Consider the following 72,089-nt stretch of genomic DNA (forward strand, 5'->3'; position numbering starts at 1 on the left):
TTTTTCTATAAAACGGCCTTTTCAAAATCATTTTGTATATTTTCGATAGCCAGATCAGCATAGAAATCATAAAATATCTAATCTAAACAATCTAAAGAATTTTTTAGTGGATCTAAAGAATTTTTTGGTGGATATGCTGTTAAAAATACATTATGACTTCGACAACAATTCCTGAATGTTGCACCATCCTATCGTTAAAGCATACTGAAAGCTGGAAATCTTGGAAAATTCAATGTCATGTCACCAGAGTCACATGTTACTCGATGGGGAATCCATGCCGTTTTTTAAGAAACCAAGTTTTTAGCTCTTATAATATGAGAATATTTCATTTTAATTATTTATTTTTTTATTTATTTATTTATTTATTTATTTATTCATTATTATATACTCAAAATTTTTCGGTTTCCCGGTTAAGACATTGAAAATGAAATTCATGAAGTAGATAGTAGTGCTCCGTATAATTAGGGTGAAAATAAAAAATAACGATTCTGTACTTATATATAGAAACCTACATGGATTTCTGCATATACATCAGAGTCGTTAAATCTATTCAGGGACATTCTTTCTATAGTTTTTATTTCCTCAGGAAAAACGTGTATACCATCTACAACGTGAATGTAAATGATGAAAAAGAATTCTCAAGAAATTATTGATTTTGAAATATTGTTTGGAGCAGCGAGATTTGAAACAAACTTAAGAATTGAAATACTAATGCGCTTCAATACTTACTTATCCAGATAGTTATTATCTGTATCGATAACTTATACTTTTCAATTGTTGTGTAATGAAGTCTAGTTTTCTGAAGAAAATTGGAGTTCATTTTAGTGCATTTCCTTCGTTTTAAATTTCCGTCTTTGAAAATATTTTAATTCTCGAATATTCCGTACGTTCATTTCGACAGGCAGAGTAAATGTAAAAAACCGCTTATCTGTATTTCACGTTGTTTTTCTTACATGCCGCTGAAGATTTCGACGTTTTTCATCTGTTGATGTGCGATAGACCGGAGCTGACGACGTTTTTCATTCTTGTCGCATTCTGGAGTTTTCAGATTTTTGCCGTGAGAGGGGATATGCCTGTGAAAGCAAGTTTTCCCCCCCGCGACGGTCACTTTTCGACTGTTACTTCAGTTCTTCGGCTGACTTTTCGACTTTTGATTTTTACTTCAGTGCTTTCACTTCGCTTCAGTATTTTCGATTTTTCGCTTTCTAACATGGTGACTTCTGTTATAGATTCAGTTAACTTTCTGTATTTCTTTCGCCGTTGAAGAATAATCATTTTGTGTTTGCATCAGTGCTTAGAGTTAATTTTTTAGTTTTTCTTTTAAATCCTTTGAGTTTCGAGTGCTTGAAACAAAGGAGGTAGGTCCCCGTGTCTGTACCGTTCAGTTTCTTTGTTAGACCTACGCCGTTACTTCCTTAACTTTGACACTGCTGTACTGTATGGTTTTCTGTTGTATTTTATCGTTCTTTACCCAGTTGCGTTAAAAATAGACATTTTCTTCGCTGTCAGTCATGGCGTGTTATAACCCTTGGGGCAGCGAATAAAAGTCTCGAACAGATCCGCCCTAGCCCTTGGGGTACTGAAGGGAAAGTTCCGTCAACCTCCCTATCCGCGTTCCGCGTCATAAGTGTTAAATCCGAAATCTCTTCTTTTCTGTCAGTCATGGCGTGCTATAACCCTTGGGGCAGAGAATAAGAGATACCGCACGTAGTCAGTGAAATCCCGTAGTTGCGTTAAAAATAGACATTTTCTTCGCTGTCAGTCATGGCGTGTTATAACCCTTGGGGCAGCGAATAAAAGTCTCGAACAGATCCGCCCTTATTGTGTTTCATTTCCGGAGAAATGCAACTACATACCGATACCGTATAGCAAGTCCTAAGCATTCGTTCCGTCAGTTCTGGTTGGCGCATTTTTATTGAACCGTTAATTTTTCACTACACCCGGTATAAATTTCATAAGTGCTCGTGACCGGATAGGATTTCCCGAATGTATGTTCGCTTATAGAATCACTCATAGTTCGTACCTACACATATCTCACTTGTACATCTAATTAGTTTCCGAAAGTGTGAATAAACTTTTACATAATTCGATTTTGACTTCTTCGTTGTCGCTACCACCCTAGACAACATCGAGCTCTGTCTCCGGCTAGCAGCTACTCTGGTAGGTTTGCTATTCTTCCTATTGAAAAGAATGGCTGGCGCTCGAGATTAGGTTTCTCCGAGTTAACCACGTTACAGTTGATATTTTATCATTTCATAATATCAGAAACGTTTGAAAAAATAAACAGTAATATAGTATATTCTTTCTGTAAGAAAAATACTCTGGACAATTATCATTTGAATTCGCATATGTTTCATAAACTCATAATTATATAAAACACTTTATAATTTTAGGTATCACAAAATAACAAAATATTTTATATGTTCTTTTTAGGTATCATAAATAATGGATTGAACACAATAAGTAAAATGTCGCAGGAATTTGGACAGGTTGAAAAACAATCTCTTATGAATTCGCCAACGTTTCGGAACGATTTTGTTCCTTTCTCAAGGCTCATCATACAACTAATAAAAGTAACACTTTAAAATTGGTCATAGGAAGTTAAGGATAAATCAACAAACAGTCCGACGTGTGACAGTTAAATCGAACAAATGTAATACGTTGATTCCATAGAAATTTTAAGTCACAGCAATCTAATATCGAATCAGACGACGGAACGGGCAATTGGGTGGTGGGGTGCTAAGGAGGGATGGTAGAGGGGCTATATAACAGCGTAGTAGATGTACAAAGTATTCAGTTGTGAATGTGCTTCGTGCTGCAAATATTGTGTTGTGGTTTACATTTTTTAACTTTGATACTATCGAATATTATCGTTTCATACTTAAATATTTTTTTCATTGTGGAAGACGAGATGGACAGAAAGAAGATCTTGAGAATGGGATTGGAAAAATTGAAGTCTAAAAAAATTGACTTTAGGAGAACAGTTCAAATCAGGAATTTTCTGAAGTCACATGTAGGAGAACGAAAAAGAGGAAAAGTTCCGCAGAAAAAATCCGACACTCGCGCTGCAAGAAGAGAAGGTAATCAAGATGAACATAGCCAAAAAGTCGTGAAGAAAATAAATTCCGATGTTGGAGAAAAAAAGCAGTATGTGTCGAACGGAAATCTGAGAAAACGCTTGACGAGGTCTTTCATTCTGAAGGAGATTCTGAATATGACATCTATTAGAAGAAAAGAAGATCCTAATATCAAAGTTTTCAATGTGAATGACTATATTGAGATTTTTAGGAAGAAGGAGAAACATATAAAATGAAAACTTTTGTAGGATTTGTAACTCCAGCCCGCGCTCTATATTCAAAATGAAATATTAACTTCGAAAAAAATTGAAAATTGTTAGATGTAGAGAAAAGACAACAGTACTGTTTTAAATACTATGCGTACAAAACTGAACGCTTCTTGACCTGCGATCAAGAAATAGAAAATTCATAATATTGGAGTGCAAGTCTGATAATGATTCATTTTGAATGTACAGCATATTCTAAATGAAACATTAATTTTGAAAACCAATAAAAATTGATAGGGGATCATAAAAGTTAACAGTTAGTACTGTTTCAAGTACTATGCAAAAAAAAATCCACTGAACGCTTCTTGACCTGCAATCAAGCAATAGGTTATGTATGAATTCAGAGTGCAAGTCTGATATAATGAATCATTTATGATATAGAGTGTATTCTAAATGAAACATTAGGTTTGAAAAAAAATTAAAAATTGTTAGGTGTACTCAAAAGACAACGTTAGGTCCCGTTCCAAGTACGGTATAAAAAATAATTAAAACTTCAAAATATGACCAGATATACTAATTATCAGTAAAAATTAAGTAGGAGGATATCAAATAAGTGAGCCTTCGAATGAGGGCGATAAATAAACGAAATCAACTCAGATATATGAAAACCAACAACTGTTGATTTGTTTGTCCACTTTTATATCAATGTGTATTATGTTCCTGAATTAATTTCGTTTGTTTTGAGTTATTTCATCCTCTCATTTATTGATACATTGGTTCACTATAACCAGGATAATTTCCAATCCTGCTTTTTTTGTCATTCAAGAACATTGTTTCAGGGATTCATCTACTATTTATATCCTACAAATAATTGGAAAAATTTGCTCTTTTCAGTTTCACTAGTTATAATGGCGTCATAGATCTAACGCTACGCTACGCACCGTAATTTTTTATATTGTTTTCTCATTATTCCATATGCCAGATTCAGTACTCTCGCGAATATTATTATTCCAGTTTCAACCTCAAGAAAAAGGCTACTGCAACCAAAATTTTTCGTTATTTTCTCTAATAAATTTCAGCAATCCATTTTAAGAAATTCATGACGGAAGAAAGTAAGTTTTTTATTCGGTTTTTCGAAGTTTTCCATGATCTATATGGATGTGTAGAGAATGTTTTATTAAAATGAATTAATTTCAAAAGAAATTACCTGAGCCTGAAACAAAGAACAGTTTACATTGACGAATATAATAGACAGATAGAATAGAAGTCAACGTTCATACTTAATTATCGAAATCTCATTTCTCTTGACAAATACAAAGGGGATTTATCTGTAAAAAAAACCAGAACAATATCATGGAAACCAAAAAAGTGCCATAACTGATCTACGGGACTACTATTTCTTGATAAGCAAAAAAAACCCTATTCAAAACCATTGACGTATTGAAGTATACAGTAAAATATTTGTTACTTTGACTAGGTGACAGGTACAGAATAACACAGGTACAGTATAACCAATACAATAAACCATCCCTCAACGTTTCCGCCCGCAACGGACCGATTTGGTCATAATTACTACCTGCGAAAACAAGGAATTGTATAGCATGAACTTTGAAGTATTTTGAAATAAGATATTTGATTTTTGATGCATTTTTCGGAAATATTGCAATTAATTATCGATTTATGTTCCAACCCCAGCATCTCAAAATAAAACTTTTTTCTATAAAACGGCCTTTTCAAAATCATTTTGAATATTTTCGATAGCCGGATCAGCATAGAAATCATAAAATATCTAATCTGAACAGCAAATGAAGTTGGACGGCAAAAACTTGCATAAGTTTGACTATGTCTAATTTCGACATTATTTTGGCGATATTTTATTTTCACTTTACTGAATGTCACTTGCATTGGTTATTTTTTTTTAATATCTTCTTTTCGTACTGGGCGTGAATATAATTTCCGATTTTCGTCTTAAATTTTGGAGATAGTGAGGCCTTACAAATGTTTTAGTGTGACTTTCGGACTAATATCAAGTTATTTCCGTATAATTCCCCATTTTGAAAAACGATAGCAGAATATTCCGTATCCAGGAATACCTTGTCAATTTTGGGCATAGTAAGGATAGGATGGATCATAATTCGACTAAAACAGAGGTTTTCATTTAAACAAATTTTTTTCGATATAAGTACGAAACGAAAGAATTTTTTGGTGGATATGCTGTTAAAAATACATCATGACTTCGACAACAATTCCGGAAAGTTGCACCATTCTATCGTTAAAGCATACTGAAAGCTGGAAATCTTGGAAAATTCAATGTCATGTCACCAGAGTCACATGTTACTCGATGGAGAATCCATGCCGTGGTTAGTTAATACAACTTTATGTATCTCTGAGGCGAAACAAAGTTCGCCGGGCCAGATAGTCTTAATATATATAATTCTTCTGTTCGTGGCTTTGTCACACAACTCCTCCTAAACGGCTGGGCCGATTTTGATGAAATTTTTTGTGTATATTCCAGTGAACTCAAGGATGGTTTAGGATCACAATTTAGTCCACTGGAAAATATTTTTCTTGGGAATTTTATACTTTAAAGGGGAAAATTTTATATTTTTGTTAGTTAATTCAAAAACTACTGGACCGATTTCAGAAATTTTTTCACTCTCAGAATGCTTCATCATTCCCGAATAGCATATGCTATATTTTTCACTGAAAAAAATTCAGACATCTACAAAAATTCCAAAAATGTACGAAAATTTGCAATTTTCAAGCTATTGTTGCGTACGCTGCGGAAACCTGATGACTTACATTGATACAATGTATGACAAAAATGTGGCTCTTCAACAGTTCTACAAAAAAGTCTGCGAGAGCATATGTCTGTCTCTCAAGGTTAACTGAAAAAAACCCTTTAAATGTAATAAAATTTTTACCAAAATATTGCCTTATTTCAGAGGATGTTTTCATGAATACGGTATCGATCCTGATTCAAATAAATAAGCTATTTATCACAATTATTTAATAAAGAACAAAATTGCCTCTTACATAATTTGATTTAGATGAATACTTCAGAAGATATCGTAGGTTGAAGATAAAGCCGTATCCCGCATCAAATAATGATGCTGCCGTAGTAGACGTCAGTGAGAAACCGGCTACAGACTAGGGCTCAGAATTTTCGGGATGAGTCAATTCGAATATTCGTTTCATGCTTTTTTCGAATATTGGAATTTATTCGAATTTTCGAATTATTCAAATCTTCTTAATCTTCTTAATCTTATCTTATCTTAATATATATAATTCTTCTGTTCGTGGCTTTGTCACACAACTCCTCCTAAACGGCTGGACCGATTTTGATGAAATTTTTTGTGTATATTCCAGTGAACTCGAGGATGATTTAGAATCACAATTTAGTCCACTGGAAAATATTTTTCTTGGAAATTTTATACTTTAAAGGGGAAAAATTAATTTTTTGTTAGTTAATTCAAAAACTGCTGGACCGATTTAAGAAATTTTTTCACTCTCAGAATGCTTTATCATTCTCGGGTGGCATATGCTATATTTTTCACTGAAAAAAATTCAGACATCTACAAAAATTCCAAAAATGTAAGAAAATTTGCAATTTTCAAGCTTTTGTTGCGAACGCTGCGAAAACCATATGACTTACATTGATACAACTTATGACAAAAATGTGGCTCTTCAACAGTTCTACAAAAAAGTCCGCGAGAGCATATATCTATCTCTCAAGGTTAACTGAAAAAAACCCTCTGAATGTAATAAAAATTTTACCAAAATATTGCCTTATTTCAGAGGAGGTTTTTATGAATACGGTATCGATCCTGATTCAAATAAATAAGCTATTCATCACAATTATTCAATAAAGACGTCAGTGAGAAACCGGCTACAGACTAGGGCTCGGAATTTTCGGGATGAGTCAATTCGAATATTCGTTTCATGCTTTTTTCGAATATTCGAATTTATTCGAATTTTCGAATTATTGAAATTATTCTAATATTTTTCGAATTAAGTAGAGCCCTCTACACAAATACCCGCTTCCCGTACGGAAAGATATCAGTTTTTTTTTTTGTCTAATATCGGATCGCATTGATTTCCTATTTTATTGGAAAAAAGTGGAGAGATAGAGGACCTAATTTAATATTTGGGGTGTTTTATCCTTTTTTCATGAAACTGTTTAGCTGTGAGGTGTACGTGATAATAGTTCTCTTTAGGGCAGTCCAACGATCTGTCACGGTTAGCTGATTGCCTGCTGAGCCTTGTGGACCGACGTAAACGATTGGCCTCTGGACGGAAACTACCTGAATACGCCAGGCCTTACTGCGCGACTTTGTTGTGATGTCTCTTATATTTGAACAGTGTTTTGATAGTAGGCCGTGTGAGAGGGTGAGCTGCGAACGGATTCAGAAAAATTTAGTGTTATCATTGTGTTTGGATAAGTGACATTCTAATTGTGAAAGTGTTAAAGTTTTTGAAGTATACGTAAAAAACTATACGTTTTGCAAACTAAGTGTGATATCACAGTGAGTATTTTACATGATTTTTTATCAATTTTACTCGCAAGATAATCAATAAATATTCGAACATACTAATTTATTCATTCAATGATTTCATAATACTTATTTTCAATCGTTTGTATTTCAAATATTGACTATTCGAAAATAATAGGGAGTGATGATCAAAAATTAAATTATGCATTATTCATAAAATGTGGTACAGAAAAACTTTTCAGACCTGTTACTAAATTCAAATTTCATCTCAATCCAGTTTCTCAATTCAGTTGTATACCTTTTTTACATAAGTTATGTACTTTCTTGCAGTACCTACGTTTTCATCTCAATTCAGTTTTATACCTTTTTTACATAAGTTATGTCTTTTCTTACAGTACCTACGAAAAATGCCACGTCTTCGTGGAAGATCCAGAAATATTGGTAGACGTAGTCAACGATCGCAATATGTCCATAATCGTCGATTGAATAGAACAATAATTGAGGAACACTCAACGGATAACGTAAATTTAGGAGATCAAGTTACAAATACACGTACAGATGAGAATTTAGAACAACCCCATCAACGTCTTCGTACTAATACATTGAGACAAAGAGAGGAGCGTCTACGAGAGACCGACGCACAGAGAGAACGAGATCGACAGCGAATGCAACGTCAACAAGCATTGACACGAGCATCATTCAATCGTCTTAGGTTCGGATATGACCATAATATTGACTATTCGTCGCACTCACTAATTACGATCGGTAATATGGACAAGGAGTGTCAACATTGTCATGCTTTCACGTACAGAGCTGAATCGGCTGGTCTATGTTGCGCATCTGGAAAAGTTTCACTTCCACCATTAAATCCACCTCTTGAACCATTGAGAACACTACTAGCTGGAGCTACATCGCAATCAAAACTGTTTTTGCGTAAAATTCGTAAATTCAATTCTTGCTTCCAAATGACATCATTTAAAGCTACTAAAATTATTCACAATAATGATGGTCGCAATTTTGAATCAACTTTTAAGATTCAAGGTCAAGTGTATCATCAAATTGGTTCATTGCTTCCAATGCCTGAAGCTGATCCCAAATTTCTACAAATCTACTTTATGGGAGATGAGGAACAACGAACTCATACACGCTGCGCATACAAACATATAGACCAGATGCAGGAGCGAGAAATTGTAGAAATTTTGGAAACACTTTTGCTGAATAATAATCACTTGCTACGGTTGTTCAAGACTTTCTCCAACAGACTGCAAAACGACAACTACGCCATTGTCATTAAAGCAGATAAAGTACCGCATGGAGAGCACGCAGGCACATATAATGTTCCAACTATTAATGAAGTTGCAGTTGTTATGGCTGGTGACCCATCGGAACGTCGAGATATACGCATACAACGCAGGGATAACACGGTGCAAATAATTCAAGACAATCATCGTTCTTATGATGCATTGCAGTATCCGTTGATATTTTGGGAAGGAGAGGATGGTTATCATTTCGACATTAAACAAAGGAATCCAACGACAGGTAGGTACAACTCATAGATTATTTTATATTTTTTGTCGCACTAACAACTTTGGTGTATCTCATGTAGGTCTATTTTCTTTTTTCCAGGTGTGGAACTAACCAAAAAAGTTAGCGCGATGAACTTCTACGCATACCGGTTAATGATTCGTGCTAATGAATATAATAACATTCTTCGATGCCGGCAGCTATTTCATCAGTACATTGTTGATATATATGTGAAAATCGAAAGTGAGAGATTACGATATTTAAAGTTTAATCAAGCACAACTTCGTTCTGAGGAGTACATTCATTTACGTGACGCCATAATAGGTAACGTAGATGCAACAAATGACATCAACAACATCGGTACCGCATATATTCTTCCATCATCATATACTGACAGCCCACGACATATGCAAGAATATATTCAAGACGCCATGACTTATGTACGTGCATACGGCCGGCCTGATCTATTCATCACTTTTACGTGTAATCCCAACTGGAATGAAATTAAAAATTTGCTGTTGTCAGGTCAATCCTCAATGCATCGCCATGACATCACCGCGCGTGTGTTCACTGAAATCTTTGATAAATTTGATCACACATCACTCGGTATTTGGCAAAACACGTTGCTGGCTTTACTCTGTGGAATGGCAGAAACGAGGTTTGCCACATGCGCATATTTTGATTTGGTTGGTAGATAGAGTACGCCCAGAAGAAATTGACCAAATTATTTCTGCGGAAATTCCGGATAAGAATATCGATCAAGAATTGTTTGACATTGTTACCACTAACATGATCCACGGTCCATGTGGTACTTTAAACATGACGTCACCATGTTTGGACAATGGAAAATGTACGAAACGTTTCCCAAAACCATGTCTACCTGATACAATCACCAATATCGATGGCTATCCATCTTACCGTCGTAGAGACATAGACAATGGTGGCCAATCATATGAATTACGACTATCAAACGGTTCAAGAGTAGACATTGATAATCGCTGGGTGGTTCCATATTCACCGTTGCTGTGCAAAACCTTCAAAGCACATATAAACGTCGAGTTATGCAGTTCTGTGAAGTCCATCAAGTACATTTGTAATTACGTTCATAAGGGCAGCGATAAATCTATATTTGGTGTTCAAAATGTAAACGACAATGACGAAATAACACGTTATCAAATGGGCCGATACATAAGTAGTAACGAAGCTATTTGGCGTATTTTCAATTTCCCAATACATGAAAGGGATCCTGCTGTTATACATTTGGCTGTGCATCTTGAAAATGGACAGCGTGTTTATTTCACGGAACAGACTGCTCTGCAACAAGCTTTAACAGCTCCAAAAACAACTCTGACGGAGTTTTTCAAACTTTGTAATCGACAAGATTTTGTCGGTCATTTCGCGAAGACCTTGATGTATACTGATGTTCCTAAATATTTGACGTGGAACAAACAATCAAAAAATTGGGAACGACAGAAACGAGGTGTTTCAGTACCAGAATTCCCCAATATGTTTATGGCAAATACTTTAGGCCGATTATATACTGTTCATCCTAAACAACGTGAATGTTTTTTTCTGCGTTTGTTGTTGGTTAACATTCCCGGGCCGACGTCCTTCCAATATTTGCGAAAAGTCAATGGTATCTTATACGACACTTTCTTCGATGCTTGTCGTGAATTACATTTATTGGAAGATGATAACCACTGGGATCTCACACTAGCAGATGCTGAACTTTGTTCGAATCCACAGCAAATTCGTCAATTATATTCCATAATATTAACAATGTGTTTCCCGTCCGAAGCATCTACTCTGTGGAATAAATATAAAGACTCAATGAGTGAAGATATTTTGCATCGGATTAGAATTACTAATCAAAATCCCAATATCCAATTTTACTAATAAATTCTTCCATCAGTGTGTATGGTATTTAAAGGATGGGTGGAAAAACACACTATATGATTTATACACCCCTTAGGGGTGTAAGGGGAAAGGATGCGTTTTATAGCCTCTCCTCTCAAATGCCAACCTCACCTACTCGCGGTGCACCCTGTTCTTACGAACGAGGCTCTGGCGACCGAACATGAGCGGTATAACTCTGTTTCCCACAATTACGTAGCCTAAACATTGGCTTGAGCAGGAAATGGCTCTCTGCGTTGCTCAAGTTACGTCTCAGACCTTGTCGTCTCAGGATACCTGTGCCACAAGATAATCTAGTCGTAGCCGCAACCAAAGTTGCACTGACAGCGTTACCAGTGCAGCTTTTGAACACCTTCTAACGCAGCTCCTACAAAAAGATGGATCAATCGAACAGGACAAAATTCGTATCCGGAGGTAAAATACCCTCCCATTCGGATCTCCGGGGGAGGGTGCCTGAGCGAGTGAATCATCGAACAAACACCAATGAAAAGCACATAGCTTTTGCAGCATGGAACGTCAGAACCTTGCTAGACAACCCCAAGGCCGACCGACCAGAGAGGCGTACTGCCCTAATCGATAAGGAACTGCAACGAACATCCATTGCAATAGTTGCTTTAAGTGAAACACGCTTTTCGGACGAAGGTAGCTTGGTAGAACAAGCGTATACATTTTTCTGGAAAGGCTTGCCGGAAGGCGAAATCAGACAACATGGCGTAGGCTTTGCCATTAGAAACGACCTGGCCGCCAAACTTACCGAAAATCCAGTTGGTATCTCAGAACGTTTAATGACCCTACGTTTTCCTGCAGCGAATAACACGTTTGTGAACATCATTGCAGTATACGCACCCACTTTGAACTCCTCTGACAACTTAAAGGAAACTTTTTACGAAACACTCGTTGCTACATTAAGTAAAATCCCAAAACGGGAACGAATTATTCTCCTTGGAGACTTCAACGCTAGAGTGGGCAGAGGTCAAGACTCAAAACTATGGCCGGGAATAATAGGGAAACACGGCACAGACAGCATCAATTCGAATGGAGAACGTCTGCTGGCTCTTTGTGCAGAACACAATCTGTGTATAACGAACACCTATTTTATTACGAGACCCAATTCAAGGGGGACCTGGCGCCACCCGCGCTCAGGGCATTGGCATACCCTCGACTATGTGATCGTGAGAAGGAAAGATCTGAAAGAGGTGTTGGTCACTAAACCCAGAGCAGATCTGGAGTGCTGGACTGATCATAGGCTGGTAATCTCGAGAATGAAAATCTCAATGCGCCCAAAATACCAACGCAAGCCGAAGTATCTAAGAGAGCGCCTTCAAATATCCAAACTACAAAACCCTTCTACAAAGGACAGATTCACAGCTGCCGTCAAAGATAGCCTAACACCATCGGATTATAACGACGACATTGAGACTCATTGGCTCCGTTTCAAGTCATCCCTTACAAATACAGCGAAAGAAATACTGGGCACAGAACGCTCCCGAAAATCCCCAGACTGGTTTGCCGACAGCGAAACTCATATCGCACCCCTTTTGGACGCAAAACACAAAGCGATGAAAACCGCAATTAACAAGCCTGGCGATGTTGCAGCCCAAATAGGTTTCATAAACATAAAACGCGAGGTCCGTCAAGAAATAAGAAAAATCAAGGACAGCTGGTGGAAAGAAAAAGCTAGGAAAATACAAGCTTACGCCGATAACCATGACTACAGGCGTTTTTTCGAAGCTATTAAAACTGTTTACGGTCCAAGCAGAAAAGCTAGCTTTCCTATAAGAGATGCTTCTAACTGATGATAGAAAAATTCTCGAAAGATGGAAGGAACATTACTCACAGGTCTTGAATCAAAATAACGACTCGGATTTATCCATTTTAGACCTGCTTCCCGCGTATAGTCCGATGACATCGCTTGATGACGAAATTTCAATGTCGGAAATCATAAGCGCGATTAAAAATATGAAAAATGATAAGTCAACTGGTCTAGACGGCATTCCGGCGGAGATATTCAAAGCCTTGGATGAGGACATTGTCAATAGTCTCCTAATACTATTCCGCAAGATCTGGGAACAGGGAGATGTGCCACAAGACTTCAGAGACGCTTTAGTTATCAACCTCTATAAGAACAAAGGCGATACGTTGAATTGCAACAATTATAGGGGCATATCGTTGCTTAATGTGGCCGGTAAAATTCTCTCGAAGATTATGGCTAATCGTCTGGTTCCACTCTTGGAGAGGCTTTTACCTGAATCCCAGTGCGGCTTTCGACCAAATCGAGGTACGGTGGACCTAATTTTTACACTGCGACAGCTACAAGAAAAGGCCCGTGAACAACAATCAAGGATTTATACAGCCTTCATCGATTTAAGCAAGGCATTCGACTCGGTGAATCGGAGAGCGCTCTGGAAAATCATGGCACGTCTAGGAGTACCCGAAAAATTCCTAGCAGTGTGTAAAAGCCTTCATACCAACAACACCGCTAGAGTACAGCATGATGGCTCTACAACCGACCATTTCTCAACCAACTCTGGAATAAAACAAGGCTGCGTATTAGCGCCTTTACTGTTCAATATTTTCGCCATAGCTGTATCGATAATTGCTGACATGAGCATGCCCGTAAGAGGTGTTGGGATGAGATTCAGATTTGTTGGAGGCCTGTTCAACCTGAAGCGCCTCAGAGCAAAAACCCGTACCAAGTTTATCACGGAACTTCAATATGCAGACGACTGTTCACTCATGGCTAGCAGCTCAGAGGATCTACAGATAATGATGGACACCTATAAACATATATACGAAGCTTTAGGCCTTAGACTCAATATTGACAAGACCAAAATCCTGGTAAGTCCGCCAGAAAGCCTTCAAACAGATATCAGCCTGGACAATGAAACTCTAGAACAGGTCGAGCAGTTCGGATACTTGGGAGGCTTCATAAATGCTAGGGCTAACCTTGACACGGAAATACACAACCGTATCAATTCGGCATCACGGGCATTCTGGAAGCTGAAGGACAGAGTGTTCCAAAATCACGACCTCAATCTGAAGACCAAGACAGCTGTTTACAGAGCAGTGGTCCTCCCAACGCTTCTTTACGGAAGCGAAAGCTGGACTCCCTACAGGCGACATATTAAACAGCTTGAACAGACGCAGCAACGTCATCTAAGACAGATAATGCACATCAGATGGTTCCACAAAGTTTCGAATGCAGAAGTCTTGCAGCGCGCGAGATGTACAACAATTGAGACTCAAGTAACGAGGGCCCGACTCAGATGGAGCGGCCACATTCTGAGGATGCAAGACACAAGACTCCCCAAAATAGCTCTATACGGCGAACTCACTGAGGGAGCCCGGAAACCAGGAGGCCAGTATAAGCGGTTTAAGGATACACTACATCAATCCCTAAAATCAGTTAATGCTAATCATAACTGGGAACAACTAGCATTAGACAGGTCACAGTGGAGGTCTTTGGTCCACAGTTATAATGGAGAATCGAGAAGGATACAGCGGCGGTCAGATCTGGTTGGAGACTATCCATGCCCTGAGTGTGGAAGGATCTGCAGGTCACGGTTGGGTCTCTTTAGTCACAGGAGGGCACACAGTCGCAACTAGCACTAAGAAGTTACAAGTCTGTTCGAATTTTTTTTTTTTTTTTTTTCCTCCTTCTTTTTGTAGATTTATTCCCGGTAACGGGATACAGCAATGAATGAATGAATGAATGAATTTATACTTCGGCGATCGATTTCGGTTTACAGTAAACCCATCCTCCCAATATCCAATTTTCGACTGAAATATATAACGAATCATTAATAATGATTGAAGAGATTTGTATTCTAATTTCGAACATGCCGCTCATCCATTTTGGCATGCCAGCGCCGAACCGCTCACCAGCAGATATCATTAACAGCGATGTTCAACGTGAACACCAGTTCGACATGCCTTCCTTGGCAAATTTTGTTGCTGATACAGAACAATTTCTTACTGATGAGCAACGAAATGTATATGATGAAATTAACTTATCAGTTGCAGCTCGACAAGGTGGCTTCTTTTTTTTGGATGCACCAGGTGGCACTGGTAAGACATTCCTCATCTCACTGATCCTTGCACGCATTCGATTAGAAAATCATATTGCATTGGCAATTGCTTCATCAGGAATTGCAGCAACCTTACTTGATGGAGGACGGACTGCGCATTCAGCTCTTAAATTTCCTTTGAATATTCACACAAATCCCGATGCAATGTGTAATATTAAGAAGCATTCTGGCATGGCTGAAGTTTTGAGAAAATGCAAAATCATTATCTGGGATGAATGTACGATGGCCCACAAACATTCGCTTGAAGCTCTAGACAGGTCGCTGAAAGACATCAGAAATAATACTAGGCTTTTCGGTGGTGCTTTAGTACTGTTATCTGGGGATTTCAGACAGACATTGCCTGTCATTCCACGTGCTACATATGTGGACGAAATGAACGCATGTTTGAAGGAGTCATATCTATGGCGAAGTGTCACTAAATTATGCCTTACCATAAATATGCGAGTTCAAATTCAAAATGATCCATTAGTGTCGAGATTCTCCGAACAATTGCTAGATATTGGTAATCGTAGAATTCAATTGTACGAAAATACGCAATGTATTAAACTCCCGGAAAATTTTTGTAACATAGTGGGTACTGAGGATGATTTGATAAATAGTATCTTTCCAGATTTACGGAGAAATTTCACTAATCATGCATGGCTACGTGAGCGAGCTATTTTAGCCGCAAAAAATTTAGATGTTGACGCAATCAATTTCAAAATACAACAGTCATTGCCTGGTGATGAAATTACATTCAAATCAATTGACACTGTTGTTGATGCAGATGAAATTGTCAACTATCCTGTAGAATTTTTAAATTCACTTGATTTACCTGGAATGCCACCACACAACTTGCGATTGAAGATTGGCTCACCAATAATTTTGCTTCGAAATTTGAATGCACCAAAATTATGTAATGGTAAGCGGTTGGTTATAAAAAAAATCATGGGTAATATTCTTGAAGCCACTATATTGAGTGGCAAATTTCAAGGTGAAGTTGTACTGTTACTACGAATCCCAATGATTCCTTCAGATTCACCTATCCCATTCAAACGTCTACAATTTCCAATACGCTTGGCATTTGCTATGACAATTAATAAGTCACAAGGTCAAACAATGACGATTTGTGGATTGGATTTGGAAAATCCGTGCTTTTCTCACGGTCAATTGTACGTTGCATGTTCAAGGGTTGGCAAACCATCCAATTTGTTTGTGTATATTCCTCAAGGAGTAACCAAAAATATTGTACATCCAATGGCACTAAGTTAGTTGAACTTTTTGTTAATTGAAAATATACAAATGTTATAAAATATTTTGAGTTTCAACTTTATAACCTTCAATTAATGCCAATGTAACTCTTTATTCAACACAGCTGCTACATTCCAATTTCCTCATATTGTACCTATTAACACTACGGATAGGTTGTATTGAAGCAACAGTATAATATGTAATTTGTACTTTTCAATAAAAATTTTCATCAATAAGCATTACAGCTTATTCACTCAGTATATAAAAAAAGTAGGACTTGTGTAGGTTAGTACAAAACAACGTATGTCGTTGCCATGAAAATTAACAAATCACAAGACCAGCCCTTCAGTGTGTGTGGTTTTTTTCATGGCCAGTTGTATGTTGCGTCTTTACCTTCTGCTCTATTTATTCTCGCACCTCGGAGAAAACTGAAAATGCGGTTCATCATAAGGTACTACAATGAGAGAATTTTTGAAACATTGAAAACAAAAAGTTAAATTAAATATGCACAACAATAATGTTACGCTTCAATAAAGTTGAGTCGTTTCATGTGAATAAAAATGTACATACCTTTTTCAATGTAATTAAATTATTTGTATATTTTGTATCTACTTTAATTTCGCCTAATATATCTCCTACTTGAAAAAATACCAATGGTTAGTTAATACAACTTTATGTATCTCTGAGGCGAAACAAAGTTCGCCGGGCCAGCTAGTACGTTATATAATCAGATGACGAAACGACGAATGACGAATCTCGGGATGATTTGTGAAAATTTCGTTATATTCTAGAAAAAATACGATATTGTTGAACAATTTTTTCAAATTGATACCTAATACTATTTTTTACAGAGTGTTCAAATTCAAAAATCCAAACTTTCCACGAAAACTTACTCCGAATATACTTGCGTCCGATCGGTACGAACAATGGAGCGCAACTAAGATCACGTGATAGAATGACGAATACATTATATAATCAGATGACGAAACGACGAATGACGTATCTCGGGATGATTTGTGGAAATTTCGTTAAATTCTAGAGGAAATACGATATTGTTGAACAATTTTTTTAAATTGATACCTAAAACTATTTTCTATAGAGTATTCAAATTCAGAAATCCAAACTTTCCACGAAAACTTACCCTGAATATAAAAGCGTCCGATCGGTACGAACAATGGAGCGCAACTGAAATCAGGCGATAGAATGACTAATACGTTATATAATCAGATGACGAAACGACGAATGACGTATCATGGGATGATTTGTAGTAATTTCGGTATATTCTAGAAAAAATACGATATTGTTGAACAATTTTGTTAAATTGATGTCTAATACTATTTTCTACAGCGTGTTTAAATTCAAAAATCCAAACTTTCCACGCAAATTTACTCCGAATATAAAAGCGTACGATCGGTACGAACAATGGACCGAACCTAAAATCACGCAATAGAATGACTAATACGTTGTATAATCAGATGACGAAACGACGAATGACGTATCTCGGGATGATTTGTGGAAATTTCGGTATATTCTAGAAAGAATACGATATTGTTGATTAATTTTCTTGAATTGATACCTAATACTATTTTCTACAGAGTGTCCAAATTAAAAAATCCAAACTTTCCACGGAAACTTACCCTGGAAATAAAAGCGTTCGATCGGTACGAATAATGGAGCGCAACTAAAATCACGCGATAGAATGACTAATACGTTATATAATCATATGACGAAACGACGAATGACGTATCTCGGGATGATTAGTGGAAATTTCGTTATATTCTAGAAAAAATACGATATTGTTGAACAATTTTTTTAAATTGATACCTAATACTATTTTCTACACAGTGTTCAAATTCAAAAATCCAAACTTTCCACGAAAACTTACCCTGAATATTAAAGCGTCTGATCGGTACGAACAATGGAGCGCAACTAAAATCACGCGATAGAATGACTAATACGTTATATAATCAGATGACGAAACGACGAATGACGTATCTCGGGTTGATTTGTGGAAATTTCGTTATATTCTCGAAAAAATACGATATTGTTGAAAAATTTTTTTAAATTGATACCTAATACTATTTTCTACAGAGTGTTTAAATTCAACAATCCAAACTTCCCACGAAAACTTTTCCTGAATATAAAAGCGTCCGATCGGTACGAACAATGGAGCGCAACTAAAATCACGCGTTATAATGACTAATACCTCATATAATCAGATGACGAAACGACGAATGACGTATCTCGGGATGATTTGTGGAAATTTCGTTATATTTTAGAAAAAATATGATATTGTTGAACAATTTTTTTAAATTGAAACCTAATACTATTTTCTACAGAGTGTTCAAATTCAAAAATACAAACTTTCCACGAAAACTTACTCCGAATATAAAAGCGTCCGATCGGTACGAACAATGAACCGCAACTAAAATCACGCAAAAGAATGACCAATACGTTGTATAATCAGATGACGAAACGACGAATGACGTATCTTGGGATGATTTGTGGAAATTTCGTTATATTCTAGAAAAAATACGATATTGTTGAACAATTTTGTTGAATTTATATCTAATAGTATTTTCTACAGAGTGTTCAAATTCAAAAATTCAAAATTTCAACGAAATCTTAACCCGAATATAAAAGCGTCCGATCGGTACGAACAATCGACCGCAACTTAAATCACGCAATAGAATGACTAATACGTTATATAATCAGATGACGAAACGACGAATGACGTATCTAGGGATGATTTGTGGAAATTTCTTAATATTCTAGAAAAAATACGATATTGTTGAACAATTTTGTTAAATTGATAACTAATACATTTTTCTACAGAGTGTTCAAATTCAAAAGTCCAAACTTTCCACGAAAACTTACCCTGAATATACAAGCGTCCGATCGGTGAGAACAATGAGGCGCAACTATAAAATCACGCGATAGAATGACTAATACGTTATATAATCAGATGACGAAACGACGAATGACGTATCTCGGAATGATTTGTGAAAATTTCTTTATATTCTAGAAAAAATACGATATTGTTGAACAATTTTTTCGAATTGATACCTAATACTATTTTCTACAGAGTGTTCAAATTCAAAAATCCAAACTTTCCACGAAAACTTACCCTGAATATAAAAGCGTCCGATCGGTACGAACAATGGAGCGCAACTTAAATCACGCAATAGAATGACTAATACGTTGTATAATCAGATGACGAAACGACGAATGACGTATTTCGGGTTGATTTGTGGAAATTTCGGTATATTCTAGAAAAAATACGATATAGTTGAACATTTTTTTTTAATTGATACCTAATACTATTTTCTTCAGAGTGTTCAAATTCAAAAATCCACACTTTCCACGAAAACTTACCCTGAATATAAAAGCGTCCGATCGGCACGAACAATGAAGCGCAACTAAAATCACGCAATGGAATGACTAATACGTTATGAAATCAGATGACGAAACGACGAATGACGTATCTCGGGATGATTTGTAGAAATTTCGATATATTCTAGAAAAAATACAATATTCTTGAACAATTTTTTTGAATTGACACCTGATACTATTTTCTACAGACTGCTCAAATTCAACAAACCAAACTTTCCACGAAACTTTACCCTGAATATAAAAGCGTACGATCGGTACGAACAATCGACCGCAACTGAAACCACGCAATAGAATGACTAATACGTTATATAATCAGATGACGAAACGACGAATGACGTATCTAGGGATGATTTGTTTGAATTTCTTTATATTCTAGAAAAAATACGATATTGTTGAACAATTTTTTTAAATTGATAACTAATACATTTTTCTACAGAATGTTCAAATTCAAAAATCCAAACTTTCCACGAAAACTTACCCTGAATATAAAAGCGTCCGATCGGTGAGAACAATGGAGCGCAACTATAAAATCACGCGATAGAATGACTAATACGTTATATAATCAGATGACGAAACGACGAATGACGTATCTCGGGATGATTTGTGGAAATTTCGTTATATTCTAGAAAAAATACGATATTGTTGAACAATTTTTTCGAATTGATACCTAATACTATTTTCTACAGAGTGTTCAAATTCAAAAATCCAAAATTTCAACGAAATCTTAACCCGAATATAAAAGCGTCCGATCGGTACGATCGGGATGATTTGTGGAAATTTCGGTATACGAACGACGCCGACCCTGTGCAGAAAATTGAACAATATCCACCTCTGGGCAAGTCGGACCACATTATTCTACTCTCCACTATTCAACTGAAATCTCGAATTTCATCCAAGAAGTCAAGAAAACAACTTGAATTCATAGACTACCATCAGCTATGTCGCAGACTTGGAGAGGTCGACTGGAGTACTCTTCTCACGCCTTCCATGGATGTTGAGGAAATGTGGGCTGTGTTCACAACGACACTTCGTAACTTCACAAAAGAATGCTCGTTTAAAAGGAATATTGTTCACATACTAGCGAAGCCCTGGATCGACCAAAATATCCTTAGGCTAATACGTCACAAGAAGTCCATATGGCAACGTTATCTACGCCGTAAACAAATAAGAGACTACGAAGACCATCGAAGTGTCTCCAACTTACTCTCTTCAGTAATTGCCAATGCCAAAAAGAACTACGAATCCAAGCTTATACACTCAAAGAACAATAAAAAATTCTTTAAATACGTGAGATCAGCCCTTAACTCTAAAGTCGACATACCGTTGGTTCTTAATTCTAACAACACTCCTTGCTCCGGCCCCGAAGAGACAGCGGACGTGATGGCTGATACCTTTGCTGCCTCTTTCACAAAAGGGACCCACCAACTTCCACCATTGAACGTTGACAGGAATTTTCTGGAAATAACCGAGTCTACTTTCAGCCCTGCAGTCGTTGAAGCCCACCGTTCAGCTCTCATTGTTAACTCTTCTCCTGGTGCCGATGGTATTTCTGCTACAGTACTTAAGGAGTGTGCCCAACCTCTTTCCTATCCTCTTTCTATAATATACGCACGTTCTCTAGAAACATCTAGTCTACCCTCTGCCTGGCGAAATGCACTTGTAACTCCAATTTACAAAAAAGGAGATAAATATAACGCAGAAAATTATCGTCCAATTAGTTTGGTACCGGTTGTGGCGAAGGTATGTGAGAAAATTATACAGAATAGTGTCCTCCAGTTTGCACTTAGCAGCAACCTTATTCCCGAATGTCAACACGGCTTCCTTCCTGGCAGATCAGTCATTACTCCTGCTTGAATGCATTAATTCCTGGTCTGAGTCTTTAGATAAAGCTTCCCCAGTTGATATTGTTTACCTGGATTTCTCTAGAGCATTCGACCGTGTTCCACATGATCTTCTTCTGCGCAAGCTCGAACATCTTGGAATCCGTGGCCTCCTGCTTTCATGGATTAAAGCTTTTCTAACCAATCGAACCTTTCAGGTTCGTGTCGGTAAATCTGTCTCTTCGGTAAGACCTGTTGGAAGTGGAGTTCCGCAGGGCTCTGTTTTGGATCCACTGCTTTTCCTCCTGTACATCTCCGATCTACCTAGGATCTTCAAATCTCGGTGTTCTCAATTTGCCGATGATACCAAATTGTTCGGGAATCCCAACGTGGCAGCTCGTCTAATTCAAGAAGACCTGGAGAAATTGAACCGTTGGTGCCGAGAGTGGAGATTATCGCTTAACTATGAGAAGTGTGTTGTTCTGCACTTGGGTGCCCACAATCCTCGCCGTCAGTACTTCCTGAACAACAAACCCATTTCAACTTGTAGTAGTCATGCTGACCTTGGTGTCATTGTTACTGTTCGTCGTCAGAACCGGTCAAATAAAAATGAGGTCCTCTGGTCGTCAGAATATATATTAACTTTTAAGAGATAAAAATGACATTAACAGAAAACAATTATTATATTATCAACTGTCGCTGTCATCCAGGGCTAGATTTATATTTTTTCCTCAACATTCTCCACCCCGATGACAGCAATTTTAACTGCTGGTCTTCTTAAAACTCCTCGATTGGTCTTGATTTCCGCTGATCGGATTTGCCCATCTTTTCCCGGAAATACCTGAATGATTCTACCCATTGGCCAAGAATTTCTAGGTAAGTCATCGTCACATATTATAACGAGGTCGTCGATTTTGAGAGGTCTCGCTTTCAGGAACCATTTTGAGCGCTTAGTCAAGGTAGGTAAATATTCTTTCAACCAACGTCGCCAAAAGTGATCTGCCAACTTTTCTCCATTGTTTTCTGGAAAATATATCGTCTTCTTGAAAATTTGTAGATAGGAACAAATAAAAATTGCCTCCCAATAAAAAATGGTTGGGAGTTAATGGTGCTCCATCAGTTGCGTCCAAAGAAATGGGAGTAAGCGGTCTAGAATTGACGATATTTTCTACATAAGAAAGGAGTGTCTGTAGTGTTTCATCTTTAGGATATTGTGAAGTAAGTACTGCGCTCAAGCCTTTTTGACAGATCTAATCAACCTCTCCCAGCAACCTCCCATGTGTGGTGTTCGTGCTGGATTGAAATTCCACTTGATACCTTCTTCCATATGAATAAGGGTCTTCTGAATTTTTTGATGATCCAAATGTTTCACTTGTTGCTGTAACTCTCTATTAGTACGTATAAAGTTTGTACCACAATCAGAGAAGATTTCTCGTGGACAAGGTCTGCGGCTGGTGAATCTTTGTATGGCCATTATACAACTGTCTGTTGTTAGCGAATGAGCGACTTCAATGTGAATAGCTCTGACAGACATGCAAGTGAATAATAAACACCAACGTTTTTCATGTCTTCGTCCTACAGCAACTTCGATGGGTCCGAAGAAATCCATTCCTGTGTAAAAGAAAGGATGTGGAGGTTTCGTCACTCTACACTGGGGTAATGGTCCCATTTCTGGTACTTCAGGTTTGGAATCTCGTCTCTTACACCAAAGACAAGTATTTTTTACTTTCTTGACAATTGTTTTAATCTTAAAAATCCAAAATTTTTTTCTTAGTTCCATTGTAACAGATTCTGTTCCTTGATGTAAAAATCGTTTATGCACATGTTGTACCAACAATCTTACTGCTTTACAATCATCTAGGATTACAGGAAATTTCGTCATTCGGTCAATTTCAGAAGATGCTTCCAAACGACTCCTCATCTTAATTATTCCATCTTCATCAAGGAAAGGTGACAATGGAAACAGTTTGCTTGATTTTTTCAAGGCTTTTTTACTCTGCAGGTGCTTCACTTCTTCTGGAAATAGGGAAAACTGTATTGCAATTAGAGTCATTTTTTCTGCCTCTTCAATTTCTTCTAAGGTGAGTTCAGGCACATCCAATGTTCTATTCAGTGTGTTTCGAATTTTTTTAGGACTTTTCAAGTTCCTTGTGAAACGAATAGTCCAAGCAGTGCATCTAAGATATTTCAACCAGGATGACAATCTGTTAATATATGAATTCGGAATAATCCAGACGCAATTCTCCATATGAACAGTCACATACTCCTTCGTCAGTTCTAAATCAGACTTATGATTCAAAAATATACGAGGTTGGTCTGGCCATTCGGATTTACAGTTTTTCAAGAATGGTGGACCTTCTAACCATAATGAATTCAATGTTAGAAATTTTTTCTTGCAGAAGCGAGTCGCTAGGTCGGCAGGATTCAAGTCAGTCGATATCCATTTCCATTCATCGGTTCTTGTGAGATCATGGATTTCTGTGATTCTGTTCGCTACAAATTGTTTATATTTTTTGGAGTCGGATTTTATCCAATGAAGAACAGACTGGGAATCAGACCAAAACATTCTTCCTTTTATTTCTACTTCCAGGGAATTTTGAACTGTTTCAGCAAGCCGAGATCCAAGCAGTTCCAGACGTGGTATTGAAATTCCTTTCAGGGGGGCAACGCGATTTTTCGATATAATTAGGGAAACTGAGATTATTGGACCACTTTCGTTTCTCAAATAAACTGCTGCTGAATAGGCTTCTTCACTGGCATCAACGAATATGTGGAGTTCCGTAGATCCATAACTGCTTGAGAGTGGTAAATAACACCTTGAAATTTTGAACGTCTTCACATTATTTAGTAACTGGAGCCAGATTTCCCATTTTGCTTGAAGATCTCTTGGTAGATGTTCATCCCAGGTAATATTTGAACGCCAAATATTTTGTAATAAAATTCTGCCAGCCACTAATATTGGTGATACAAATCCTAGTGGGTCGAAGATACTCATCACAACTCTCAATATCTCTCTCTCTGTTGGACTTTTTAAATGAATATTTTCAAATTTTGATTCATTAACTCGAAAAATAAACGTATCTGTTTTCGCGTCCCACCACATTCCTAAAATCCTCTCTGTAGCGAGGCCATCATCTGAATTCAACTGTTTGTCACTGTGGGCTTTGAGATCTTCAGGGATATTGTCTAAAACTTCTTTCGAATTACTGATCCAATTACATATAACAAATCCACCTGCTTCATGAATTTCAATTACTTGCTGAATTCTGTTAATAGCACTATCAATTGTTTCACAGCAGTCTAAATGGTCGTCCATGTATTCCTTGGTACAAATTGCTTTACTAGCTTCAGGATATTGATCTTCAAATCTTCTGGAATTCAATTTCACCACATAAAGGGCAGTCGATGGTGAACAAGTTGCTCCAAAAGTCATTGCTTTCATGATGTAGGTGTCTGGTTTTCTATGCCTCTCCATTCCACGCCAAAGAAACCTTTGAGAATCGACATCTTCTGTTTTTATGTTAATTTCATGAAACATTTCTTTTATGTCTCCAACAAAGGCGATGGCATGCTGTCTAAATTTCATGAGGACCGCTGGTAGTGAATTCAAGAGATCGGGTCCAGTTAGTAAAGCATCGTTCAAGGATACTCCATGACTTTTTGCTGCAGCATCGAACACTAAACGCAATTTTCCAGGTTTATTTGGATTGCGCACTCCAAAGTGTGGCAAATAATAAGTTCTATTGTGTGTTTGGGCTGCCTCTTCTACACTTGATTTCTTGACGTAATTTTTGTTTAAATATTCATCTATTTTTCGACAGTATTCTTCCGCTAATATTGGGTCTCGATCCAATTTACGTTCTATTCCATGAAGTCGACTTAGAGCGTTGTTATAACTGGGAGGAAATCTGAAGTTTTCTGTGGCCCATAACAGTCCAGATTCATAACGTTCTCCTGTATAGGCAGTTGTTTCTTCTAAAATTTTTAGTGCCTTTTCCTCCTTCGGCGATAATGAAGTTTCGTAATTCGGCTTTGTAATTCCATAGTTATCAAGCTTAAATGAATCTTTGACCAACCGATGTAAATCATCTTCAGATTCTTGATAACAAAAGAAATTGGAATTTGAATTGTCGAGAATATCCTTTTTGCATCTAAATTTTCCGTGAACAATCCATCCAAGTTTAGTCCAGCTTAAAATTGGTGAATTTGGTGGACCTTCATAAATCTTTCTAGGCATTATGAGATGGTAGTTACCTTGTCCCAATAAAATAGTTGGCCTAACGTCGTTCTTGAAAAATAAGTTTTGTGGACAAATAGACAGATGAGACCATTCATTTTTCATCTTCGAGAAATCGAAATTCTGGCTTGGCAGACTGAAACCAGTCATAGTTCGAACGTCATCGATTTCATATTCTTCGTTTTCGTAAAGTCCCCTTATTTTCAGTTTCACTCGACGAGAATTTTGATCTATATGACTTGTTGAATTTGTCCAGCAAATGTTCAATGGATCTTCCTTTCCATTTAATCCCAGATATTCTGCAAGGTTGTCTTCGATTAGAGAAACAGTAGATCCGTCGTCAAGCAAGGCATATGTTTCGATTGAATTTTTCTCTCCGGATAAAACAACTGGACAAATCCGAAGCAAAACTTTCTCATTATAACTAGGAGTCGTTGAACAAAATGATGGTTGCTGGAAAAGCACATAGCTTTTGCAGCATGGAACGTCAGAACCTTGCTAGACAACCCCAAGGCCGACCGACCAGAGAGGCGTACTGCCCTAATCGATAAGGAACTGCAACGAACATCCATTGCAATAGTTGCTTTAAGCGAAACACGCTTTTCGGACGAAGGTAGCTTGGTAGAACAAGCGTATACTTTTTTCTGGAAAGGCTTGCCGGAAGGCGAAATAAGACAACATGGCGTAGGCTTTGCCATTAGAAACGACCTGGCCGCCAAACTTACCGAAAATCCAGTTGGTATCTCAGAACGTTTAATGACCCTACGTTTTCCTGCAGCGAATAACACGTTTGTGAACATCATTGCAGTATACGCACCCACTTTGAACTCCTCTGACAACTTGAAGGACACTTTTTACGAAACACTCGTTGCTACATTAAGAAAAATCCCAAAACAGGAACGAATTATTCTCCTTGGAGACTTCAACGCCAGAGTGGGCAGAGGTCAAGACTCAGAACTATGGCCGGGAATAATAGGGAAACACGGCACAGACAGCATTAATTCGAATGGAGAACGTCTGCTGGCTCTTTGTGCAGAACACAATCTGTGCATAACGAACACCTATTTTATTACGAGACCCAATTCAAGGGGGACCTGGCGACACCCGCGCTCAGGGCATTGGCATACCCTCGACTATGTGATCGTGAGAAGGAAAGATCTGAACGAGGTGTTGGTCACTAAACCCAGAGCAGATCTGGAGTGCTGGACTGATCATAGACTGGTAATCTCGAGAATGAAAATCTCAATGCGCCCAAAATACCAACGCAAGCCAAAGTATCTAAGAGAGCGCCTTCAAATCTCCAAACTACAACACCCTTCTACAAAGGAAAGATTCACAGCTGCCGTCAAAGATAGCCTAACACCACCGGATTATAACGACGACATTGAGACTCATTGGCTCCGTTTCAAGTCATCCCTTACAAATACAGCGAAAGAAATACTGGGCACAGAACGCTCCCGAAAATCCCCAGACTGGTTTGCCGACAGCGAAACTCATATCGCACCCCTTTTGGATGCAAAACACAAAGCGATGAAAACCGCAATTAACAAGCCTGGCGATGTTACAGCCCAAATAAGTTTCATAAACATAAAACGCGAGGTCCGTCAAGAAATAAGAAAAATCAAGGACAGCTGGTGGAAAGAAAAAGCTAGGGAAATACAAGCTTACGCCGATAACCATGACTACAGGCGTTTTTTCGAAGCTATTAAAACTGTTTACGGCCCAAGCAGAAAAGCTAGCTTTCCTATAAGAGATGCTCAAGGAGCTATTCTAACTGATGATAGAAAAATTCTCGAAAGATGGAAGGAGCACTACTCACAGGTCTTGAATCAAAATAACGACTCAGATTTATCCATTTTAGACCTGCTTCCCGCGTATAGTCCGATGACATCGCTTGATGACGAAATCTCAATGTCGGAAATCATAAGTGCGATCAAAAATATGAAAAATGATAAGTTACCTGGTCTAGACGGCATTCCGGCGGAGATATTCAAAGCCTTAGATGAAGACATTCTCAATAGTCTCCTAACACTATTCCGCAAGATCTGGAAACAGGAAGATGTGCCACAAGACTTCAGAGACGCTTTAGTTATCAACCTCTATAAGAACAAAGGCGATACGTCGAATTGCAACAATTACAGAGGCATATCGTTGCTTAGCGTGGCCGGTAAAATTCTCTCGAAGATTATGGCTAATCGTCTGGTTCCACTCTTAGAGAAGCTTTTACCTGAATCCCAGTGCGGCTTTCGACCAAATCGAGGTACGGTGGACCTAATTTTTACACTGCGACAGCTACAAGAAAAGGCCCGTGAACAACAAACAAGGATTTATACAGCCTTCATCGATTTAAGCAAGGCATTCGACTCGGTGAATCGGAGAGCGCTATGGAAAATCATGGCACGTCTAGGAGTACCCGAAAAATTCCTAGCAGTGTGTAAAAGCCTTCATACCAACAACACCGCTAGAATACAGCATAATGGCTCTACAACCGACCATTTCTCAACCAACTCTGGAATAAAACAAGGCTGCGTATTAGCGCCTTTACTGTTCAATATTTTCGCGATAGCTGTATCGATAATTGCTGACATGAGCATGCCCGTAAGAGGTGTTGGGATAAGATTCAGATTCGATGGAGGCCTGTTTAACCTGAAGCGCCTCAGAGCAAAAACCCGTACCAAGTTTATCACGGAACTTCAATATGCAGACGACTGTTCACTCATCGCTAGCAGCTCAGAGGATCTACAGATAATGATGGACACCTATAAACATATATACGAAGCTTTAGGCCTTAGACTCAATATTGATAAGACCAAAATCCTGGTGAGTCCGCCAGAAAGCCTTCAAACAGATATCAGCCTGGACAATGAAACTCTAGAACAGGTCGAGCAGTTCAAATACTTGGGAAGCTTCATAAATACTAGGGCTAACCTTGACACGGAAATACACAACCGTATCAATTCGGCATCACGGGCATTCTGGAAGCTGAAGGACAGAGTGTTTCAAAATCACGACCTCAATCTGAAGACCAAGACAGCTGTTTACAGAGCAGTGGTCCTCCCAACGCTTCTTTACGGAAGCGAAAGCTGGACTCCCTACAGGCGACATATTAAACAGCTTGAACAGACGCAGCAACGTCATCTAAGACAGATAATGCACATCAGATGGTTCCACAAAGTTTCGAATGCAGAAGTCTTGCAGCGCGCGAGTTGTACAACAGTTGAGACTCAAGTAACGAGGGCCCGACTCAGATGGAGCGGCCACATTCTGAGGATGCAAGACACAAGACTCCCCAAGGTAGCTCTATACGGCGAACTCACTGAGGGAGCCCGGAAACCAGGAGGCCAGTATAAGTGGTTTAAGGATACACTACATCAATCCCTAAAATCAGTTAATGCCAACCATAACTGGGAACAACTAGCGTTAGACAGGTCACAGTGGAGGTCTTTGGTAAACAGATATAATGGAGAATCGAGAAGGATACAGCGGCGGCCAGATCTGGTTGGTGACTATCCATGCCCTGAGTGTGGAAGGATCTGCAGGTCACGGTTGGGTCTCTTTAGTCACAGGAGGGCACACAGTCGCAACTAGCACTAAGAAATTACTTATAATAATAATAATATAATAAGTCTTTTCGAATTTTTTTTTTTTTTCTTTTTTTCTTCTTCTTCTTTTTGTAGATTCATTCCCGGTAACGGGATACAGCAATGAATGGTTGGCTATTCGGACCCTCGATTTGTGCTTCTGAATCTTGTTTATGTAGGACATGATGATGGAATTTTGTGCAATTGTTAATTTCACATTTTGTCCTCATCTTACAAGATTTAATTTGGTGTCGTCCAAAACAAGAGAAACACAACTTCTTCTTTGTAATCAATTCCCATCGACTGTCGATACTTCTTTCTAAAATCTCTCTACATTTTGAAGTTTGATGATTTTGACTACAAATTTGGCATTTTGGTGTTACTTGCGTTAGAACATGTCTATTGTTGGAGTTTCTTAGTTCTTTGGGGCTGAAGTTTTCTTGTCGTCTCCTGTCATCTGCTTTGGGTTGTAAAAATATACTCAGAATTTTAGCTTGATGTTGGATCCACGAAGAAAATATATCTAAAGTAGGCATTCCAATATTATTCATTCCAGACAGATGGACTGCCCAATTGTACTTCAAATGAGTGGGTAATTTATTGAGAAGCTCCCTCAATACTTGTGGATTACTCAGATAGATCTCCATGTTGAGATTTTTTGCTGTAGCGCTGAAATTTTGAATTTCAGTGGCGAATTTGATTAAACTGGCTTGGTCATCTTCTTTCAAATTTGGCAGGAAACGAATTTTTCTGAGAATTGTCTCTATTATGAATTCTGGTCGCCCAAATCTCAACGCTAAGGTTTCCATAATAGAATGTGTATTTTCGAACGATATCAACAGCGGTCGACAGCCTCGAGAGCTTCCCCTTTGAGACATTTTTGAAGTCTGGATAGATTTTCTTCCTCACTATAATTATTCTTTGTTCTCTCGAATACGGTTTTGAAAATAGGCCATTCTTCAGATTTCCCATTGAAATATGGTAAATCTTGGGAAGAGTTATTACGTCTGGAATTTTCCAGTACACCAGATAGTACATTAACTCCGTCTGCTATGGTCTGCGTTAGTAGTGCTATGTTTTCGCTAGAGTTATTAGTTTGATGAACAGGATTTTCTTCATACAACCATTCCTTTACCTTTTGTACTGGACATATTTTTTCTGATGTTACAACAGATTTTCTACTTGAACATGATGTGTCTGATGCTTCTGATAATTTAGCTTTTTCCAATTCAATGGTTTTTCTGACTATTTCTCTCATTGAATGTATTTCTTTCTCTTTCATTTGTAGAAGTAATTCTGCCTTTTGTTTTTCTAAAACCATTAAATCCTTCTGGGTCTGTAGCTCAACTTCTAAAATCCGTATTCTTGATTTGGAAGAATTACTTGTCTTGGTATAGTGTGATTTGTCATCGGATCTGTCTTTAGTGTCACAATTTTCTTCTCTATACGTTATCTCCTCAGTAGAAATGCGGGTTACCTTTTTACTCTGACTTGGAAATCGTATCGGAGGTTGACCTTTATTATTTCGTTCGCTCCTCCTCAGATTATTCATACACGAGTTTCGGCACCAAATGTTCGTCGTCAGAACCGGTCAAATAAAAATGAGGTCCTCTGGTCGTCAGAATATATATTAACTTTTAAGAGATAAAAATGACATTAACAGAAAACAATTATTATATTATCAACTGTCGCTGTCATCCAGGGCTAGATTTATATTTTTTCTTCAACATTTACGGAGAACCTAAGTTGGTCCGACCACATTTTCCATACGGTGAGCAAGGCCAAAAGAGCCTTGTTCATGTTTCAGAAAGCTTTTGGTGGGTGTGATCCCTCCACGTGTGCTACCCTTTACAAGCTTTACGTAAGACCTATATTAGAGTTTGCAGGCCCTGTTTGGGGCCCATTATTGGCTAGGGATTCAGCGTTGTTGGAAAGCGTCCAGCGACGGGCAACTCGCATACCTTACGGCATTTCGCGTCCCAGCTACGGTGAAAGACTGTCCATCATGAAGCTGTCTACGTTTGATGAAAGAAGGCAACGTGGGGATCTCATCATAACCTACCGTGCTCTCCACAACTTTTTCGGAGTTGACCTCAGCAGTCTCTTCAAGTTGAATCTTGACGACCGTCTTCGAGGTCACGCTTACAAACTGAGGAAGGAGAACTTCAAAACACAGCAAAGGCAGTATTTTATCACAAACCGCGTGTTTTCGGTGTGGAACTCTCTACCTTCATCGGTGGTGGAATCAGTTTCTGTGAATGCCTTTAAGAATAGCTATGATGCTTGGATTCGTCGCGAGTGAGTGCTACTTGTGGAGTTGTCAGTTTCCTTTCTTTTCCTTTGTATCTCACTTTTTTTGGTGTATTTTTCATATGCTTATTTTTTTTCTCTTTTTTGAGAGTTTATAGGCTTAGCCTCAACTCTTTACCATTTTATAATAATAATAATAATAATAATATTCTAGAAAAAATACGATATTGTTGAACAATTTTTTCAAATTCTTCTACAGAGTGTTCAAATTCAAAAATCCAAAATTTCAACGAAATCTCAACCCGAATATAAAAGCGTCCGATCGGTACGAACAATGGACCGCAACTCAAATCACGCAATAGAATGACTATTACGTTGTATAATAAGATGACGAAACGACGAATGACGTATCTCGGGATGATTTGTGGAAATTTCGGTATATTCTAGAAAGAATACGATATTGTTGAACAATTTTTTTTAATTGATACCTAATACTATTTTCTACAGAGTGTTCAAATTCAAAAATCCAAAATTTCAACGAAATCTTAACCCGAATATAAAAGCGTCCGATCAGTACGAAAAATGGAGCGCAACAGAAATCACGCGAAAGAATGACTAATACGTTGTATAATCAGATGACGAAACGACGAATGACGTATCTCGGGATGATTTGTGGAAATTTCGTTATATTCTAGGAAAAATACGATATTGTTGAAAATTTTTTTCAAATTGATACCTAATACTATTTCCTACAGAGTGTTCAAATTCAAAAAACCAAACTTTCCCCGAAAACTTACCCTGAATATAAAAGCGTCCGATCGGTACGAACAATGGAGCGCAACAAAAATCACGCGCTAGAATGACTAATACGTTATATAATCAGATGACGAAACAACGAATGACGTATCTCGGGATGATCTGTGGAAATTCCGTAAATTTCGTTTTAATCTAAAAAAAATACAATATTGTTGAAAAATTTTTTCGAATTGATACCTAATACTATTTTCTACAGAGTGTTCTAATTCAAAAATCCAAACTTTCCACGAAAACTCACCCTGAATATAAAATCGTCCGATCGGTACGAACAATGAAGCGCAAATGAAATCACGCGATAGAATGACTAATACGTTATATAATCAGATGACGAAACGACGAATGACGTATCTCGGGTTGATTTGTGGAAATTTCGGTATATTCTAGAAAAAATACGATATTGTTGAACAATTTTTTTAAATTGATACCTAAGACTATTTTCTTCAGAGTGTTCAAATTCAGAAATCCAAATTTTTCACGAAAACTTACCCTGAATATAAAAGCGTCCGATCGGTACGAACAATGGAGCGCAACTTAAATCACGCAATAGAATTACTAATACGTTGTATAATCAGATGACGAAACGACGAATGACGTATTTCGGGTTGATTTGTGGAAATTTCGGTATATTCTAGAAAAAATACGATATTGTTGAACAATTTTTTTAAATTGATACCTAAGACTATTTTCTTCAGAGTGTTCAAATTCAGAAATCCAAATTTTTCACGAAAACTTACCCTGAATATAAAAGCGTCCGATCGGTACGAACAATGGAGCGCAACTTAAATCACGCAATAGAATGACTAATACGTTGTATAATCAGATGACGAAACGACGAATGACGTATCTCGGGATGATTTGTGGAAATTTCTTTATATTCTAGAAAAAATACGATATTGTTGAACAATTTTTTTAAATTGATAACTAATACATTTTTCTACAGAGTGTTCAAATTCAAAAATTCAAACTTTCCACGAAAACTTACCCTGAATATAAAAGCGTCTGATCGGTGAGAACAATGGAGCTCAACTATAAAATCACGCGATAGAATAACTAATACGTTATATAATCAGATGACGAAACGACGAATGACGTATCTCGGGATGATTTGTGGGAATTTCGTTATATTCTAGAAAAAATACGATATTGTTGAACAATTTTTTCGAATTGATACCTAATACTATTTTCTACAGAGTGTTCAAATTCAAAAATCCAAAATTTCAACGAAATCTTAACCCGAATATAAAAGCGTCCGATCGGTACGATCGGGATGATTTGTGGAAATTTCGGTATATTCTAGAAAAAATACGATATTGTTGAACAATTTTTTTAAATTCGTCTACAGAGTGTTCAAATTCAAAAATCCAAAATTTCAACGAAATCTCAACCCGAATATAAAAGCGTCCGATCGGTACGAACAATGGACCGCAACTTAAATCACGCAATAGAATGACTATTACGTTGTATAATAAGATGAAGAAACGACGAATGACGTATCTCGGGATGATTTGTGGAAATTTCGGTATATTCTAGAAAGAATACGATATTGTTGAACATTTTTTTTTATTGATACCTAATACTATTTTCTACAGAGTGTTCAAATTCAAAAATCTAAAATATCAACGAAATCTTAACCCGAATATAAAAGCGTCCGATCAGTACGAAAAATAGAGCGCAATTGAAATCACGCGAAAGAATGACTAATACGTTGTATAATCAGATGACGAAACGACGAATGACGTATCTCGGGATGATTTGTGGAAATTTCGTTATATTCTAGAAAAAATACGATATTGTTGAACAATTTTTTTAAATTGATACCTAAGACTATTTTCTTTAGAGTGTTCAAATTCAAAAATCCAAATTTTTCACGAAAACTTACCCTGAATATAAAAGCGTCCGATCGGTACGAAAAATGTAGCGCAACTGAAATCACGCGAAAGAATGACTAATACGTTATATAATCAGATGATGAAACGACCAATGACGTATCTCGGGATGATTTGTGGAAATTTCGTTATATTCTAGAAAAAATACGATATTGTTGAACAATTTTTTTAAAGTGATGATACCTAATACTATTTTCTACAGAGTGTTCAAATTCAGAAATCCAAACTTTCTACGAAAACTTACCCTGAATATAAAAGCGTCTGATCGGTACGAACAATGGAGCGCAACTGAAATCACGCAATAGAATGACTAATACGTTGTATAATCAGATGACGAAACAACGAATGACGTATCTCGGGATGATTTGTGGAAATTTCATTATATTCTAGAAAAAATATGATATTGTTGAACAATTTTTTTAAAGTGATGATACCTAATACTATTCTCTACAGAGTGTTCAAATTCAGAAATCCAAACTTTCCACGAAAACTTACCCTGAATATAAAAGCGTCTGATCGGTACGAACAATGGAGCGCAACTGAAATCACGCAATAGAATGACTAATACGTTGTATAATCAGATGACGAAACAACGAATGACGTATCTCGGGATGATTTGTGGAAATTTCGGTATATTCTAGAAAAAATATGATATTGTTGAACAATTCTGTTAAATTGATGTCTAATACTATTTTCTACAGAGTGTTCAAATTCAAAAATCCAAAATTTCAACGAAATCTTAACCCGAATATAAAAGAGTCCGATCGGTACGAACAATGGACCGCAACTAAAATCACGCAATAGAATGACTAATACGTTGTATAATCAGATGACGAAACAACGAATGACGTATCTCGGGATGATTTGTGGAAATTTCGGTATATTCTAGAAAAAATACGATATTGTTGAACAATTTTTTCAAATTGATACCTAATACTATTTTCTACACAGTGTTTTAATTCAAAAATCCAAACTTTCCACGCAAATTTACTCCGAAAATAAAAGCGTCCGATCGGTACGAACAATGAACCGCAACTAAAATCACGCAGAAGAATGACTAATACGTTGTATAATCAGATGACGAAACGACGAATGACGTATCTTGGGATGATTTGTGGAAATTTCGGTATATTCTAGAAAAAATAATATATTGTTGAAAAATTTTGTTCAATTGATATCTTATACTATTTTCTACAGAGTGTTCATATTCAAAAATCCAAAATTTCAACGAAATCTTAACCCGAATATAAAAGTGTCCGATCGGTACGAACAATTCACCGCAAATAGAATCACGCAATAGAATGACTAATACGTTGTATAATCCGATGTCGAGACGACGAATGACGAATCTCGGGATGATTTGTGGGAATTTCGGTATATTCTACAAAAAATACGATATTGTTGAACAATTTTGTTAAATTGATATCTAATACTATTTCCTACAGAGTGTTCAAATTCAACAAACCAAACTTTCCACGAGAACTTACCCTGAATATAAAAGCGTACGATCGGTACGAACAATGGACCGAACCTAAAATCACGCAATAGAATGACTAATACGTTGTATAATCAGATGACGAAACGACGAATGACGTATCTCGGGATGATTTGTGGAAATTTCGGTATATTCTAGAAAGAATACGATATTGTTGATTAATTTTCTTGAATTGATACCTAATACTATTTTCTACAGAGTGTCCAAATTAAAAAATCCAAACTTTCCACGAAAACTTACCCTGGAAATAAAAGCGTCCGACCGGTACGAATAATGGAGCGCAACTAAAATCACGCGATAGAATGACTAATACGTTATATAATCATATGACGAAACGACGAATGACGTATCTCGGTATGATTAGTGGAAATTTCGTTATATTCTAGAAAAAATACGATATTGTTGAACAATTTTTTTAAATTGATACCTAATACTATTTTCTACACAGTGTTCAAATTCAAAAATCCAAACTTTCCACGAAAACTTACCCTGAATATAAAAGCGTCTGATCGGTACGAACAATGGAGCGCAACTTAAATCACGCGATAGAATGACTAATACGTTATATAATCAGATGACGAAACGACGAATGACGTATCTCGGGTTGATTTGTGGAAATTTCGTTATATTCTCGAAAAAATACGATATTGTTGAAAAAATTTTTTAAATTGATACCTAATACTATTTTCTACAGAGTGTTTAAATTCAAAAATCCAAACTTTCCACGAAAACTTTTCCTGAATATAAAAGCGTCCGATCGGTACGAACAACAATGGAGCGCAACTAAAATCACGCGTTAGAATGACTAACACCTTATATAATCAGATGACGAAACGACGAATGACGTATCTCGGGATGATTTGTGGAAATTTCGTTATATTTTAGAAAAAATATGATATTGTTGAACAATTTTTTTAAATTGAAACCTAATACTATTTTCTACAGAGTGTTCAAATTCAAAAATACAAACTTTCCACGAAAACTTACTCCGAATATAAAAGCGTCCGATCGGTACGAACAATGAACCGCAACTAAAATCACGCAAAAGAATGACTAATACGTTGTATAATCAGACGACGAAACGTCGAATGACGTATCTTGGGATGATTTGTGGAAATTTCGTTATATTCTAGAAAATATACGATATTGTTGAACAATTTTGTTGAATGTATATCTAATAGTATTTTCTACAGAGTGTTCAAATTCAAAAATTCAAAATTTCCACGAAAACTTACCCTGAATATAAAAGCGTCCGATCGGTGAGAACAATGGAGCGCAACTATAAAATCACGCGATAGAATGACTAATACGTTATATAATCAGATGACGAAACGACGAATGACGTATCTCGGGATGATTTGTGGAAATTTCGGTATATTCTAGAAAAAATACGATATTGTTGAACAATTTTTTCAAATTGATACCTAATACTATTTTCTACAGAGTGTTTAAATTAAAAAATCCAAACTTTCCACGCAAATTTACTCCGAATATAAAAGCGTCCGATCGGTACGAACAATGAACCGCAACTAAAATCACGCAGAAGAATGACTAATACGTTGTATAATCAGATGACGAAACGACGAATGACGTATCTCGGGATGATTTGTGGAAATTTCGTTATATCCTAGGAAAAATACAATATTGTTGAAAAATTTTTTTAAATTGATACCTAATACTATTTCCTACAGAGTGTTCAAATTCAAAAAACCAAACTTTCCCCGAAAACTTACCCTGAATATAAAAGCGTCCGATCGGTACGAACAATGGAGCGCAACAAAAATCACGCTCTAGAATGACTAATACGTTATTTAATCAGATGACGAAACGACGAATGACGTATCTCGGGTTGATTTGTGGAAATTTCGGTATATTCTAGAAAAAATACGATATAGTTGAACAATTTTTTTTAATTGATACCTAATACTATTTTCTTCAGATTGTTCAAATTCAAAAATCCACACTTTCCACGAAAACTTACCCTGAATATGAAAGCGTCCGATCGGTACGAACAATGAAGCGCAACTAAAATCACGCAATGAAATGACTAATACAATATAAAATCAGATGACGAAACGACGAATGACGTATCTCGGAATGATCTGTGGAAATTCCGTAAATTCCGTTATAATCTAAAAAAAATACAATATTGTTGAAAAATTTTTTCGAATTGATACCTAATACTATTTTCTACAGAGTGTTCAAGTTCAAAAATCCAAACTTTCCACGAAAACTTACCCTGAATATAAAATCGTCCGATCGATACGAACAATGAAGCGCAAATAAATCACGCGATAGAATGACTAATACGTTATATAATCAGATGACGAAACGACGAATGACGTATCTCAGGTTGATTTGTGGAAATTTCGGTATATTCTAGAAAAAATACGATATAGTTGAACAATTTTTTTTAATTGATACCTAATACTATTTTCTTCAGATTGTTCAAATTCAAAAATCCACACTTTCCACGAAAACTTACCCTGAATATGAAAGCGTCCGATCGGTACGAACAATGAAGCGCAACTAAAATCACGCAATGAAATGACTAATACAATATAAAATCAGATGACGAAACGACGAATGACGTATCTCGGGATGATTTGTAGAAATTTCGATATATTCTAGAAAAAATACGATATTCTTGAACAATTTTTTTGAATTGACACCTGATACTATTTTCTACAGAGTGCTCAAATTCAACAAACCAAACTTTCCACGAAAACTTACCCTGAATATAAAAGCGTACGATCGGTACGAACAATGGAGCGCAACTAAAATCACGCGATAAAATGACTAATACGTTATATAATCAGATGACGAAAGGACTAATGACGTATCTCGGGATGATTTATGGAAATTTCGTTATATTCTAAAAAAATACGATATTGTTGAACAATTTTTTCAAATTGATACCTAATACTATTTTTAACAGAGTTTTCAAATTCAAAAATCCAAAATTCCAACGAAATCTTAACCCGAATATAAAAGCGTCCGATCGGTACGAAAAATGGACCGCAACTAAAATCACGCAATAGAATGACTAATACCTTGTATAATCAGATGACGAAACGACGAATGACGTATCTCGGGATGATTCGTGGAAATTTCGTTATATTCTAGAGAAAATACGATGATGTTGAACAAATTTTTTAAATTGATACCTAATACTATTTTCTCCAAAAAGTTCAAATTCAAAAATCCAAAATTTCAACTAAAACTTACCCTGAATATAAAAGCGTCTGATCGGTACGAACAATGGAGCGCAACTTAAATCACGCGATAGAATGACTAATACGTTATATAATCAGATGACGAAACGACGAATGACGTATCTCGGGTTGATTTGTGGAAATTTCGTTATATTCTCGAAAAAATACGATATTGTTGAAAAAATTTTTTAAATTGATACCTAATACTATTTTCTACAGAGTGTTTAAATTCAAAAATCCAAACTTTCCACGAAAACTTTTCCTGAATATAAAAGCGTCCGATCGGTACGAACAACAATGGAGCGCAACTAAAATCACGCGTTAGAATGACTAACACCTTATATAATCAGATGACGAAACGACGAATGACGTATCTCGGGATGATTTGTGGAAATTTCGTTATATTTTAGAAAAAAAAAGATATTGTTGAACAATTTTTTTAAATTGAAACCTAATACTATTTTCTACAGAGTGTTCAATCAAAAATACAAACTTTCCACGAAAACTCACTCCGAATATAAAAGCGTCCGATCGGTACGAACAATGAACCGCAACTAAAATCACGCAAAAGAATGACTAATACGTTGTATAATCAGACGACGAAACGTCGAATGACGTATCTTGGGATGATTTGTGGAAATTTCGTTATATTCTAGAAAAAATACGATATTGTTGAACAATTTTTTCAAATTGAAACCTAATAGTATTTTCTACAGAGTGTTCAAATTCAGAAATTCAAAATTTCCACGAAAACTTACCCTGAATATAAAAGCGTCCGATCGGTGAGAACAATGGAGCGCAACTATAAAATCACGCGATAGAATGACTAATACGTTATATAATCAGATGACGAAACGACGAATGACGTATCTCGGGATGATTTGTGGAAATTTCGGTATATTCTAGAAAAAATACGATATTGTTGAACAATTTTTTCAAATTGATACCTAATACTATTTTCTACAGAGTGTTTAAATTAAAAAATCCAAACTTTCCACGCAAATTTACTCCGAATATAAAAGCGTCCGATCGGTACGAACAATGAACCGCAACTGAAATCACGCAGAAGAATGACTAATACGTTGTATAATCAGATGACGAAACGACGAATGACGTATCTTGGGATGATTTGTGGAAATTTCGGTATATTCTAGAAAAAATAATATATTGTTGAACAATTTTGTTCAATTGATATCTTATACTATTTTCTACAGAGTGTTCAATTTCAAAAATCCAAAATTTCAACGAAATCTTAACCCGAATATAAAAGCGTCCGATCAGTACGAAAAATGGAGCGCAACTGAAATCACGCGATAGAATGACTAATACGTTATATAATCAGATGACGAAACGACTAATGACGTATCTCGGGATGATTTGTGGAAATTTCTTTATATTCTAGAAAAAATACGATATTGTTGAACAATTTTTTTAAATTGATAACTAATACATTTTTCTACAGAGTGTTCAAATTCAAAAATCCAAACTTTCCACGAAAAATTACCCTGAATATAAAAGCGTCCGATCGGTGAGAACAATGGAGCGCAACTATAAAATCACGCGATAGAATGACTAATACGTTATATAATCAGATGACGAAACGACGAATGACGTATCTCGGGATGATTTGTGGAAATTTCGTTATATTTTAGAAAAAATACGATATTGTTGAACAATTTTTTCGAATTGATAGCTAATACTATTTTCTACAGAGTGTTCAATTTCAAAAATCCAAAATTTCAACGAAATCTTAACCCGAATATAAAAGCGTCCGATCGGTACGATCGGGATGATTTGTGGAAATTTCGGTTTATTCTAGAAAAAATACGATATTGTTGAACAATTTTTTTAAATTCGTCTACAGAGTGTTCAAATTCAAAAATCCAAAATTTCAACGAAATCTCAACCCGAATATAAAAGCGTCCGATCGGTACGAACAATGGACCGCAACTCAAATCACGCAATAGAATGACTATTACGTTGTATAATAAGATGACGAAACGACGAATGACGTATCTCGGGATGATTTGTGGAAATTTCGGTATATTCTAGAAAGAATACGATATTGTTGAACAATTTTTTTTAATTGATACCTAATACTATTTTCTACAGAGTGTTCAAATTCAAAAATCCAAAATTTCAACGAAATCTTAACCCGAATATAAAAGCGTCCGATCAGTACGAAAAATGGAGCGCAACAGAAATCACGCGAAAGAATGACTAATACGTTGTATAATCAGATGACGAAACGACGAATGACGTATCTCGGGATGATTTGTGGAAATTTCGGTATATTCTAGAAAGAATACGATATTGTTGAACAATTTTTTTTAATTGATACCTAAAACTATTTTCTACAGAGTGTTCAAATTCAAAAATCCAAAATTTCAACGAAATCTTAACCCGAATATAAAAGCGTCCGATCAGTACGAAAAATGGACCGCAACAAAAATCACGCTCTAGAATGACTAATACGTTGTATAATCAGATGACGAAACGACGAATGACGTATTTCGGGATGATTTGTGGAAATTTCGTTATATCCTAGGAAAAATACAATATTGTTGAAAAATTTTTTTAAATTGATACCTAATACTATTTCCTACAGAGTGTTCAAATTCAAAAAACCAAACTTTCCCCGAAAACTTACCCTGAATATAAAAGCGTCCGATCGGTACGAACAATGGACCGCAACAAAAATCACGCTCTAGAATGACTAATACGTTATTTAATCAGATGACGAAACGACGAATGACGTATCTCGGGATGATCTGTGGAAATTCCGTAAATTTCGTTATAATCTAAAAAAAATACAATATTGTTGAAAAATTTTTTCGAATTGATACCTAATACTATTTTCTACAGAGTGTTCAAGTTCAAAAATCCAAACTTTCCACGAAAACTTACCCTGAATATAAAATCGTCCGATCGATACGAACAATGAAGCGCAAATGAATCACGCGATAGAATGACTAATACGTTATATAATCAGATGACGAAACGACGAATGACGTATCTCGGGTTGATTTGTGGAAATTTTGGTATATTCTAGAAAAAATACGATATTGTTGAACAATTTTTTCAAATTGATACCTAAGACTATTTTCTTCAGAGTGTTTAAATTCAAAAATCCCAACTTTCCACGAAAATTTACTCCGAATATGAAAGCGTCCGATCGGTACGAACAATGGAGCGCAACTTAAATCACGCAATAGAATGACTAATACGTTGTATAATCAGATGACGAAACGACGAATGACGTATCTCGGGATGATTTGTGGAAATTTCGGTATATTCTAGAAAAAATACGATATAGTTGAACAATTTTTTTTAATTGATACCTAATACTATTTTCTTCAGAGTGTTCAAATTCAAAAATCCACACTTTACGACTTTACGTACGATCGGTACGAACAATCGACCGCAACTAAAATCACGCAATAGAATGACTAATACGTTATATAATCAGATGACGAAACGACGAATGACGTATCTCGGGTTGATTTGTGGAAATTTTGGTATATTTTAGAAAAAATACTATATTGTTGAACAATTTTTTTAAATTGATAACTAATACATTTTTCTACAGAGTGTACAAATTCAAAAATCCAAACTTTCCACGAAAACTTACCCTGAATATATAAGCGTCCGATCGGTACGAACAATAGACCGCAACTGAAATCACGCAATAGAATGACTAATACGTTGTGTAATCAGATGACGAAACGACGAATGACGTATCTAGGGATGATTTGTGGAAATTTCTTTATATTCTAGAAAAAATACGATATTGTTGAACAATTTTTTTTAATTGATAACTAATACATTTTTCTACAGAGTGTACAAATTCAAAAATCCAAACTTTCCACGAAAACTTACCCTGAATATAAAAGCGTCCGATCGGTGAGAACAATGGAGCGCAACTATAAAATCACGCGATAGAATGACTAATACGTTATATAATCAGCTGACGAAACGACGAATGACATATCTCGGGATGATTTGTGGAAATTTCGGTATATTCTAGAAAAAATACGATATAGTTGAACAATTTTTTTTAATTGATACCTAATACTATTTTCTTCAGAGTGTTCAAATTCAAAAATCCACACTTTACGACTTTACGTACGATCGGTACGAACAATCGACCGCAACTAAAATCACGCAATAGAATGACTAATACGTTATATAATCAGATGACGAAACGACGAATGACGTATCTCCGGTTGATTTGTGGAAATTTTGGTATATTTTAGAAAAAATACTATATTGTTGAACAATTTTTTTAAATTGATAACTAATACATTTTTCTACAGAGTGTACAAATTCAAAAATCCAAACTTTCCACGAAAACTTACCCTGAATATAGAAGCGTCCGATCGGTACGAACAATAGACCGCAACTGAAATCACGCAATAGAATGACTAATACGTTGTGTAATCAGATGACGGAACGACGAATGACGTATCTAGGGATGATTTGTGGAAATTTCTTTATATTCTAGAAAAAATACGATATTGTTGAACAATTTTTTTTAACTGATAACTAATACATTTTTCTACAGAGTGTACAAATTCAAAAATCCAAACTTTCCACGAAAACTTACCCTGAATATAAAAGCGTCCGATCGGTGAGAACAATGGAGCGCAACTATAAAATCACGCGATAGAATGACTAATACATTATATAATCAGCTGACGAAACGACGAATGACATATCTCGGGATGATTTGTGGAAATTTCGTTATCTTCTAGAAAAAATACGATATTGTTGAACAATTTTTTCGAATTGATACCTAATACTATTTTCTACAGAGTGTTCAAATTCAAAAATCCAAAATTTCAACGAAATCTTAACCCGAATATAAAAGCGTCCGATCGGTACGATCGGGATGATTTGTGGAAATTTCGGTATATTCTAGAAAAAATACGATATTGTTGAACAATTTTTTCAAATTATTCTACAGAGTGTTCAAATTCAAAAATCCAAAATTTCAATGAAATCTCAACCCGAATATAAAAGCGTCCGATCGGTACGAACAATGGACCGCAACTCAAATCACGCAATAGAATGACTATTACGTTGTATAATAAGATGACGAAACGACGAATGACGTATCTCGGGAAGATTTGTGGAAATTTCGGTATATTCTAGAAAGAATACGATATTGTTGAACAATTTTTTTTAATTGATACCTAATACTATTTTCTACAGAGTGTTCAAATTCAAAAATCCAAAATTTCAACGAAATCTTACCCTGAATTTAAAAGCGTCCGATCGGTACGAACAATGGACCGCAACTAAAATCACGCAATAGAATGACTACTTCGTTGTGTAATCAGATGACGAAACGACGAATGACGTATCTCGGAAAGATTTGTCGAAATTTCAGTATATTCTAAAAAAAATACGATATTGTTGAACATTTTTTCAAATTGATACCTAATTCTATTTTTCACAGAGTGTTCAAATTCAAAAATCCAAAATTTCAACGAAATCTCAACCCGAATATAAAAGCGTCCGATCGGTACGAACAATGGACCGCAACTTAAATCACGCAATAGAATGACTATTACGTTGTATAATAAGATGACGAAACGACGAATGACGTATCTCGGGATGATTTGTAGAAATTTCGATATATTCTAGAAAAAATACGATATTCTTGAACAATTTTTTTGAATTGACACCTGATACTATTTTCTACAGAGTGCTCAAATTCAACAAACCAAACTTTCCACGAAAACTTACCCTGAATATAGAAGCGTACGATCGGTACGAACAATGGAGCGCAACTAAAATCACGCGATAGAATGACTAATACGTTATATAATCAGATGACGAAACGACTAATGACGTATCTCGGGATGATCTGTGGAAATTCCGTAAATTTCGTTATAATCTAAAAAAAATACAATATTGTTGAAAAATTTTTTCGAATTGATACCTAATACTATTTTCTACAGAGTGTTCAAGTTCAAAAATCCAAACTTTCCACGAAAACTTACCCTGAATATAAAATCGTCCGATCGATACGAACAATGAAGCGCAAATGAATCACGCGATAGAATGACTAATACGTTATATAATCAGATGACGAAACGACGAATGACGTATCTCGGGTTGATTTGTGGAAATTTTGGTATATTCTAGAAAAAATACGATATTGTTGAACAATTTTTTTAAATTGATACCTAAGACTATTTTCTTCAGAGTGTTCAAATTCAAAAATCCAAACTTTTCACGAAAACTCACCCTGAATATAAAAGCGTCCGATCGGTACGAACAATGGAGCGCAACTTAAATCACGCAATAGAATGACTAATACGTTGTATAATCAGATGACGAAACGACGAATGACGTATCTCGGGTTGATTTGTGGAAATTTCGGTATATTCTAGAAAAAATACGATATAGTTGAACAATTTTTTTTAATGTTTGTGGATAGTTCTCGTTCCTTCCAGAATTCAGTAATTGATAACTTCTCGGTTTAAGGAACTGGATGAAAACAAAAGTTGTCAGTCTTCATATGTGGGTCAAACTAAACAATATCTCAAAAATAGAATGAAGCAACATGAAAACGATTGCAAGAGTGGCAATTTTAGTACGGGTTTGTCATTTCATCATAGAGATACAGGTCATATTTTCGATTTTGAGGAACCTGAGATTCTATCTAGAGAAAATAATTTGGACAAGAGAATTTTCAAAGAGATGATCTTCATCAAGAAAACAACAGACAACGTCAATGTTCAATCTGATACTTCCACCCTTAATAATATATATATAAACCTCGTTAGATAGTCGATGAATACCCCTGTGTAGTGTTTCCTATTTGTGTTTTGGTAGTAAGAATTTCATATGTTCAATGTGATAACTCGCCCGCCGGTCTCTCTGTTTAGTTGATTGTTGGATTTACTATGAATAGATTACCAAGAAAATCTCAAGTATTTACCGAGCCCTCTAAGCATTTATTGCTATTATGTTTTATTTTTTATGACTTTTCCATTGACTGGTTCTTCCTTGAAGAATAAAGGATTTCTTAGGTGAGAGATTATGGGCGATGATGTTTTTGATTTCAATACAATCTAGTCAGTCTCCAAACATTGAATTTTTTGTAAAGTTGATTAAACAACCTAAATTTTAAATTTGTAATAGTTCCTGTAATCTGTTTATGTAGATATCGATATAAGTTTGTTCTAGCCACATAGTCGTCCATGTATTGATGTTTTTTTTTTTGATTTCTTTTATAATTGTAGCCTGAGGAAGGCGAAATATAACGCCGAAACGTCGCTCTAAGAGTCCAAAGTGTTTTCATCCAGTTCCTTAAACCGAGAAGTTATCAATTACTGAATTTTTTTTAATTGATACCTAATACTATTTTCTTCAGATTGTTCAAATTCAAAAATCCACACTTTCCACGAAAACTTACCCTGAATATGAAAGCGTCCGATCGGTACGAACAATGAAGCGCAACAAAATCACGCAATGAAATGACTAATACGTTATAAAATCAGATGACGAAACGACGAATGACGTATCTCGGGATGATTTGTAGAAATTTCGATATATTCTAGAAAAAATACGATATCCTTGAACAATTTTTTTGAATTGACACCTGATACTATTTTCTACAGAGTGCTCAAATTCAACAAACCAAACTTTCCACGAAAACTTACCCTGAATATAAAAGCGTACGATCGGTACGAACAATGGAGCGCAACTAAAATCACGCGATAAAATGACTAATACGTTATATAATCAGATGACGAAACGACTAATGACGTATCTCGGGATGATTTATGGAAATTTCGTTATATTCTAAAAAAATACGATATTGTTGAACAATTTTTTCAAATTGATACCTAATACTATTTTTAACAGAGTTTTCAAATTCAAAAATCCAAAATTCCAACGAAATCTTAACCCGAATATAAAAGCGTCCGATCGGTACGAACAATGGACCGCAACTAAAATCACGCAATAGAATGACTAATACCTTGTATAATCAGATGACGAAACGACGAATGACGTATCTCGGGATGATTCGTGGAAATTTCGTTATATTCTAGAGAAAATACGATATTGTTGAACAAATTTTTTAAATTGATACCTAATACTATTTTCTCCAGAGAGTTCAAATTCAAAAATCCAAAATTTCAACGAAATCTTAACCCGAATATAAAAGCGTCCGATCGGTACGAACAATGGACCGCAACTAAAATCACGCAATAGAATGACTAATACGTTGTATAATCAGATGACGAAACGACGAATGACGTATCTCGGGATGATTTGTGTAAATTTCGGTGTATTCTAGAAAAAATACGATATTGTTGAACAATTTTTTCAAATTGATACCTAATACTATTTTCTACAGAGTGTTTAAATTCAAAAATCCCAACTTTCCACGAAAATTTACTCCGAATATGAAAGCATCCGATCGATACGAACAATGAACCGCAACTAAAATCACGCAAAAGAATGACTAATTCGTTGTATAATCATATGACGAAACGACGAATGACGTATCTCGGGATGATTTGTGGAAATTTCGGTATATTCTAGAAAAAATACGATATAGTTGAACAATTTTTTTTAATTGATACCTAATACTATTTTCTTCAGAGTGTTCAAATTCAAAAATCCACACTTTACGACTTTACGTACGATCGGTACGAACAATCGACCGCAACTAAAATCACGCAATAGAATGACTAATACGTTATATAATCAGATGACGAAACGACGAATGACGTATCTCGGGTTGATTTGTGGAAATTTTGGTATATTTTAGAAAAAATACTATATTGTTGAACAATTTTTTTAAATTGATAACTAATACATTTTTCTACAGAGTGTACAAATTCAAAAATCCAAACTTTCCACGAAAACTTACCCTGAATATATAAGCGTCCGATCGGTACGAACAATAGACCGCAACTGAAATCACGCAATAGAATGACTAATACGTTGTGTAATCAGATGACGAAACGACGAATGACGTATCTAGGGATGATTTGTGGAAATTTCTTTATATTCTAGAAAAAATACGATATTGTTGAACAATTTTTTTTAATTGATAACTAATACATTTTTCTACAGAGTGTACAAATTCAAAAATCCAAACTTTCCACGAAAACCTACCCTGAATATAAAAGCGTCCGATCGGTGAGAACAATGGAGCGCAACTATAAAATCACGCGATTGAATGACTAATACGTTATATAATCAGCTGACGAAACGACGAATGACATATCTCGGGATGATTTGTTGAAATTTCGGTATATTCTAGAAAAAATACGATATAGTTGAACAATTTTTTTTAATTGATACCTAATACTATTTTCTTCAGAGTGTTCAAATTCAAAAATCCACACTTTACGACTTTACGTACGATCGGTACGAACAATCGACCGCAACTAAAATCACGCAATAGAATGACTAATACGTTATATAATCAGATGACGAAACGACGAATGACGTATCTCCGGTTGATTTGTGGAAATTTTGGTATATTTTAGAAAAAATACTATATTGTTGAACAATTTTTTTAAATTGATAACTAATACATTTTTCTACAGAGTGTACAAATTCAAAAATCCAAACTTTCCACGAAAACTTACCCTGAATATAGAAGCGTCCGATCGGTACGAACAATAGACCGCAACTGAAATCACGCAATAGAATGACTAATACGTTGTGTAATCAGATGACGAAACGACGAATGACGTATCTAGGGATGATTTGTGGAAATTTCTTTATATTCTAGAAAAAATACGATATTGTTGAACAATTTTTTTTAATTGATAACTAATACATTTTTCTACAGAGTGTACAAATTCAAAAATCCAAACTTTCCACGAAAACTTACCCTGAATATAAAAGCGTCCGATCGGTGAGAACAATGGAGCGCAACTATAAAATCACGCGATAGAATGACTAATACGTTATATAATCAGCTGACGAAACGACGAATGACATATCTCGGGATGATTTGTGGAAATTTCGTTATATTCTAGAAAAAATACGATATTGTTGAACAATTTTTTCGAATTGATACCTAATACTATTTTCTACAGAGTGTTCAAATTCAAAAATCCAAAATTTCAACGAAATCTTAACCCGAATATAAAAGCGTCCGATCGGTACGATCGGGATGATTTGTGGAAATTTCGGTATATTCTAGAAAAAATACGATATTGTTGAACAATTTTTTCAAATTCTTCTACAGAGTGTTCAAATTCAAAAATCCAAAATTTCAATGAAATCTCAACCCGAATATAAAAGCGTCCGATCGGTACGAACAATGGACCGCAACTCAAATCACGCAATAGAATGACTATTACGTTGTATAATAAGATGACGAAACGACGAATGACGTATCTCGGGATGATTTGTGGAAATTTCGGTATATTCTAGAAAGAATACGATATTGTTGAACAATTTTTTTTAATTGATACCTAATACTATTTTCTACAGAGTGTTCAAATTCAAAAATCCAAAATTTCAACGAAATCTTACCCTGAATTTAAAAGCGTCCGATCGGTACGAACAATGGACCGCAACTAAAATCACGCAATAGAATGACCAATACGTTGTGTAATCAGATGACGAAACGACGAATGACGTATCTCGGGATGATTTGTGGAAATTTCGGTATATTCTAGAAAGAATACGATATTGTTGAACATTTTTTTAAATTGATACCTAATTCTATTTTTCACAGAGTGTTCAAATTCACAAATCCAAAATTTCAACGAAATCTCAACCCGAATATAAAAGCGTCCGATCGGTACGAACAATGGACCGCAACTTAAATCACGCAATAGAATGACTATTACGTTGTATAATAAGATGACGAAACGACGAATGACGTATCTCGGGATGATTTGTGGAAATTTCGGTATATTCTAGAAAGAATACGATATTGTTGAACAATTTTTTTTAATTGATACCTAATACTATTTTCTACAGAGTGTTCAAATTCAAAATTCCAAAATTTCAACGAAATCTTAACCCGAATATAAAAGCGTCCGATCAGTACGAAAAATGGAGCGCAACTGAAATCACGAGACAGAATGACTAATACGTTGTATAATCAGATGACGAAACGACGAATGACGTATCTCGGGATGATTTGTGGAAATTTCGTTATATCCTAGGAAAAATACAATATTGTTGAAAAATTTTTTTGAATTGATACCTAATACTATTTCCTACAGAGTGTTCAAATTCAAAAAACCAAACTTTCCCCGAAAACTTACCCTGAATATAAAAGCGTCCGATCGGTACGAACAATGGAGCGCAACAAAAATCACGCTCTAGAATGACTACTACGTTATATAATCAGATGACGAAACGACGAATGACGTATCTCGGGATGATCTGTGGAAATTCCGTAAATTTCGTTATAATCTAAAAAAAATACAATATTGTTGAAAAATTTTTTCGAATTGATACCTAATACTATTTTCTACAGAGTGTTCAAGTTCAAAAATCCAAACTTTCCACGAAAACTTACCCTGAATATAAAATCGTCCGATCGATACGAACAATGAAGCGCAAATAAATCACGCGATAGAATGACTAATACGTTATATAATCAGATGACGAAACGACGAATGACGTATCTCGGGTTGATTTGTGGAAATTTTGGTATATTCTAGAAAAAATACGATATTGTTGAACAATTTTTTTAAATTGATACCTAAGACTATTTTCTTCAGAGTGTTCAAATTCAAAAATCCAAACTTTTCACGAAAACTTACCCTGAATATAAAAGCGTCCGATCGGTACGAACAATGGAGCGCAACTTAAATCACGCAATAGAATGACTAATACGTTGTATAATCAGATGACGAAACGACGAATGACGTATCTCGGGTTGATTTGTGGAAATTTCGGTATATTCTAGAAAAAATACGATATAGTTGAACAATTTTTTTTAATTGATACCTAATACTATTTTCTTCAGATTGTTCAAATTCAAAAATCCACACTTTCCACGAAAACTTACCCTGAATATGAAAGCGTCTGATCGGTACGAACAATGAAGCGCAACTAAAATCACGCAATGAAATGACTAATACGTTATAAAATCAGATGACGAAACGACGAATGACGTATCTCGGGATGATTTGTAGAAATTTCGATATATTCTAGAAAAAATACGATATTCTTGAACAATTTTTTTGAATTGACACCTGATACTATTTTCTACAGAGTGCTCAAATTCAACAAACCAAACTTTCCACGAAAACTAACCCTGAATATAAAAGCGTACGATCGGTACGAACAATGGAGCGCAACTAAAATCACGCGATAGAATGACTAATACGTTATATAATCAGATGACGAAACGACTAATGTCGTATCTCGGGATGATTTGTGGAAATTTCGTTATATTCTAAAAAAATACGATATTGTTGAACAATTTTTTCAAATTGATACCTAATACTATTTTTCACAGAGTTTTCAAATTCAAAAATCCAAAATTCCAACGAAATCTTAACCCGAATATAAAAGCGTCCGATCGGTACGAACAATGGACCGCAACTAAAATCACGCAATAGAATGACTAATACCTTGTATAATCAGATGACGAAACGACGAATGACGTATCTCGGGATGATTCGTGGAAATTTCGTTATATTCTAGAGAAAATACGATATTGTTGAACAAATTTTTTAAATTGATACCTAATACTATTTTCTCCAGAAAGTTCAAATTCAAAAATCCAAAATTTCAACGAAATCTTAACCCGAATATAAAAGCGTCCGATCGGTACGAACAATGGACCGCAACTAAAATCACGCAATAGAATGACTAATACGTTGTATAATCAGATGACGAAACGACGAATGACGTATCTCGGGATGATTTGTGGAAATTTCGGTGTATTCTAGAAAAAATACGATATTGTTGAACAATTTTTTCAAATTGATACCTAATACTATTTTCTACAGAGTGTTTAAATTCAAAATTCCCAACTTTCCACGAAAATTTACTCCGAATATGAAAGCATCCGATCGATACGAACAATGAACCGCAACTAAAAATCACGCAAAAGAATGACTAATTCGTTGTATAATCATATGACGAAACGACGAATGACGTATCTCGGGATGATTTGTGGAAATTTCGGTATATTCTAGAAAAAATACGATATAGTTGAACAATTTTTTTTAATTGATACCTAATACTATTTTCTTCAGAGTGTTCAAATTCAAAAATCCACACTTTACGACTTTACGTACGATCGGTACGAACAATCGACCGCAACTAAAATCACGCAATAGAATGACTAATACGTTATATAATCAGATGATGAAACGACGAATGACGTATCTCGGGTTGATTTGTGGAAATTTTGGTATATTTTAGAAAAAATACTATATTGTTGAACAATTTTTTTAAATTGATACCTAATACTATTTTCTACAGAGCGTTCAAATTCAAAAATCCAAAGTTTCCACGAAAACTTACCCTGAATATAAAAGCGTCCGATCGGTACGAACAATAGACCGCAATTGAAATCACGCAATAGAATGTCTAATACGTTGTGTAATCAGATGACGAAACGACGAATGACGTATCTAGGGATGATTTGTGGAAATTTCTTTATATTCTAGAAAAAATACGATATTGTTGAACAATTTTTTTTAATTGATAACTAAAACATTTTTCTACAGAGTGTACAAATTCAAAAATCCAAACTTTCCACGAAAACTTACCCTGAATATAAAAGCGTCCGATCGGTGAGAACAATGGAGCGCAACTATAAAATCACGCGATAGAATGACTAATACGTTATATAATCAGCTGACGAAACGACGAATGACATATCTCGGGATGATTTGTGGAATTTTCGTTATATTCTAGAAAAAATACGATATTGTTGAACAATTTTTTCGAATTGATACCTAATACTATTTTCTACAGAGTGTTCAAATTCAAAAATCCAAAATTTCAACGAAATCTTAACCCGAATATAAAAGCGTCCGATCGGTACGATCGGGATGATTTGTGGAAATTTCGGTATATTCTAGAAAAAATACGATATTGTTGAACAATTTTTTTAAATTCTTCTACAGAGTGTTCAAATTCAAAAATCCAAAATTTCAATGAAATCTCAACCCGAATATAAAAGCGTCCGATCGGTACGAACAATGGACCGCAACTCAAATCACGCAATAGAATGAATATTACGTTGTATAATAAGATGACGAAACGACGAATGACGTATCTCGGGATGATTTGTGGAAATTTCGGTATATTCTAGAAAGAATACGATATTGTTGAACAATTTTTTTTAATTGATACCTAATACTATTTTCAACAGAGTGTTCAAATTCAAAAATCCAAAATTTCAACGAACTCTTACCCTGAATATAAAAGCGTCCGATCGGTACGAACAATGGACCGCAACTAAAATCACGCAATAGAATGACTAATACGTTGTGTAATCAGATGACGAAACGACGAATGACGTATCTCGGGAAGATTTGTCGAAATTTCAGTATATTCTAAAAAAAATACGATATTGTTGAACATTTTTTTAAATTGATACCTAATTCTATTTTTCACAGAGTGTTCAAATTCAAAAATCCAAACTCTCCACGAAAACTCACCCTGAACATAAAAGCGTCCGCTAGGTACGAATAATGTAGCGCAACTAATATCACGCGATAGAATGACTAATACGTTATATAATCAGATGACGAAACGACAAATGACGTATTTAGGGATGATTTGTGGAAATTTCTTTATATTCTAGAAAAAATACGATATTGTTGAACAATTTTTTTAAATTGATAACTAATACATTTTTCTACAGAGTGTTCAAATTCAAAAATCCAAACTTTCCACGAAAACTTACCCTGAATATAAAAGCGTCCGATCGGTAAGAACAATGGAGCGCAACTAAAATCACGCGATAGAATGTCTGATACGTTATATAATCAGATGACGAAACGACGAATGACGTATCTCGGGATGATTTGTAGAAATTTCGATATATTCTAGAAAAAATACGATATTCTTGAACAATTTTTTTGAATTGACACCTGATACTATTTTCTACAGAGTGCTCAAATTCAACAAACCAAACTTTCCACGAAAACTAACCCTGAATATAAAAGCGTACGATCGGTACGAACAATGGAGCGCAATTAAAATCACGCGATAGAATGACTAATACGTTATATAATCAGATGACGAAACGACTAATGACGTATCTCGGGATGATTTATGGAAATTTCGTTATATTCTAAAAAAATACGATATTGTTGAACAATTTTTTCAAATTGATACCTAATACTATTTTTAACAGAGTTTTCAAATTCAAAAATCCAAAATTCCAACGAAATCTTAACCCGAATATAAAAGCGTCCGATCGGTACGAACAATGGACCGCAACTAAAATCACGCAATAGAATGACTAATACCTTGTATAATCAGATGACGAAACGACGAATGACGTATCTCGGGAAGATTTGTCGAAATTTCAGTATATTCTAAAAAAAATACGATATTGTTGAACATTTTTTTAAATTGATGCCTAATTCTATTTTTCACAGAGTGTTCAAATTCAAAAATCCAAACTCTCCACGAAAACTCACCCTGAACATAAAAGCGTCCGCTAGGTACGAATAATGTAGCGCAACTAAAATCACGCGATAGAATGACTAATACGTTATATAATCAGATGACGAAACGACGAATGACGTATCTCGGGTTGATTTGTGGAAATTTCGGTATATTCTAGAAAAAATACGATATAGTTGAACAATTTTTTTTAATTGATACCTAATACTATTTTCTTCAGATTGTTCAAATTCAAAAATCCACACTTTCCACGAAAACTTACCCTGAATATGAAAGCGTCCGATCGGTACGAACAATGAAGCGCAACTAAAATCACGCAATGAAATGACTAATACGTTATAAAATCAGATGACGAAACGACGAATGACGTATCTCGGGATGATTTGTAGAAATTTCGATATATTCTAGAAAAAATACGATATTCTTGAACAATTTTTTTGAATTGACACCTGATACTATTTTCTACAGAGTGCTCAAATTCAACAAACCAAACTTTCCACGAAAACTAACCCTGAATATAAAAGCGTACGATCGGTACGAACAATGGAGCGCAACTAAAATCACGCGATAGAATGACTAATACGTTATATAATCAGATGACGAAACGACTAATGACGTATCTCGGGATGATTTGTGGAAATTTCGTTATATTCTAAAAAAATACGATATTGTTGAACAATTTTTTCAAATTGATACCTAATACTATTTTTCACAGAGTTTTCAAATTCAAAAATCCAAAATTTCAACGAAATCTTAACCCGAATATAAAAGCGTCCGATCGGTACGAACAATGGACCGCAACTAAAATCACGCAATAGAATGACTAATACCTTGTATAATCAGATGACGAAACGACGAATGACGTATCTCGGGATGATTCGTGGAAATTTCGTTATATTCTAGAGAAAATACGATATTGTTGAACAAATTTTTTAAATTGATACCTAATACTATTTTCTCCAGAAAGTTCAAATTCAAAAATCCAAAATTTCAACGAAATCTTAACCCGAATATAAAAGCGTCCGATCGGTACGAACAATGGACCGCAACTAAAATCACGCAATAGAATGACTAATACGTTGTATAATCAGATGACGAAACGACGAATGACGTATCTCGGGATGATTTGTGGAAATTTCGGTGTATTCTAGAAAAAATACGATATTGTTGAACAATTTTTTCAAATTGATACCTAATACTATTTTCTACAGAGTGTTTAAATTCAAAAATCCCAACTTTCCACGAAAATTTACTCCGAATATGAAAGCATCCGATCGATACGAACAATGAACCGCAACTAAAATCACGCAAAAGAATGACTAATTCGTTGTATAATCATATGACGAAACGACGAATGACGTATCTCGGGATGATTTGTGGAAATTTCGGTATATTCTAGAAAAAATACGATATAGTTGAACAATTTTTTTTAATTGATACCTAATACTATTTTCTTCAGAGTGTTCAAATTCAAAAATCCACACTTAACGACTTTACGTACGATCGGTACGAACAATCGACCGCAAGTAAAATCACGCAATAGAATGACTAATACGTTATATAATCAGATGATGAAACGACGAATGACGTATCTCGGGTTGATTTGTGGAAATTTTGGTATATTTTAGAAAAAATACTATATTGTTGAACAATTTTTTTAAATTGATACCTAATACTATTTTCTACAGAGCGTTCAAATTCAAAAATCCAAAAATTCCACGAAAACTTACCCTGAATATAGAAGCGTCCGATCGGTACGAACAATAGACCGCAACTGAAATCACGCAATAGAATGACTAATACGTTGTGTAATCAGATGACGAAACGACGAATGACGTATCTAGGGATGATTTGTGGAAATTTCTTTATATTCTAGAAAAAATACGATATTGTTGAAAATTTTTTTTAATTGATAACTAATACATTTTTCTACAGAGTGTACAAATTCAAAAATCCAAACTTTCCACGAAAACTTACCCTGAATATAAAAGCGTCCGATCGGTGAGAACAATGGAGCGCAACTATAAAATCACGCGATAGAATGACTAATACGTTATATAATCAGCTGACGAAACGACGAATGACATATCTCGGGATGATTTGTGGAAATTTCGTTATATTCTAGAAAAAATACGATATTGTTGAACAATTTTTTCGAATTGATACCTAATACTATTTTCTACAGAGTGTTCAAATTCAAAAATCCAAAATTTCAACGAAATCTTAACCCGAATATAAAAGCGTCCGATCGGTACGATCGGGATGATTTGTGGAAATTTCGGTATATTCTAGAAAAAATACGATATTGTTGAACAATTTTTTTAAATTCTTCTACAGAGTGTTCAAATTCAAAAATCCAAAATTTCAATGAAATCTCAACCCGAATATAAAAGCGTCCGATCGGTACGAACAATGGACCGCAACTCAAATCACGCAATAGAATGACTATTACGTTGTATAATAAGATGACGAAACGACGAATGACGTATCTCGGGATGATTTGTGGAAATTTCGGTATATTCTGGAAAGAATACGATATTGTTGAACAATTTTTTTTAATTGATACCTAATACTATTTTCTACAGAGTGTTCAAATTCAAAAATCCAAAATTTCAACGAAATCTTACCCTGAATATAAAAGCGTCCGATCGGTACGAACAATGGACCGCAACTAAAATCACGCAATAGAATGACTAATACGTTGTGTAATCAGATGACGAAACGACGAATGACGTATCTCGGGAAGATTTGTCGAAATTTCAGTATATTCTAAAAAAAATACGATATTGTTGAACATTTTTTTAAATTGATACCTAATTCTATTTTTCACAGAGTGTTCAAATTCAAAAATCCAAACTCTCCACGAAAACTCACCCTGAACATAAAAGCGTCCGCTAGGTACGAATAATGTAGCGCAACTAAAATCACGCGATAGAATGACTAATACGTTATATAATCAGATGACGAAACGACAAATGACGTATTTAGGGATGATTTGTGGAAATTTCTTTATATTCTAGAAAAAATACGATATTGTTGAACAATTTTTTTAAATTGATAACTAATACATTTTTCTACAGAGTGTTCAAATTCAAAAATCCAAACTTTCCACGAAAACTTACCCTGAATATTAAAGCGTCCGATCGGTAAGAACAATGGAGCGCAACTAAAATCACGCGATAGAATGACTGATACGTTATATAATCAGATGACGAAACGACGAATGACGTATCTCGAGATGATTTGTGGAAATTTCGTTATATTCTAGAAAAAATACGATATTGTTGAACAATTTTTTCGATTTGATACCTAATACTATTTTCTACAGAGTGTTCAAATTCAAAAATCCAAAATTTCAACGAAATCTTAACCCGAATATAAAAGCGTCCGATCGGTACGATCGGGATGATTTGTGGAAATTTCGCTATATTCTAGAAAAAATACGATATTGTTGAACAATTTTCTTGAATTGATACCTAATACTATTTTCTACAGAGTGTTCAAATTCAAAAATCCAAAATTTCAACGAAATCTCAACCCGAATATAAAAGCGTCTGATCGGTACGAACAATGGACCGCAACTTAAATCACGCAATAGAATGACTATTACGTTGTATAATAAGATGACGAAACGACGAATGACGTATCTCGGGATGATTTGTAGAAATTTCCTTATAATCTAGAAAAAATACGATATTGTTGAAAAAATTTTTCGAATTGATACCTAATACTATTTTCTACAGAGTGTTCAAATTCAAAAATCCAAACTTTCAACGAAATCTCAACCCGAATATAAAAGCGTCCGATCAGTACGAAAAATGGAGCGCAACTAAAATCACGCGAAAGAATGACTAATACGTTGTATAATCAGATGACGAAACGACGAATGACGTATCTCGGGATGATCTGTGGAAATTTCGTTATATTCTAGGAAAAATACGATATTGTTGAACAATTTTTTTAAATTGATACCTAATACTATTTTCTACAGAGTGTTCAAATTCAAAAATCCAAACTTTCCACGAAAACTTACCCTGAATATAAAAGCGTCCGATCGGTACGAACAATGAAGCGCAAATGAAATCACGCGATAGAATGACTAATACGTTATATAATCAGATGACGAAACGACGAATGACGTATCTCGGGATGATCTGTGGAAATTCCGTAAATTTCCTTATAATCTAGAAAAAATACGATATTGTTGAAAAAATTTTTCGAATTGATACCTAATACTATTTTCTACAGAGTGTTCAAATTCAAAAATCCAAACTTTCAACGAAATCTCAACCCGAATATAAAAGCGTCCGATCAGTACGAAAAATGGAGCGCAACTAAAATCACGCGAAAGAATGACTAATACGTTGTATAATCAGATGACGAAACGACGAATGACGTATCTCGGGATGATCTGTGGAAATTTCGTTATATTCTAGGAAAAATACGATATTGTTGAACAATTTTTTTAAATTGATACCTAATACTATTTTCTACAGAGTGTTCAAATTCAAAAATCCAAACTTTCCACGAAAACTTACCCTGAATATAAAAGCGTCCGATCGGTACGAACAATGAAGCGCAAATGAAATCACGCGATAGAATGACTAATACGTTATATAATCAGATGACGAAACGACGAATGACGTATCTCGGGATGATCTGTGGAAATTCCGTAAATTTCCTTATACTCTAGAAAAAATACGATATTGTTGAAAAAATTTTTCGAATTGATACCTAATACTATTTTCTACAGAGTGTTCAAATTCAAAAATCCAAACTTTCCACGAAAACTTACCCTGAATATAAAAGCGTCCGATCGGTACGAACAATGGAGCGCAACAAAAATCACGCTCTAGAATGACTAATACGTTATATAATCAGATGACGAAACGACGAATGACGTATCTCGGGATGATCTGTGGAAATTCCGTAAATTTCCTTATAATCTAGAAAAAATACGATATTGTTGAAAAATTTTTTCGAATTGATACCTAATACTATTTTCTACAGAGTGTTCAAATTCAAAAATCCAAACTTTCCACGAAAACTTACCCTGAATATAAAAGCGTCCGATCGGTACGAACAATGAAGCGCAAATGAAATCACGCGATAGAATGACTAATACGTTATATAATCAGATGACGAAACGACGAATGACGTATCTCGGGATGATTTGTGGAAATTTCGTTATATTTTAGAAAAAATATGATATTGTTGAACAATTTTTTTAAATTGAAACCTAATACTATTTTCTACAGAGTGTTCAAATTCAAAAATCCAAACTTTCCACGAGAACTTACTCCGAATATAAAAGCGTCCGATTGGTACGAACAATGAACCGCAACTAAAATCACGCAAAAGAATGACTAATACGTTGTATAATCAGATGACGAAACGACGAATGACGTATCTTGGGATGATTTGTGGAAATTTCGTTATATTCTAGAAAAAATACGATATTGTTGAACAATTTTGTTGAATTTATATCTAATAGTATTTTCTACAGAGTGATCAAATTCAAAAATTCAAAATTTAAACGAAAACTTACCCTGAATATAGAAGCGTCCGATCGGTACGAACAATAGACCGCAACTAAAATCACGCAATAGAATGACTAATACGTTGTGTAATCAGATGACGAAACGACGAATGACGTATCTCGGGAAGATTTGTCGAAATTTCAGTATATTCTAGAAGAAATACGATATTGTTGAACATTTTTTTAAATTGATACCTAATTCTATTTTTTACAGAGTGTTCAAATTCAAAAATCCAAACTCTCCACGAAAACTCACCCTGAACATAAAAGCGTCCGCTAGGTACGAATAATGGAGCGCAACTAAAATCACGCGATAGAATGACCAATACGTTATATAATCAGATGACGAAACGACGAATGACGTATCTCGGGTTGATTCGTGGAAATTTCGTTATATTCTAGAAAAAATACGATATTGTTGAACAATTTTTTTAAATTGATGATACCTTATACTATTTTCTACAGAGTGTTCAAATTCAAAAATCCAAACTTTCCACGAAAACTTACCCTGAATATAAAAGCGTCCGATCGGTACGAACAATGGAGCACAACTAAAATCACGCGATAGAATGACTAATACGTTATATAATCAGATGACGAAACGACGAATGACGTATCTCGGGATGATAAGTGGAAATTTCGTTATATTCTAGAAAAAATACGATATTGTTGAACAATTTTTTTAAATTTGCAATTTTCAAGCTTTTGTTGCGTACGCTGCGAAAACCATATGACTTACATTGATACAATGTATGACAAAAATGTGGCTCTTCAACAGTTCTACAAAAAAGTCCGCAAGAGCATATGTCTATCTCTCAAGGTTAACTGAAAAAAACCCTCTGAATGTAATAAAAATTTCACCAAAATATTGCCTTATTTCAGAGGAAGTTTTTATGAATACGGTATCGATCCTGATTCAAATAAATAAGCTATTCATCACAATTATTTAATAAAGACGTCAGTGAGAAACCGGCTACAGACTAGGGCTCGGAATTTTCGGGATGAGTCAATTCGAATATTCGTTTCATGCTTCTTTCGAATATTCGAATTTATTCGAATTTTCGAATTATTCAAATTATTCTAATATTATTCGAATTTAGTAGAGCCCTCTACACAAATACCCGCTTCCCGTACGGAAAGATATCAGGTTTTTTTTTGTCTAATATCGCATCGCATTGATTTCCTATTTTATTGGAAAAAAGTGGAGAGATAGAGGACCTAATTTAATATTTGGGGTGTTTTATCCTTTTTTCATGAAGCTGTTTAGCTGTGAGGTGTACGTGATAATAGTTCTCTTTAGGGCAGTCCAACGATCTGTCACGGTTAGCTGATTGCCTGCTGAGCCTTGTGGACCGACGGAAACAAACCGATTTCTAAGTCTTCACAGAGGCTTGGAATATTGATTCCAAGCGATGGTATTGACCATCGCAGATATTTTATTGATTTTCAAACGATATAGGCATATTTTAGTTGTTTTGTGTGGTAGATTACGAGTGTGAATTCCTGTTATCCTTTGTTTTGCGACCTGCACGTCCCCAGCGGCCATATTTAATTGTTTTGTTGGAGTGGCCTATTGTGCCCCAATGTTAACTGGTACAAATTGAAGGTTTTTCCATACTTCGGTATTTCTTCTTCAAACGAATCTTGGGTTTGTTCTGAAATCTGCATTCGTTTTATTGCTCTTTGTTTGCACATTTCGTCGCCGTCGGGCTAGGGGCAATAAAAATGTGTCATTGCAAAGAGGGTTTTTGCCGGAACTCAGCCAAATTGCCGATATTTGGACATAAATATGTTATACTCTGTTCAAATATAAGATAATGCAAACAAACAAACCAAATCGGTATATTTTGCTTAAACCTGATATAAAGTGTGATATCCATTCCTCAAAAACTGTTGGATCAATTCGAACCAAATCTTGAAACTGCATATAGTTTTCGAATTGAGATGCACATGTTGAATTTCAGTTCGATAGTTCAGATAGGAATTGAGATTTCACTGGTCAATTCGGCAAAGTGTGATATCAATTCCTCGAAAACTGTTGGATCAATTAGAACCAAATCTTGAAACTGCACATAGTTTTCGAAATGAGATGCACATGTTGAATTTCAGTTCGATAGTTCAGATAGGAATTGAGATTTCAGTGGTCTATTCGGCAAAGTGTGATTTCAATTTCTCAAAAACTGTTGGACCAATACTCCCCAAATCTCGAAACTGCACATAGTTTTCGAATTGAGATGCACATGTTGAATTTCAGTTCGATAGTTCAGATAAGAATTGAGATTTCAGTGGTCAATTCGGCAAAGTGTGATATCAATTCCTCGAAAACTGTTGGATCAATTCGAACCAAATCTTGAAATTTCACACAGTTTTTGAATTTCGGCAAAGTGTGATATCAATTCCTCGAAAACTGTTGGATCAATTCGAACCAAATCTTGAAACTGCACATAGTTTTCGAAATGAGATGCACATGTTGAATTTCAGTTCGAAAGTTCAGATAGGAATTGAGATTTCAGTGGTCTATTCGGCAAAGTGTGATATCAATTCCTCGAAAACTGTTGGATCAATTCGAACCAAATCTTGAAAAAGCAAATAGTTTTCGAAATGAGATGCACATGTTGAATTTCAGTTCGATAGTTCAGATAGGAATCGAGATTTCAGTCTTCAATTCGGCAAAGTGTGATATCAATTCCTCGAAAACTGTTGGATCAATTCGAACCAAATCTTGAAACTGCACATAGTTTTCGAATTTAGATGCACATGTTGAATTTCAGTTCGATAGTTCCGATAGGAATTGAGATTTCAGTGGTCTATTCGGCAAAGTGTGATATCAATTCCTCAAAAACTGTTGGACCAATTCTCCCCAAATCTTGAAACTGCACATAGTTTTCGAATTGAGATGCACATGTTGAATTTCAGTTCGATAGTTCATATAGGAATTGAGATTTCAGTGGTCAATTCGGCAAAGTGTGATATCAATTCTTCGAAAACTGTTGGATCGATTCGAACCAAATCTTGAAATTTTACACAGTGTTCGAATTGAGATGCACATGTTGAATTTCAGTTCGATAGTTCAGATAGGAATTGAGATTTCAGTGGTCAATTCGGCAGTGTGATATCAATTCCTCGAAAACTGTTGATTCAATTCGAATCAAATCTTGAAAGTGCACATAGTTTTCGGATTGAGATGCACTTGTTGAATTTCAGTTCGATAGTTCAGATAGGAATTGAGATTTCAGTGGTCTATTCGGCAAAGTGTGATATCCATTCCTCAAAAACTGTTGGATCAATTCGAACCAAATCTTGAAACTGCACATAGTTTTCGAAATGAGATGCACATGTTGAATTTCAGATCGATAGTTTTGATAGGAATGGAGATTTCAGTAGTCGATTCGACAAAATATCATTTCAATTCCTAAGGAACTATTATATCAATTCGAACCAAATCTTGAAACTGCACATAGTTTTCGAATTGAAATGCACATGTTGAATTTCAGTTAGATAGTTCAGATAGGAATTGAGATTTCAGTGGTCAATTCGGCAAAGTGTGATATCAATTCCTCGGAAACTGTTGAATCACTTCGAACCAGATCTTGAAACTGCACATAGTTTTCTGATTGAGATGCACATGTTGAATTTCAGTTCGATAGTTCAGATAGGAATTGAGATTTCATTGGTCAATTCGGCAAAGTGTGATATTGATTCCTCAAAAACTGTTGGACCAATTCGACCCAAATCTTGAAACTGCACATAGTTTTTGAATTGAGATGCACTTGTTGAATTTCAGTTCGATAGTTCAGATAGGAATTGAGATCTCAGTGGTCTATTCGGCAAAGTGTGATATCCATTCCTCAAAAACTGTTGGATCAATTCGAACCAAATCTTGAAACTGCACATAGTTTTCGAAATGAGATGCACATGTTGAATTTCAGATCGATAGTTTTGATAGGAATGGAGATTTCAGTAGTCGATTCGACAAAATATCATTTCAATTCCTAAGGAACTATTATATCAATTCGAACCAAATCTTGAAACTGCACATAGTTTTCGAATTGAAATGCACATGTTGAATTTCAGTTAGATAGTTCAGATAGGAATTGAGATTTCAGTGGTCAATTCGGCAAATTGTGATATCAATTCCTCGATATCTGTTGGATCAATTCGAACCAAATTTTGAAACTGCACATAGTTTTCGAATAGAGATGCACATGTTGAATTTCAGTTCGATAGTTCAGATAGGAATTGAGATTTCATTGGTCAATTCGGCAAAGTGTGATATTGATTCCTCAAAAACTGTTGGACCAATTCGACCCAAATCTTGAAACTGCACATAGTTTTTGAATTGAGATGCACTTGTTGAATTTCAGTTCGATAGTTCAGATAGGAATTGATATCTCAGTGGTCTATTCGGCAAAGTGTGATTTCAATTCCTCAAAAACTGTTGGACCAATACTCCCCAAATCTCGAAACTGCACATAGCTTTCGAATTGAGATGCACATGTTGAATGTCAGTTCGATAGTTCAGATAAGAATTGAGATTTCAGTGGTCAATTCGGCAAAGTGTGATATCAATTCCTAAAACTGTTGGATCAATTCGAACCAAATCTTTAAACTGCACATAGTTTTCGAATTGAGATAAACATGTTGAATTTCAGTTCGCTTGTATCCATTCCATAAGATGAACACATAAATATTTGTGTTGCTGGTTTTTATTAGGGAACGAAGAATTGAACAATAATGTAGGTCGGTCCTGGTCACTTAACGAATATTCTTTTTAGAATTTATTATTTTAGGATAGAAAATTGAAAAGCTTCTGATGAATTGACTGATGTATATTCGACTGTCTTTTTATATTAACGAATCACCCTAGTAACTAATATGACATGAACACGCACGCTATTTTAATGAAAATTAAACATACTCCCCGGGCTGAACCGTTGAGGTTAAGAATTGAAAATAAAGAGTTCTAAAATTACGATATATTTTAACACTTCATATTAAGATTCAATATTGTTATCGCAATATGGAAGAGGGCATATTTTAGTGATTGATCTAGTGAATGTTCCTCCTTGAGTTTTAACTTTGACAATACGAACGCGTGAGTTTTTGCCCTCAATCAATTCAATAACACGTGCTAGTGGCCATTTGAGTGGAGGTGTTGCTTCATCCTTCAATAATACAATATCATTTACATGAATATTATTATAAGGAATGAACCATTTAGGTCTATTTTGTAATCTATTCAAGTAGTCGGTTTTCCAACGTGCCCAGAAATGCTGTTGAATTTGGCCGCATTTCTGCCAAAGCGATAATCTACTCATTGGAGAACAAGTGATATCTTTTTCTGGATAAGTTGTCAAACTAGTCCCTATCAAAAAATGTCCTGGTGTTAAAACGTCAAAATCTGAAGGGTCATTGGAAATGCCACAGATGGGGCGTGAATTAAGTACTGCCTCAATTTGGGCTAGTACAGTACTAAATTCTTCGAAAGTGAAAATATAATTTTTCATAATTCTTATGAGATGATATTTTTCGCTCTTAATGGCTGCCTCCCACAGGCCACCATGATGAGGTGAACGAGGGGGAATAAATTTCCACTGAATATTGTTTTGAACAGCATACCTTTGCAATATTTCAGAAGTTCCAGGTTTTTTGAAGAATTCATTTAATTCCTTCAACTGGTTTTTTGCGCCCAGGAAATTAGTGGCATTGTCAGAGAATATTATAGAAGGATTTCCACGTCTAGCTATGAATCTTTTTAGAGTGAGTAGAAATGACTCTGTACTTAACCCTGAAACCAATTCGATGTGAACTGCACGAGTTGTCATACAAACAAACACTGCCATATAGCATTTCATAAGTGGAGACCTTCTCAGCGGAGAAGATTTTATTAAATAAGGACCACCAAAGTCAACAGAGGTGTTTGTGAAAGGGCGTGATACTTGAAGCCTTTCCTTCGGAAGATCTCCCATTAATTGTGAACACAATTGGGGTTTGAATTTATAACAAGTATGACATTTATTAATGATACGCTTTATTTCTCTCAGTCCATCTAGTGGCCAATATTTAAGTCTGATACTCGAAAGCGTGTTTTGAGGGCCTGCATGCAATAGTCTCAAATGTTCTGATTTCAACAAAAATGTTGAAATATGATTTTTAGAAGGAAGTAATATGGGAAATCTTTGATTGAAGGGAAGAATAGCATTTGAGAGTCTACCTCCAACTCTCAGAATACCTATGGAATCGATAAATGGATTAAGTTTTTGAATAACTTTGTTTTTCAATATCTTTTCGTTCTTTATATTTCCTATTTCACAGGAAAAAAACCGTCGTTGAGTAACTTCAACAATTTTGATCTCTGCTGAGTTGAGTTCAGTAACAGATAACGAATCAATCAATTTTTTGAATGGTCTTCTGCAATTTTGAATGAATCTGAGACAATAGGCCATAACCCTTTTTAAGTGAAATAAATCAGAATACTGTGTGAAAACATCATAAATATCCAAAGTGTTTTGAACGAAATGAACAGTTTTTTTTTGCTCTGGAAGATTACCAAAGAATTCCTTGACATTGAATAGGGTTAAATCAAGGTCTGGTTGAAAAAAGAAACTGGGACCGTGCCACCACAAATCTGAGACTATCAATTGTGCTGGCAATGTACCTCTGGAGAGTAAATCAGCAGGATTTAGTTTGGAACTTATATGTCTCCATGTGGCACCTTTTGAATTTTCTTGGATTTGAGCTACCCTATTAGAAACAAACACAGACCAACGGGATGGATGAGATCGGATCCATGCTAACACTATTTCTGAATCAGACCATAGATTAATGGAATCAATATTTTGTAAGTGGGATGACAATGAATTAGAGATTTTTGAAATTAGTTTTGATAAGAGTACAACTCCCATCAATTCTAGTTTAGGTATAGATAAGATTTTCAATGGTGCAACACGACTTTTAGCTGTTATCAGCTTTGAAGAGACAGATTTATTCAAATAGACTGTAAATAAATACAGGCTCCATATGCCTGAGAGCTGGCATCGGCAAATCCGTGAATTTCATGTCGTGAAATTTTTGATTCAAATTGAAGAATAGTTCTTGGAATTTTTAATTGGGAAAGTTCAACCCGATCACTTCCAAATTTTCTATGAGTTGTAATGGCTCCCCTGTTAGAGCAGATTTCAGATACATTAATTTTTGAACATTAGATAATTTTTGATTATTTGTTATCAGTGCAGTAAATAGTTCGAAGAAGCTTGGCCAGTGTTTGATATCGCCCGAGAAATTTGGAATAGACATTTCAGGTAACTTTATACTTGAATGAGATATTGTAGACCGATTATCAGTTGAAGAATTGGATTGTTGAGTGTCCTCAGACTGATTAACAATTTTAGTTACAAAAGAAATCAAATCAAAATATTTATCTTCCATAATTTTTCTGTCTTGATGATGTGATTCATAATCCATAACCTCTAGTTTAGTTTGAAAATTGTCATAGTCTTTGAAAATTTGCATTAGTTGTTCCAAACGTAATTTACATTGAACAATATCAAGAGGTTTATCTTGTTTGAACCAATTTTTCATTCTAGTCATCTTGGCTTTAACTATACCTCTGTTTTTAATCAGGGTTCTCACTTCATCATCGACTTCACTCGATTTTGAATTATCTTCAGACATTGTAATTGTTATAAGCACAGTAGAAAACAAAGCTCAATAAAAATGAGACGAAATTTGCACGATGATAGTGCTACTTATCGAAAATCCAGCGATGAACTCGCTCAGTAGAAGTATTAAACAACCAGCTGTCACCCGATTCCTCTGTCTTCTGGGGGTGATTAAAATCCAACCATGAAACAGCAAACCTCTTCACTACTCCTCGGGATAGGAATTGAAATCAACCTTCACCCTCAAATCCGGCTCGAAGGACCAAATTTATGTATCCATTCAATAAGATGAACACATAAATATTTGTGTTGCTGGTTTTTATTAGGGAACGAAGAATTGAACAATACTGTAGGTCGTTCCTGGTCACTTAACGAATATTCTTTTTAGAATTTATTATTTTAGGATAGAAAATTGAAAAGCTTCTGATGAATTGACTGATGTATATTCGACTGTCTTTTTATATTAACGAATCACCCTAGTAACTAATATGACATGAACACGCACGCTATTTTAATGAAAATTAAACAGTTCTGATAGGAATTGAGATGTCAGTGGTCAATTCGGCAAAGTGTGATATCAATTCCTCGAAAACTGTTGGATCAATTCGAACCAAATCTTGAAACTGTACTCAGTTTTCGAATTGAGATGCACATGTTGAATTTCACTTCGATAGTTCAGATAGGAATTGAGATTTCAGTGGTCAATTCGGCAAAGTGTGATATCAATTCCTCGAAAACTGTTGGATCAATTCGAACCAAATCTTGAAACTGCACATATTTTTCGGATTGAAATGCACATGTTGAATTTCAGTTCGATAGTTCAGATAGGAATTGAGATTTCAATGGTCTATTCGGCAAAGTGTGATATCAATTCCTCAAAAACTGTTGGATCAATTCGAACCAAATCTTGAAACTGCAAATAGTTTTCGAAATGAGATGCACATGTGGAATTTCAGATCGATAGTTCTCATAGGAATGGAGATTTCAGTAGTCGATTCGACAAAATATCATTTCAATTCCTAAGGAACTATTGGATCAATTCGACCCAAATCTCGAAACTGTACACAGTTTTCGAATTGAGATGCACATGTTGAATTTCAGTTCGATAGTTCAGATAGGAATTGAGATTTCAGTGGTCAATTCGGCAAAGTGTGATATCAATTCCTCGAAAACTGTTGGATCAATTCGAACCAAATCTTGAAACTGTACTCAGTTTTCGAATTGAGATGCACATGTTGAATTTCAGTTCGAAAGTTCAGATAGGAATAGAGATTTCAGTGGTCAATTCGGCAAAGTGTGATATCAATTCCTCGAAAACTGTTGGATCAATTCGAACCAAATATTGAAACTGTACTCAGTTTTCGAATTGAGATGCACATGTTGAATTTCAGTTCGATAGTTCAGATAGGAATTGAGATTTCAGTGGTCAATTCGGCAAAGTGTGATATCAATTCCTCGAAAACTGTTGGATCAATTCGAACCAAATCTTGAAACTGCACATAGTTTTCGGATTGAAATGCACATGTTGAATTTCAGTTCGATAGTTCAGATAGGAATTGAGATTTCAATGGTCTATTCGGCAAAGTGTGATATCAATTCCTCAAAAACTGTTGCATCAATTCGAACCAAATCTTGAAACTGCAAATAGTTTTCGAAATGAGATGCACATGTTGAATTTCAGATCGATAGTTCTCATAGGAATGGAGATTTCAGTGGTCGATTCGACAAAATATCATTTCAATTCCTAAGGAATTATGGGATCAATTCGAACCAAATCTTGAAACTGCAAATAGTTTTCGAAATGCGATGCACATGTTGAATTTCAGATCGATAGTTCTCATAGGAATGGAGATTTCAGTAGTCGATTCGACTAAATATCATTTCAATTCCTAAGGAACTATTGGATCAATTCGACCCAAATCTCGAAACTGTACACAGTTTTCGAATTGAGATGCACATGTTGAATTTCAGTTCGATAGTTCAGATAGGAATTGAGATTTCAGTGGTCAATTCAGCAAAGTGTGATATCAATTCCTCGAAAACTGTTGGATCAATTCGAACCAAATCTTGAAACTGTACTCAGTTCTCGAATTGAGATGCACATGTTGAATTTCACTTCGATAGTTCAGATAGGAATTGAGATTTCAATGGTCTATTCGGCAAAGTGTGATATCAATTCCTCAAAAACTGTTGCATCAATTCGAACCAAATCTTGAAACTGCAAATAGTTTTCGAAATGAGATGCACATGTTGAATTTCAGATCGATAGTTCTCATAGGAATGGAGATTTCAGTGGTCGATTCGATAAAATATCATTTTAATTCCTAAGGAATTATGGGATCACTTCGAACCAAATCTTGAAACTGCAAATAGTTTTCGAAATGAGATGCACATGTTGAATTTCAGATCGATAGTTCTCATAGGAATGGAGATTTCAGTAGTCGATTCGACAAAATATCATTTCAATTTTTAAGGAACTATGGGATCAATTCGAACCAAATCTTGAAACTGCAAATAGTTTTCGAAATGCGATGCACATGTTGAATTTCAGATCGATAGTTCTCATAGGAATGGAGATTTCAGTAGTCGATTCGACTAAATATCATTTCAATTCCTAAGGAACTATTGGATCAATTCGACCCAAATCTCGAAACTGTACACAGTTTTCGAATTGAGATGCACATGTTGAATTTCAGTTCGATAGTTCAGATAGGAATTGAGATTTCAGTGGTCAATTCAGCAAAGTGTGATATCAATTCCTCGAAAACTGTTGGATCAATTCGAACCAAATCTTGAAACTGTACTCAGTTCTCGAATTGAGATGCACATGTTGAATTTCACTTCGATAGTTCAGATAGGAATTGAGATTTCAATGGTCTATTCGGCAAAGTGTGATATCAATTCCTCAAAAACTGTTGCATCAATTCGAACCAAATCTTGAAACTGCAAATAGTTTTCGAAATGAGATGCACATGTTGAATTTCAGATCGATAGTTCTCATAGGAATGGAGATTTCAGTGGTCGATTCGATAAAATATCATTTTAATTCCTAAGGAATTATGGGATCACTTCGAACCAAATCTTGAAACTGCAAATAGTTTTCGAAATGAGATGCACATGTTGAATTTCAGATCGATAGTTCTCATAGGAATGGAGATTTCAGTAGTCGATTCGACAAAATATCATTTCAATTTTTAAGGAACTATGGGATCAATTCGAACCAAATCTTGAAACTGCAAATAGTTTTCGAAATGAGATGCACATGTTGAATTTCAGATCGATAGTTCTCATAGGAATGGAGATTTCAGTAGTCGATTCGACAAAATATCATTTCAATTCCTAAGGAACTATTGGATCAATTCGACCCAAATCTCGAAACTGTACACAGTTTTTGAATTGAGATGCACATGTTGAATTTCAGTTCGATAGTTCAGATAGGAATTGAGATTTCAGTGGTCAATTCGGCAAATTGTGATATCAATTCCTCAAAAACTGTTGGATCAATTCGAACCAAATCTTGAAACTGTACTCAGTTTTCGAATTGAGATGCACATGTTGAATTTCAGTTCGATAGTTCAGATAGGAATTGAGATTTCAGTGGTCCATTCGGCAAAGTGTGATATCAATTCCTAAGGAACTATTATATCAATTCGAACCAAATCTTGAAACTGCACATAGTTTTCGAATTGAAATGCACATGTTGAATTTCAGTTAGATAGTCCAGATAGGAATTGAGATTTCAGTGGTCAATTCGGCAAAGTGTGATATCAATTCCTCGGAAACTGTTGGATCAATTCGAACCAGATCTTGAAACTGCACATAGTTTTCTGATTGAGATACAAATGTTGAATTTCAGTTCGATAGTTCAGATAGGAATTGAGATTTCAGTGGTCAATTCGGCAAATTGTGATATCAATTCCTCGATATCTGTTGGATCAATTCGAACCAAATCTTGGAATTTTACACAGTTTTCGTATTGAGATGCACATGTTGAATTTCAGTTCGATAGATCAGATAGGAATTTAGATTTCAGTGGTCAATTCGGCAAATTGTGATAT

General features: G+C 35.4%; 4 protein-coding genes across 4 annotated transcripts; 3 read left to right on the forward strand and 1 right to left on the reverse strand.

Moving 5' to 3' along the window:
- The first annotated feature begins 9,093 nt into the window (after nt 1–9,093).
- On the forward strand, nt 9,094–16,596 carry LOC123320558. The gene is made up of 3 exons (XM_044907907.1): nt 9,094–9,315; nt 9,403–9,417; nt 16,369–16,596. The coding sequence occupies exons 1-3, from the start codon at nt 9,144–9,146 to the stop codon at nt 16,551–16,553; spliced, it is 372 nt and encodes a 123-aa protein (XP_044763842.1). The 5' UTR covers nt 9,094–9,143; the 3' UTR covers nt 16,554–16,596.
- Nucleotides 16,597–20,912: 4,316 nt separating this feature from the next.
- Nucleotides 20,913–21,779, forward strand: LOC123320957. Its single transcript, XM_044908455.1, has one exon. The coding sequence runs from the start codon at nt 20,913–20,915 to the stop codon at nt 21,777–21,779; it is 867 nt and encodes a 288-aa protein (XP_044764390.1).
- A 1,197-nt stretch (nt 21,780–22,976) lies between these two features.
- LOC123320958 lies at nt 22,977–26,132 on the reverse strand. Its single transcript, XM_044908456.1, has one exon. It carries the CDS (start codon nt 26,130–26,132, stop codon nt 22,977–22,979), a length of 3,156 nt encoding a protein of 1,051 aa, XP_044764391.1.
- A 5,229-nt stretch (nt 26,133–31,361) lies between these two features.
- Nucleotides 31,362–31,865, forward strand: LOC123320960. The gene has a single exon (XM_044908457.1). It carries the CDS (start codon nt 31,362–31,364, stop codon nt 31,863–31,865), a length of 504 nt encoding a protein of 167 aa, XP_044764392.1.
- The last annotated feature ends 40,224 nt before the right edge of the window (nt 31,866–72,089 follow it).

This window comes from Coccinella septempunctata, chromosome 9 (genome assembly GCF_907165205.1).
Source record: "Coccinella septempunctata chromosome 9, icCocSept1.1, whole genome shotgun sequence".
NCBI classification, from domain to species: domain Eukaryota; kingdom Metazoa; phylum Arthropoda; class Insecta; order Coleoptera; family Coccinellidae; genus Coccinella; species Coccinella septempunctata.

Excerpts from the sequence above, each read along its gene's own strand:
- LOC123320558 (XM_044907907.1), top strand. The coding sequence starts at position 9,144 with ATGGCTGGTGACCCATCGGAACGTCGAGATATACGCATACAACGCAGG.
- LOC123320957 (XM_044908455.1), top strand. The coding sequence starts at position 20,913 with ATGGATGTTGAGGAAATGTGGGCTGTGTTCACAACGACACTTCGTAAC.
- LOC123320960 (XM_044908457.1), top strand. The coding sequence starts at position 31,362 with ATGTTTCAGAAAGCTTTTGGTGGGTGTGATCCCTCCACGTGTGCTACC.
- LOC123320958 (XM_044908456.1), bottom strand. The coding sequence starts at position 26,132 with ATGACTGGTTTCAGTCTGCCAAGCCAGAATTTCGATTTCTCGAAGATG.